Here is a 60,948-nt window from a genome sequence, read left to right on the forward strand (position 1 = left end):
TGACTCAAAATTGCCTGTTCACTTCATGCAGTGCTTGGTTGTATCAAACGCCAGAAAATGAGTAAAATAGATAGCAGCTAATGCTACAAACACAGCTTACCTGTTTGTCTCACTAGCATCTGCCGTGGCTTCTTCAAATGTAGTCCAACCATTTCTCTGGGTTAGGATGCAGTGGGGCGGGTGTGTTCTCCACAAAATAAAAAGAACAGACATAGGGACATTTGGGTGGATTTTTCAAATTCAGCACCTTTAGCCAGCACCGGAGAGCCTCGTCTTTCGACGGAGGAGGGAACAAGTTAAATGCTCGTCCACAGCACACAGATCTCTCCTTTCCATGTTCAAAACATCGTTCTGAAAGTGATAGTTTCCTCTTCTTCCAGTTGTTGTGGCACCGACGAACTGAACAATTAATGTTGGTCATGTTTGGACACTTCTAGCGTACTGTGTTCACACGTAGCTAATCATCACACGCAGTGGCAAACTGGAAATTGTTTGATAAAATGGAGCCGCCCACCCTGACTTCCTGAATAAGGTGAACAGGTGAGTGCCCATGTGTTATTGTTTGTCTGTCTATACAGTGAGGAAAATAAGTATTTGAACACCCTGCGATTTTGCAAGTTCTCCCACTTAGAAATCATGGAGGGGTCTGAAATTTTCATCTTAGGTGCATGTCCACTGTGAGAGCTAATAATAATCTAAAAAAAAAAAAAAAAAAATCCGGAAATCACAATGTATGATTTCTTAATAAATTTTTTGTATGTTACTGCTGCAAATACGTATTTGACCACCAACCACCAAGAATTCTGGCTCACACAGACCTGTTCATTTTTCTTTAAGAAGCCCTCTTATTCTGCACTCTTTACCTGTATTAATTGTACCTGTTTGAACTTGTTACCTGTATAAAAGACACCTGTTCACACACTCAGTCAATCACACTCAACCTGTCCACCATAGCCAAGACCAAAGAGCTATCTAAGGACACCAGGGACAAAACTGTAGACCTGCACAAGGCTGGGCTGGACTACAGGACAACAGGCAAGCTGCTTGGTAGAAGACAACAACTGTTATGAATAATTTTTAGAAAGTGGAAGAAACACAAGATGACTGTCAATCTCCCTCGGTCTGGGATTCCATGCAAGATCTCACTTTGTGGGGTAGGGATGATTCTTAGAAAGCTCAAAACTACACAGGAGGGCCTGGTCAATGACCTGAAGAGAACTGGGACCACAGTCACAAAGATTACATTAGTAACACATGATGCTGGGCAACTAAGGAGGGGTCCGTAAGAAGCATTTCAAGGTCCTGGAGTGGCCTGGCCAGTCTCCAGACCTGAACTCAATAGAAAATCTTTGGAGGGAGTTGAAACTCCAAACCTGAAAGATCTAGAGAAGATCTGTATGGAGGAGTGGACCAAAATCCCTACTGCAGTGTGTGAAAACCTGGTGAAAAACTACAGGAAACGTCTGACCTCTGTAATTGCAAACAAAGGCTACTGTACCAAATATTAACATTGATTTTCACAGGTGTTCAAATATTTATTTGCAGCAGTAACATATAAATAAATTATTAAAAAATCATACATTGTGATTTCCGGATTTTTTTTTTTTTTACATTATGTCTCTCACAGTGGACATGCACCTAAGATGAAAATTTCAGACCCCGCCATGATTTCTAAGTGGGAGAACTTGCAAAACCACAGGGTGTTCAAATACATATTTTCCTCACTGTATGTGGCCTATGACCCCCCTTGACCCTTGACTGGAGTAAGAAGGTATAGAAAATAACTGACTGAATGAAAGATTGAAGCCAGTTTTAACTCATTTTGGTAAATGTTGGAGAAAAAGCTAATGCTTTTTCAGTGATGCAATGATGCTCCAAATTCTTTGCATGTGAACCAAATTTTCCTGTCATTTCAGATCAGTAAAACATCTTACAGTCTCCTCTGTTCGCTGTGTTGCCGGCACCTCCGTTCTGCTAACAGTCCAAAACAGGAGCAGCTGTTTATTCTGCATAGCCTCTAACTATCTGCTCTAATTGAGATTTTGTTTCAGTTGCTCAGCCAGTGCGGTGTTTGTCTGACTCCCAGAACATCTCTGGCCATGTGCTGTTGGCTGGACTGTCCAATCAGGTTTTCTCTGGTGTTAGTGTTTGTGTGTGTGTAAGACTGGGCGAGCATCAAGCCACCGCAGACAAGCTGGTTCCCAGAATGTTCATAGCATCAGGCCACCCTCCAAATGCCTGCATCTGCATGCTGCAACAAGCCACTGAGTGAGCGTGTGTGTGTGTGTGTGTGTGTGTGTGTGTGTGTGTGTGTGTGTGTGTGTGTGTGTGTGTGTGTGTGTGTGTGTGTGTGTGTGTGTGTGTGTGTGTGTGTGTGTGGCTTTTTGGTTTGTGTGTTTGGGAAACAGTAGATTCATTCAGGTCAAATGAGACTTAGCAAAGCCTCCAAGGTGGCGCTCTGGTGCAAAGTTTATGGACACTAGCTGTGGGCATGAAGACAATAAGGGCTGCAGTAAGAGCATTTTACCTGAATGACCTTGACCACCCAAATGATTGAACTTTGACTGATTTTACCAGGGCAGTTCTAGAAAAGTGTGTGTTAAATTGGGTCCAAATCAGGTTGAAAATCCAATTCCTTGACCTTAAACATTCAGGCAATTTGGGGTTAAACCTTAACTGGCATAATAAGTTCAGCAAACAGACAGGCAGTTATGACTTTGACCCCAATGACTGACCTTTGTCAAATTGGACCTTGCTTGGCAATTCTACCAAAAGACTCAACAAGTTAAAGGCAAATATTGATTACAGAAGTGATTACAGGGTGGTAATTTTGACTTGGCCTCGGTCCATGGTGGTGGGATGAGCCGAGATAACCTTGAATCCTGCTGATATGAGAGGCAGGGCTGGAGCCCATCCCCCTCTGATAGACAGAGACCAGGTGGTGGTGGAGGGAACGTTGAGGAGAGAACCGAAAAACAACAAGAGGTGAAGCGGACAAGGAAGCTTTTAAAGGGCATACCTGCATGTTATTGGTTTCTGGTGGTGATTAGCGGTAGAATCTGTTTGTGATTCTTTGCACGGCTGTAGATAATTAGCTGATTCTGAGAAACGCTGAATAATGAGTCCCTTGGTAGAACTGATGTGAGCCACATGGTGCAAATCAGAGTGAAAAATGTCAATTTTGACCTGTGACCCCAATAACTTTGACTTTGACCTTTTGACATGTAGAAGAAGATTAGCTGCATTAATTGCACCACTTGGTGGTCTCACACACTATTGACTGTGATCTGATCCCGAATGTTATCTTTTTGTTTATGAAGTCAATAAACTCAAATACTTCTTCATTCGCTACTGCATATAACATCCTGTAGGATAGATAGGCTAAGGAACAGCAAGATACGCTAAATAGGATAGATAGGCCAAGGAACAGCAAGATAGTATAGATAGGCTAGAAAGGATAGATAAGCTAAGGAACAGCCAGATAACATAGATAAGCTAAGGAACAGCAACATAGGCTAGAAAGGATAGATAGGCTAAGGAACAGCAAGATAGGACAGACAGGCTAAGGAACAGCAACATAGGCTAAATAGGATAGATACACTAAGGAAAAAGCTTTTTCCCCAGAGCTGGTGCCTCCATCAGCACCCCCCCCCCCCCCCCCCACACACACACACACACACACACAAACACAGACATTCAGTACCGGTGTCTCAGACTGAATGGTCCGTCCCTAAAATTCCCTTCAGCTGCTCCCTTGTTTGCACTCGGGGTCGCCACAGCAAATCCAAGGTGGATCTGAAAGTTGAATTGGCACAGGTTTTACGCCGGATGCCCTTCCTGACGCAACTCCACATTACATGGAGAAATGTGGCAGGGGTGGGATTTGAACCCGGAACCTTCTGCACTGAAACCAAGTGCATTAACCACATGGCCACCACCTAAAAAAATCCAATGTACAGCACTGATAAGCAGTACTGGTAAGAACAGAAATATCATTAAAATTTTAATCATACCTTTCCTATGGCTGGACAGTTTGGTGGGGTTGGTCTTGCACAAAAACACATCAATGCTGGGAATCGAACCATTGACCTATCGGTGTCACTTTATGAATTACCTAATTTAATGGCACACTTTTCCTGTTGTTTTTGATGGTTGGTTAAGACACTGGAAGTTGCCAAGTCTTAAAAAAAAAAAACTTGGGAGGACTTATAAAGTATATTCAGAAAGTTACAGAAGTTAGTAATTGTGTGTGTGTGTGTGTGTGTGTGTGTGTGTGTGTGTGTGTGTGTGTGTGTGTGTGTGTGTGTGTGTGTGTGTGTGTGTGTGTGCGCGCGCGCATACGTGTGTTCACATGCACGTGCCAGAACTTTAGACCCCATTAGCAGTGTTTTATTAAGGAGATGTAATTGATTGAAGGTTATTGGAAGGATAATGCTGTTTTTAAACTGCGCCTCCTGCTCCATCTTAAGGGAATCCAATACTTTGTAGCCGGCCTGCTAAAAGCATGAATAAAAAACTATTAGTTTTGGCTGAGCTGTGTGCCAGTGTTGTAAAAGCAAGGAGTATGGAAAAGAGGGAATAAAAGATGAGAGGGACAGAGGCGGAGGAGCTGTTTTGATTCTCCTCCAAAGCAGTGGGAGTGTAGCTACACTTTGATTTTTCCTCTGGTTTATTTGATCAGCCAATCACAGTGCTGCACACTTTATGAAGGTCTACACGCAAGTTTGCATGTCGTCGTGTTTGACTTCCACAATGCCGCTGACTGATAGGGTGATTAATCATAGCTCCTTCATCACTTTGTCACTGCACACACACCAGTAAAACTTGCAGACTGAAGTTTTATGGTGATTCAGGATACGTATATACTGAACAACAAAAGAAAGGAAATATGTTTTAATAGAATAGAATAGATGTTTATTGTCTATGCATTTCTGCAATGAAATGCTGATGGCACTTTCCAAACAGCTATACACAAAAACAACACAACAGCAGTTTTAAAAAAACAATGAACAGCTTCACAGGACGGCCTTCGTAAAATACTAAAAAAAAAAAGGTGCTTAAAAAATTATTAAGGTGTTTAATGTTTAGTGAGGTAGGATAGTTTTAGATATGTAACCAGACTCTATTATTCATTGCACATGTTGACATCCGGTGTCGGAGACCGAACGGTCTCCCTACAAATCGGCCCCCCCGATGACGCGGTTCATGGATTATCACCTAATTTCTGCTTCAAACTGCCTCCAGTCATCATCTATCTCAGCAACAGATATCTGAAGCTTTTGTACAATAATCATTTCCACATGAATTCCGCATTATTTCATCATAAAAGGTGGCAGAAGCGATCAGAGCACCACAGCTAAACGAGTTGCTAGCTGATGCATTCACTTCCCGTCGGACATTTCAAAGCGTCACGGAATTTCACCTCGTTTCTGCTTAAAACGGCCCTGTTTCTGCTTAAAACTGACTTCAGAATGATTTAAGAGGTTTTACCTTTATCATTTGATGGTTAACAATCCCATTAATCCATTTAATTGCTTTGGGTGAAGAGACTCCATCTCAGATGTGCTGCTGTGGTAAGAAATGATGGATGCACAGATGCAAAAGGCGGACTGAATTTTAGGGACGGACCATTCAGTCTGAGACACCGGTACTGAATGTCTGTGTTTGTGTGTTTGTGTGTGTGTGGGGGGGGGGGGGGGGGGGGGGTGCTGATGGAGGCACCAGCTCTGGGGAAAAAGCTATTCCTTAGTGTATCTATCCTATTTAGCCTATGTTGCTGTTCCTTAGCCTGTCTGTCCTATCTTGCTGTTCCTTAGCCTATCTATCCTTTCTAGCCTATGTTGCTGTTCCTTAGCTTATTTATGTTATCTGGCTGTTCCTTAGCTTATCTATCCTTTCTAGCCTATCTATACTATCTTGCTGTTCCTTGGCCTATCTATCCTATTTAGCGTATCTTGCTGTTCCTTAGCCTATCTATCCTACAGGATGTTATATGCAGTAGCGAATGAAGAAGTATTTGAGTTTATTGACTTCATAAACAAAAAGATAACATTCGGGATCAGATCACAGTCAATAGTGTGTGAGACCACCAAGTGGTGCAATTAATGCAGCTAATCTTCTGCACATGGAATCCACTAAATGGTGAATTTCCTGTTTAGGAGTGCCCAGCCACTCAACTGTTGAACAGCAGTGTTCGGTAACAGGATACAAGTGAGAACTTGGTGATCCAGGACATCCCATAAGTGTTCTATGGCTTTGTCGCGCGTCCTCCATGTGTCACGGAACCTCCTCCTTAACCAGCTGATAGTCAACTCATGAACATTTAAACGTCTGGCTTTGTTCCGCACTGTCAAACTGGCATCCAGCATGCCAATGCCACATTCATGTAGTGAGGAATTGCTACCAACTGAGTGTCATTGCTAAAAACATGCCACACCTATGTAATTCTGTACAGGTGCTCGTCAGCATCCATGGCTGTGTTTGTGTGTAAACGCATGTTCAGTGACTTAAAACTCACTATTTACATTCTGTACCTCCATGTTGGACTCGAAATGACAATTACTCTCCTCACTACTGTTTGTAGAAAAACCTCTGTTTCTTTCATCATTCACTGTAGTATTCCATATTGCATTTAAGAGTTTTTTGTTATAAATTTTAGGAAAATAAAAAGGGTTCACAGTATATATGTTACTTGAAAGGACTTAGACATGGCTGCATAAAACATTGAGACGACTTGAAAAGCTTAAATTTTAGTCCAAAGTATTGAGTAATCCTACCACATCTTTACTTGGCCAAAACCCCAGATACCCAGATACAGGTTTTACGCTGGATGCCCTTCCTGACGCAACTCCACGTTATATGGAGAAATGTGGCAGGGGTGGGATTTGAACCCAGAACCTTCCGCATTGAAACTAAGCGCACTAACCACTTGGCCACCACCACTGCTTGATTTCTTAGTTTTTTTTGTTTTTTTTGTTTTTTTTTGCAAAAATCCCACCAAAAAACTTTTTCATATTGTAGAAGTTTGAGGAAAAGAAAATAATTTAATCCATCCATCCGTTACATAAAAAAATGTGAATTAAGTGAAGCACTGTGAATTTCTGGGTGCACCCTATTTTGTGGAGTTGGAAAAGGCCTTTGACCGGGTACCCCTGAGATGTCTTGTTGGGGGGAAATGGGAGACTATGGGTACTAGGTCCACTGCAGCATGACATTTGGTATTATATGACCAAAGTAGTGGCAGTTTCTGCCTTCTCTGCATTTCATCAGACTGATTTTCACCATAATATAAAAAAAATTACAAGTGCTGTAACTTGCAGTATTACTTTCCTTTTAAACTGTAAAGTGATCTTTTTGTATATACTATGAACTTTGTTCCAGTCATATATCTCATGAAAACTTTGGGATCACTTTGGTTTAATCACATGGAGAACAGCCTTGAGGACCACGGGAAAGTCATCACTTTCCGGCATGCTTCCTTCTTTGTAATTCACACCAGGTCACCGGTAACCTCCTTCTACATCAGGTGGAAGTAATACACATTTCCTGAAGCACAGCCACACCGGGTTTGCAAATTAATCATGTGGGCTCAAATCAAATGTCTTATCACAAATTAAGCAAATCAAATCGATTCCAATTTCTGATTACATACCCTGGGATGACTCCGTGTCTGCACGTGACTTTTATCTTGTCAGCTCCTCAAACCACAATATCAGAGTCTGAGATTTTGTTCAGTTGCTCAGAATGATTTTTTTTTTCTGCAGTTGGTGGTTAGTTGTCACTTTATTTAAGGCTTCAACACAATTTATGACATCTATGTTTTACCTCTGATTGTTTTGTTGGTCCAAGACATTTTGAAATTTTTGGTGCAGAAATAGTGAACTTTTTAGACATAAATAATGATGTCATTTTTAGACAATGTGAAGTACAGAAAATCACAAAGGACATTTAGCACAAATCAAAATGATTTAGCCTTAACAGAAGAATTTAGGTCAATACACATTTTGCAGTCATCATGTTTAGACCTTTTTTAATTGGTATTGTTACATCATGTTTTTTTAACATAGCACTTAATATTGCTTTTAATAATGAGTGTAATTTCCTCTTGAATCATAAAGGTTGTTGGAATTCATAAAACATAAAACACCGTGCAAAAGATTTAAACACTCTGGAACTTTGACAAAAATGCAGTGATTTTTCCATCATATGTGGACCAACAGAAAAACAAATTCCAAATGTTCAAACATTCTAACAAGGATTAAATGGAAAACAGATGGTTGATTTTCAAAGGCTCTGGCATAATAAGAGAGTAACTACATAGAACACGACACAGTACGTAAAAGAAGAAGCTTTATAGAACTATGACATGAGCTGCTCTCTGTACAAGTCACTCTTCTCTCTGTTGCTCAGTTGTTGTGTTTACTGCTTTGAGTGTCCCATCCGGCCAACTTTATGATTAAGGTATCAATGCAAAAAAATATGTGCTGTCTGATTGTTTGTTTTGCTTTTTGTGCATAGTGTGTCCTGTGTCTGTAAAAAAAGGAGTGTGAGCAGTCTGAAGATAATTACAGTAATTCCTGCTCCTCTTCATTGTAAGCAACACCCATCGTAACAACCCCTTAATTAATACGTTCATTTACTCATAAATATGTGATGTCCAGCATCTGTACAAAAGGATTGCACACAGTCTGAATATCGTTCATTAATTTATTCTTTCTTTCTTCTCATATAAAGCAGGTGGCTCAGTGGAATAAGGAGTTGGGCTACCAATATGTAGACCCAAGTTTGATTCTCACTCATTTCATATCCTTGTAATCGAAAAAGACACATCCTCTCCATTGTCTCTGTCCACCCGGCAGTAAACAGGTACCGCCCTTGCCTGGGGGAAGTAAGCTGCTATGGACTGGCGTCCCATCCAGGTGGTGTCATAGACTCTCCTCTGCTTCATGCAGCGGAATTCCGGGGATCAGTACTGCACCAGTGGGCTTGTTTGCATTTGATTCTTACGTCTCACACAGAATGTTATTTCTATACTTTGACAATATTAACTCTATTGTTGTTTCATCCATCCATCCATTTTCTTCCGCTTTATCCAGAGTTGGGTCGCGGGGGCAGCAGCTCAAGCAAAGCTGCCCAGACCTCCCGATCCACACACACCTCCCCCAGCTCCTCCGGGGGAACCCCGAGGCGTTCCCAAGCCAGCCGAGAGACGTAGTCCCTCCAGCGTGTCCTGGGTCTTCCCCGGGGCCTCCTCCCAATGGAACGTGCCTGGAACACCTCTCCAGTGAGGCGTCCAGGGGGCATCCGGAAAAGATGCCTGAGCCACCTCTGCTGGCTCCTTTCGACGTGGAGGAGCAGTGGCTCGACTCCGAGCTCCTCACCCTATCTCTAAGGGAGCGCCCAGCCACCCTGCGGAGGAAATTCATCTCGGCCGCTTGTACTCACGATCTCGTTCTTTCAGTCATGAGCCAAATCTCATGACAATAGGTGAGGGTTAGAACGTAGATCAATTGGTAAATCGAGAGCTTTGCCCCCCTACTCAACTTTAAATGAGCTGCATTTATGTAGCACTTTTCCATCTGACACCCAAAGCACTTTACTATGATGCCTCACATTCACCTATTCACACAAATACACTCACACATGGATGTCAGGGTGCTGCCATGCAAGGTGCTCACTACACACCGGGAGCAACTAGGGGATTAAGGACTGTTAGATAATATCTGTGCTAATTCCTTATTTTATGTAAGTTGTCAAGTATTTTCTTTTGTTATCTGTTTAGAAGTATCTGCAACCTGGTTCTAACTGGTTCAAGGTTTCATCATAAGAGTTTCACTTCCATCGCACATGCGCAAGTTTCAGATAAAGGGGTGGAGCTTCCCCTCATCTGTGGGGAACCAGTAAGATTAGGTTTGTGAGACTAAAACCCACCCACTGTACTGCCTATATATTGTCTTGTATAAAAGCATTATGTTGGCCATGTTCGAGGTCTTTATAGAAAATGGAGTCCGTCTGGGGATCCGGGCCTGGTTTTCAACGTGACTTTCAATAAATTCAAACTGAGGAATATATCGATTTTGTTCTTTGTAAGGGGCAGTATATTACAAAAAGAACCGGGAGGAATTACAGGACCTTGCTCAAGGGCCCTTAGTGATTTTCAGTTCAGACTGGGGTTTGAACAGAGGATCCTCTGATCTGAACCCCAACACTTAACCACTAGACCATCACCTCCCCTAAATGTCACTTTTTTTGCTCCAGGACATATGTTCTGTCGCTCTGTCACTGTCGTTTCCACGCGGTCGTGGCCATAATGCTGGTTGGGAGAGTTGCTTTGCTTAGTCACTTATGATGTCTTATGATTGATTCTGTCACTGAGTCATAGATGCTGTAACTGGTCCCAAGAATAAATCTCCAAAGTGGCCTCATGAATTAAGTTACAGCAGAATGACTCAGCTATTATTTAATGGCTTGGTGAGCCAAGCCAAGAGAACAGCTGAATACATTTTGAATATTTCAAGAACACTTGATTTATTTGATTTCATGCAGGTGACAAATCTGCTGCATAAGTGGATGGAGTGCGACAGAAGAATTCAAATGTACATCGGCCATATGAGCACTGAAGGACTGTTTGACTTTGTGTGATGTTTCACTAAATTTTCAACAAAATTTGTTCCTCACATTCAAGAACTAGAGCAGCACTCTTGAGGATCAATACATCAACTGATACAGAACCAAGCGGAATCCTCCGGTGGTAAAATTGAAGCAAATGCAGAAGCTCCAAAACTTGCAGTTCCTTGAATGGCCATTTGAGGTGGTCTTAGGGGTGGGCGGTACTCATAACCATTGTGATAGTAGGCCACGATGTGGAATGCACAATGCCTTAAACACAGCGGTAATACAGAACACAGGTAGGGCTAATTTTTTTCTTTACTTTTTCTTTTAATAAATAAGCCAAGACAAGAAAAACCTCAGGAAAAATAATCAAACATGGCCCTGTGACTGGCGGCCTATCCAGGGTGTACAGCACCTCCTGCCCTATGACTACTGGGATAGGCTCCAGTCCCTGTAGCTCTTGATTGGAGTAAGCGGCTATAGAAAATGACAATGAATTCCAGGCATCCATTCATTTTGAGCTCAATAAATATTTCAGTGGAGCACTGATCAGTGCTGCAGCACTGCTGGGCCTGTGATCAGACCCACAGATGGAGGTGGTCTATGTGGCCATTTATCATGTTGTTCTCCCCCCCCATGTTTTTGTGAGTCAAACCACCTGTTAAAATACTTTTCTTATGGGTATAACTCATTTTAAAGTAATTTTCCCAATAACACGTAATTGTAATGGAAATTATTCAACTGAACCAGCTGACGTTTTATGCTGCTGACTCATTTAAATCTTACTGACACTGGTTAATTAACACAATCGTGGTCCTTTTAAACAGATATAGCTGTAAAAAGGAGCCGATTTGAAAGTCCAGGTTAAACCTTTGCTTCAAAAAGATCATTATGAAAGGGGCCATAAAGCTCAAAATAAAATACCGTCATATAATACTGTCACCCAAAGGGAAACATATCATGATATTAATTTTGGGTCATTAATTTTGGCCAACACCTAGGCTGGCTCCAGAAGCATAGAAGCCCATGTTAAAATTTCCAAATTTACAGCAGAAATAAACATGTTTACAGATTGATTCAAAAAGCCATAAAGCTATGACTAATTAGAGGTGTGGTGACTTCGAGTGACAGCTAATATGCTGGCATGTCCAGGGCCCTGCTAGCCACTGCTGGTAGTTGGGGTGGCTAGCAGCCACTGCTAGCTACTGTGTCCTTTCAGAGCATTACATTTCAAATATCTGAGATAGTATGGTTTGCTTTGCTGTTATTTGTATTACGGCACCATCAAAGAAATCTGTGCTCCAGTATTTATGTTGAGTGAAATTTTAGTAATGATTAATTTATATTTTAGCACTGGTCGCACTAATTAGCAGGTATTTAACAAAAGTGTCACAGTTTCTGAATAAGCCAGAGATATTTTTTAATATGCACACCTGTTATGAAAACCAAAACCCATTCCACCAAACACCTGAACCTTAGCCTGTTAGCTTTAGCTTGTTTGGTACCAGCAAGATGGGGTGTGTGCAGATGTAATTAAACAAAAACACTTTGAAGATGTTTTCATTTTCATCTAATTTTGTGACATGCATATGTTTTTCTGGTACTGATAAAAAGCATTCATAATGCTCCATTTTGCAATATTTATTTTAAAAAATGATTGACCTTCTTTGTGGAAGTAAAAGCCAATAAGAGACCAAAACAGACTCATTACATGATGGAATACATAAAATATATGGCAGCACGGTAGCTTAGTGGTTAGCACTGTTACCTCACAGCTAGAAGGCCATGGGTTTGATTCCCACCTGTGGTCTTTCTGTGTGGAGTTTGCATGTTCTCCCCGTGTTTGTGTGGGTTTCCTCCAGATGCTCTGGTTCCCTCCCACATTAAAAGACACGCAGGTTAGGTGAATTGGAAACTTTATAATTGTCCAGGTCTCCCTTGCAAAAGAGGTCTTGATCTCAACGGGACTAACCTGGTTAAATTAAATTAAAAATACCAACCACCTGTGCACTTTTATCTGACACATGCTAACCAATCGGACTTGGACCAAAATATGGCAACACAGTGTAATATGAGTTCAGACTGTACTATGACAGGACTGCCACAGTGTCAGGAAAACAAACAAACAAACAAATCCCTTATACTATAAATGGCCAAACCTGTTTTTTCCTTATCAGCACTGTCCATGGTGCTGATGTAGACAACAACAATCAGGTGTGCTGCCTTGTCCTTTGAATATCAGAAGTAACCAACATTTACATACTGACATGACAACAGAAACATCATCCTGGAGTTTGATAGTGTGCAAAAAAAAAAAAAAGGATCACTGCTTTTCAGTCAAACAAAAAGTTGACAGACACAAAAAGGGTACAGGTGCATAGTTGGAGAGTTTCATTGCTCCTTCAGAATGCCAGAGGATAGGGGCATGTATCTGATCTTTAACCTGTTTTTTTGTTTGTTTGTTTGTTTGTTTTTTTGTTTAACCCAGTGTTCCAAAGATTTATCCTGTATGTGGAAAAAAATACCAAACCTAAGTATCTGGAAAGCCAGGTTAAAGTCTCCTTTACAGATTGACAAAGAAATGGTCAATTGTCCTACAACGTGTTACTGTAATACTAATCCAATATTTTTATTGCAAAAGAAAGCTATAGGAATGATCTGTAACAAATCATTTTATGAGCCCACGAGCTCGTACAAGCCATTGTTTGCCTGTTTACATATGCTAAAATTCTGGGACTTGGTTGAATACATCACAATACAAATTATGCATAAAGTTAAAAAAAAACTGTTGCCACAACATGTCTAGGATATGCCCACTACTTTAGTGGGTTTTAAAAGACATTACAAGAATAATAAAATTGTTTGTTATAGTTTAAAGACTTAGGTTTATTAATTTTGTTATTGCTTTCGGGATTGTGTGTTGTGTTCCATTGTTTGTCTGGTTGGGTTTTGCAAATTGGAGTTCATTGACTAATTTTGCATGCTTTTTTTTGGTATTTGTCATGATGGGTGTGGGTGTGTGTGTGTGTGTGTGTGTGTATTATATATATTATATATATATGAATGAATGAATTTATTTATTCAACACACACACACAGTCCAAAACAACAACAAACAAACCTTACAATGAAAAGAAGATGGATTGACACTGAAAAAGAAAATGGATTGACACTGAAAAAGAAAATGGATTGACAATGAAAAAGAAAATGGATTGACAATGCATCTGTGTGCCTGAAAGGGTGTAGGCAGAAGCAAAGCTTTTTAACGCCTACCCCTTTAACCAAATGTAACATTATCTAGTCATCAGAAAGGAGTGCAAAAAAACAAAAACAAAAAAACCACAACTATTCCCACTCCCATTTTCAATCTCTTCAACTTAAAGGACACAATCGGAGTGTTACCGAACAAATTTACAATTACAATTGGCTACACACAAAACTCATCCTTCCTCAGCAGATACATATCTTGAAAACATCATTTCTTTATATTGATTTTTAAACTGATTGATATTTGGACATCGTTTGAGTTCATCTGTCAGGATATTCCATAGGGCCACACATGGAGACACAGAAACCTTTCCTGGTTGTCTGAGTGCCAGCAATTTTAAAATGATACAAGCCCCGTAAATTATATTTTCCCTCTCTCTCAGTAAAATATTCTTGAATTCTAAATGGCACTTGATTATTTTTCACTTTGTACATTAATTGAACAGTCTTGAACAAAATGATATTGTGAATTTTTAATATTTGAGATTTAATGAACAATGGGTTGGTGTGGTTTCGATAACCTGCATTATGAATTGTTCTTTTTTGAACAATGAATAATGGTTGCAATGTAGTTTTATAATTGTTGCCCCAAACTTCAGCACAGTAAGTCGGTGCAACCAATGAACAATATAAAGTAGTGCTCTGCCATCAAGAACATGCTTTGCTTTATTTAATACTGAAATACCCTTTGATACCTTCATTTGAATATGCTGAATATGAGCTTTCCAATTAATTTTTCATCAATAATGACACCTAAAAACTTATCCTCTTTGACACGTTCTCTTTTTACCACATGTATATTTAACTGAATTTGTTTGTCTTTTTTATAATTTCCAAATAACATTAATTTAGTTTTAGATCAATTTAATGATAATTTGTTAATATCAGTAAAATATTCTTGAATTCATCTCTTTAACTTTATCATTTCAGTTCCTAAATCTGATAATAATTGTTGCATATTTTCCCCTGAGCAAAACAGGTTTGTGTCATCTGCAAAGAGAACAACTTTAACCAGACCTGAAACTTTACATAAATCATTAATGTATTAAAATAAATAATTTTGGGCCCAGCACAGAACCCCATGGAAGCCCACAAATGATGTCCAGACATGAAGAACAGTAGTCCCCCAGTTTAACAAACTGCTTCCGGTTTTTTAAGTAGCTTTTAATACAACTCAGAGCAACCCCTCTGATCCCATACAGTTCCAACTTTTGAAATAATATACTGTATTGTGATCAATTGTGTCAAAAGCCTTTCTTAGGTCAATAAATAAACCTACTACTATTACCCTTTGGTCCACATGTTTATTGATCTCTTCTATGGAATCGAGTAATGCCAGTGTAGTGGACCTTTTCGCTCTAAAACCATATTGACTTTCATTAAGCAAGTTGTGTCGTTCTATAAATTTATCCAGTCTGCTGTTGTAAAGTTTTTCCAGTATCTTTGAAAATTGTGACAATAGAGACACAGGCCTGTAGTTAGTAAAAAGATGCTTGCTACCAGATTTGAATAAAGGTATCACTTTTGCCACTTTCATACTGTTAGGAACAATTCCAGTTTGAAATGATTTTAAAAATATATGATAATGGTTTTGCGATTTCAGTAATTATTCGCTTTACTAAGGATATACGTATGTACCTCATTATGATCCATTGACTTTTTACTTTTACATGTACTAACTACATTAATAATTTCTCTTTCATCTACTGGGCTGAGAAACATTGTGTGCGGATTTCTTAGACTTAGACTTAGACAACTTTATTCATCCCACCAGGGGCAATTAATTTCAGCAGCCTGCATACCGGCACATCACAAAAAAAACAAACAAAAAAACATACTACATCCACATAAAATGTGCAACATACTACAGCCACATACCCATACATCCACACCTTACAAGGAATTTAAAAGAGGGATAGCAGAAGGAATAAAAGATTTTAACAACCGATTCGTCCTGCAGACAGGTGAAACATAACGACGGCCCGAAGGCAACAAAGAAAATTCACCTGCCAGCACATTATAGGCCAATCTCCAACCTTCCTTTTCTCTCAAAAATTCTTGAAAGGGTAGTTGTAAAACAGCTAACTGATCATCTGCAGAGGAATGGTCTATTTGAAGAGTTTCAGTCAGGTTTTAGAATTCATCATAGTACAGAAACAGCATTAGTGAAGGTTACAAATGATCTTCTTATGGCCTCAGACAGTGGACTCATCTCTGTACTTGTTCTGTTAGACCTCAGTGCTGCTTTTGATACTGTTGACCATAAAATTTTATTACAGAGATTAGAGCATGCCATAGGTATTAAAGGCACTGCGCTGCGGTGGTTTGAATCATATTTATCTAATAGATTACAATTTGTTCATGTAAATGGGGAATCTTCTTCACAGACTAAGGTTAATTATGGAGTTCCACAAGGTTCTGTGCTAGGACCAATTTTATTCACTTTATACATGCTTCCCTTAGGCAGTATTATTAGACAGCATTGCTTAAACTTTCATTGTTACACAGATGATACCCAGCTTTATCTATCCATGAAGCCAGAGGACACACACCAATTAGCTAAACTGCAGGATTGTCTTACAGACATAAAGACATGGATGACCTCTAATGTTGTGTGTTGGGGGGTGTGGCTGGATATTTTGGTGTTCTTTTCTTTTCTTTGCTCTTCAGGTGGCATGGAAACTGATTTGTCTATGGAGAAGGTGCTGGCTGAAGAGTCCTCACCCTCATCAACATCATGTGGAGCACCTGTGACTGGTGCTCACATGCAACCTTAAAGACTTTCAGCTGAAGCAGATAATTGGATGGCGTTCTGCATTTAAGTCATGTGTGATTCAAGCAGAACTGCCGGGAACTCGACCTTGTGATGTTCGTTTGTGAGATGCTGAGGACCGCGCCTGGGTTTGACACATCGAGCCCGTGAAGCAGGGAAGGGTGAGGACACATGCTGTCAGCACACATCAAAGGTGATTAAGTGTTTGACTAATTGTTGATAGTAACTTGGTGTTTTGTTACACAGTATACTTGAATTGTGATGAGAATTGTGCAGCTTGCCTCTCACTGCTGTGGCGTGCGGATAATTGATCCTCCACCTGTTGTGAGAAGCTGCTCATTTGCATAAAGTTAAAAAAGATACAGACCTGAATGTGTTGCTGATAGCGTGTGTCTTTTGAAAGATATTGTTGTAACTGCTGACTTACCTCACCTCTTCTTTGCTTCACAGAGAGTCAGTTTGTCGTGTCCACCTGGGGGGTGTTTGGCGGTGGTCATGGGTCCAGGAGCGCCGGGGCCTTATGGGCGCTGGAGAGCGTGCCAATAGTCACTCCACCAGAAAGACGCTGTTTAGTTTGTACACATTGTTATGCACCAAAGAGGGTAAAAAATAAATTGTTTTGTTTTGGAACCGCTTTCTGGTTATTTTTAGCGCTGGGTTCTGTCAGACGCAGGTCCGCTCCTCAACCCGCGTCGACACATAACAGTAGTTTCCGGCCATTCCATAATGGACCCAGCGGCAGAGGCGGTTCCTTTTGCCGAAAAAGTTCAAGAACACTTGGAGAAAATATGGGAGCAATTACAGCATCTCGCAAACCAAATTAAACAAACAGACGCCCGTGTTACGGAGCTTGCAGCGCAAGCCGCTCCGCTCGCTGCTGCTCCAGCTGCGGCACCATCGATACTAGTGCAGATAACTCCGTCACCCAGAGATTCGGCGTCCGAACCGATTGTTTGTCATCCGGAGTCTTGTGCGGTGATGCAATGTTCTCTGGTTTCTGCTCAGTCAGGTTGGAGTGCCGCAGCTTTACGAGGAATGTTTGTAGATGGGTTAAATGAGTCATTAAAAGACGAGCCGGCAGTCCGTGACGAGCCAAACGATTTAGATGAGCTAATATCGTTGGTGATTCGTCTAGATGATCGGATGAAGGAGCGTGGACGCGAGACAGGACGCCCATCAGAGCGGGTTTTTTCGTCTCGGGGCTTTCCCCGACACAGATCTGGGCCGTCACTTTTTCGCCCCACTGAAGCTCCTCTGACGGGACCTCTGGCTCCTCCTGTTGACGAGCCCATGCAGCTCGGACGAGCAGAGATTACTGTATTGCCCCGACATGTAAGCGTCAAGAGAAATAATGGTGACGTATCTCCAAGTGTTCTGGGACAGGCAAAATAACACACATAAAAAAAAAAATTAAAAAAATCTAGCACGAGTAAATGTTTTGTTTTCTTTAAATAGGGGTTATAATTGTATGGGGAGTCAGAGGTATCTGGTGGAGTGATTGTTAGGCGGTTAGAAGTCCGCCTGGGCTCACGTCATTGTTAATTTTTATGTGTTTTTAGGTATTTTCTGTTTGGGTTGTTGGGTCGTTTTATTTTGTTGTTTTTTATTTCTCTACATCCCTAACCCCAACCTCACTTGCCCCAAGACCGTTTGTCTTGTGGGTTGTGGGGTGGTGCAGGTTGGTCACGCTGAGCATTCTCAGAAGACCTCTGCACCTGGGGGGGGGGGGGGGGGGGGTGTTAGAGCCGTTTTTTCTTGGTTTGGTTAGGGCCCGGTTCCACTCCAGCCTCGGTGAGCCTTTGTACCGTTTGTCATTGGTGTTGCCGGGGTGTGGTGCAGCGGAGACTTACCTCAGTCGGAGGGGTGGGCCGATCTGTTGCCGTTCGCCATTTCGGTAGTTCCACCCCTCCCGAGAGGCTGGGGTATGGTCGAGTTGGGGCACCGGACGTCTTTCCGGTTCTCCGCTGCGCCTTGGGGTTGGAGCTGGGTTAGTTTTTTCCTGTTCCCTTCTCCGGCTTAATGTTTTGAGCCGTTCGCCAAAGTTGAGCCGCCGAGGGGCTCTGGGAGGGACCCGGGGTCTTTCGAGGTGCCGGGGAGGGTAACAGGGTTTACGGTCGTTTTATATCCCCCCGGGGTTGTTTTTGGTAGTCCTCCGGGGGTTGATTTTTGATTTTGTTCTGTTTCCTTCCGGGTTCCACCTCCAGGGTTGATGAGACGGTCCTCTGGGGGGGGAATTGGCTTGGGGCCAACTAGCCAAGTGTGACCGGGTCTGGGGTTCCGGGGTTGTGGGGAGGGTTCCTCCTGGGGTTGATGGTACGGTCCTCTGGGGGGCGCCGTTTGCTCCATATACACCTGGGGACCTTTGTGGGATTATGGTTCTGGCTGTTCCTCCTGGAACTGGCGATGAAGGCCTTCTGGGGGGGGGGGGGGGGCTCTGCATGTCATTCTGGGGGGTTGTTTGTTATTTTTCTTTTATGCATTTACGTTTGTATTGTGTTTGTGGGGCTGTGTTGGGTTTTGCGTTTGGGAGTTTTTCTTTTCTTCCCGGGGTTTGATGGGACGGTCCCCTGGGGAGGTTTTGGGTGGGTTTTATGTTTTTTTTCTGTGTGTTGAATTGTACTGGGGAATGTTTTGGGGCTTTTGTTGATGCCAGCCGGCCTTCCAGCTGCGGTGCCTGTCCTGCTGTCTGTGGTGGACCTTGGGAGCGTGGTGCTGTCTGCTTCCTGACGTGGACCCCGGAGGGAGGTGCTGTTCTCGGGCCTGGTCTGTTCGGTCGCCGGGAGGCTTCCCGTTGATGGGGGGGTACTGTTGTGTGTTGGGGGGTGTGGCTGGATATTTTGGTGTTCTTTTCTTTTCTTTGCTCTTCAGGTGGCATGGAAACTGATTTGTCTGTGGAGAAGGTGCTGGCTGAAGAGTCCTCACCCTCATCAACATCATGTGGAGCACCTGTGACTGGTGCTCACATGCAACCTTAAAGACTTTCAGCTGAAGCAGATAATTGGATGGCGTTCTGCATTTAAGTCATGTGTGATTCAAGCAGAACTGCCGGGAACTCGACCTTGTGATGTTCGTTTGTGAGATGCTGAGGACCGCGCCTGGGTTTGACACATCGAGCCCGTGAAGCAGGGAAGGGTGAGGACACATGCTGTCAGCACACATCAAAGGTGATTAAGTGTTTGATTAATTGTTGATAGTAACTTGGTGTTTTGTTACACAGTATACTTGAATTGTGATGAGAATTGTGCAGCTTGCTTCTCACTGCTGTGGCGTGCAGATAATTGATCCTCCACCTGTTGTGAGAAGCTGCTCATTTGCATAAAGTTAAAAAAGATACAGACCTGAATGTGTTGCTGATAGCGTGTGTCTTTTGAAAGATATTGTTGTAACTGCTGACTTACCTCACCTCTTCTTTGCTTCACAGAGAGTCAGTTTGTCATGTCCACCTGGGGGGTGTTTGGCGGTGGTAGTGGGTCCAGGAGTGCCGGGCTTTGATCCTTACGGGCGCTGGAGAGCGTGCCAACACTCACTCCACCAGAAAGACGCTGTTTAGTTTGTACACATTGTTATGTACCAAAGAGGGTAAAAAATAAATTGTTTTGTTTTGGAACCGCTTTCTGGTTATTTTTAGCGCTGGGTTCTGTCAGACGCAGGTCCGCTCCTCAACCCGCGTCGACACATAACATCTAATTTCCTGCTTTTAAACTCAGATAAAATGTCATTCAATGCGCATATTAAACAAATATGTAGGACTGCTTTTTTGCATTTGCGCAATATCTCTAAAATTAGAAAGGTCTTGTCTCAGAGTGATGCTGAAAAACTAATTCATGCATTTATTTCCTCTAGGCTGGACTATTGTAATTCATTATTATCAGGTTGTCCTAAAAGTTCCCTAAAAAGCCTTCAGTTAATTCAAAATGCTGCAGCTAGAGTACTGACAGGGACTAGAAGGAGCATATCTCACCCATATTGGCCTCTCTTCATTGGCTTCCTGTTATTTCTAGAATAGAATTTAAAATTCTTCTTCTTATAAGGTTTTGAATAATCAGGTCCCATCTTATCTTAGGGACCTCATAGTACCATACCACCCCAATACAGCGCTTCACTCTCAGACTGCAGGCTTACTTGTAGTTCCTAGGGTTTGTAAGAGTAGAATTGGAGGCAGAGCCTTCAGCTTTCAGGCTCCTCTCCTCTGGAACCAGCTCCCAATTCGGATCAGGGAGACAGACACCCTCTCTACTTTTAAGATTAGGCTTAAAACTTTCCTTTTTGCTAAAGCTTATAGTTAGGGTTGGATCAGGTGACCCTGAACCATCCCTTAGTTATGCTGCTATAGACTTAGACTGCTGGGGGTTCCCATGATGCACTGAGTGTTTCTTTCTCTTTTTGCTCTGTATGCACCACTCTGCATTTAATCATTAGTGATTGATCTCTGCTCCCCTCCACAGCATGTCTTTTTCCTGATTCTCTCCCTCAGCCCCAACCAGTCCCAGCAGAAGACTGCCCCTCCCTGAGCCTGGTTCTGCTGGAGGTTTCTTCCTGTTAAAAGGGAGTTTTTCCTTCCCACTGTCACCAAGTGCTTGCTCACAGGGGGTCGTTTTGACCTTTGGGGTTTTTCCGTAATTATTGTATGGCCTTGCCTTACAATATAAAGCGCCTTGGGGCAACTGTTTGTTGTGATTTGGCGCTATATAAATAAAATTGATTTGATTTAATGAAATCCTCAGTTACTTTATGCTGATACGGGTTTAAGAGATCAATGTTTATATCTCCACAGACAAATACTCGCTTATTACACATCTGTGAGAACAACATCTCTGTGCAATTTTGAAACTCTTCAATTTTAGAGCCCGGAGCTCTATATATGCAGCTAATAATTATATTATTACCTTTTTCCATACCTATTTTGATTGTGATGGATTCCAAAAGATTTTCCACAGCCACAGTCATTTGATCTTTAATTTTGTAGTTAAGCCTTTTTGTCAACATACAAAGCCACTCCTCCTATTTCGTCAATTCAGATGATTGAATTCATAACCCTCCAGCTCATAGTTTGTGTCATCACCCTCTGTAAGCCATGTTTCTGTTATGGCAGTTATACTGAATGGTTGACAAAATTGTTTTAAATAGTCTTTGATACTCCCAAAATTTTTGTACAGACTCCTGCTATTAAAGTGGATTATTGACAATTTCCCATCACTTGTAATGCAGGTATTGTATTTTTCCTCTGTGTAATACTGACAGTTACTATCTATGAAGGAATAGAAATGAATGTCCGGATCTATCTCATATTCCAGATCTTGTATATGATGCTCAGTATACTTAAAAGGTTGTAATTCCAGATTCTCATAACCATGTATCATCTTAGTTATACTATTACTGTTCAGAAGCGCCAATGAATGGTCTGTATGTCTCAGTCATTATTAAAGTTGGTTGCATTCACTTACCATGTTTTAGTCATATTTTGCCAATTCCTCCATGCTTCTGATCAGCAACACTTTGGCTTCTTCTGGGGACCTGTTCAGTTTGATGAATACTTTGCAGTTTGTAGTCCATGTGTTTTGAATTTTGTTGTTGTTTTCTCAAGTATCTTGCCTTTTTTGCTATATCTGCGTTGTGTTTAGTGAGATGCTCATTTAAGTAAATACTGGATCCTTTAAGTTCACATCCTTGTTTGAGTAGAGTTGTTTTGTCTTTCCTGTTGACAAACCTCATGATGACTGTAGGTTTGTCTGATGAATTCTTCCTGGGTAACGGGAGACACACACACACACATTTTATTTATATATATATGTATATATATATATACATATATATATATGAAATTGTGTTTATGTTTGCATGCATGTCTATATGTGTCTTATTTTTACAGTATAAGGGGTGGGCATTTATAAGCTTTGCTTCTGCCCACACCCTTTCTGTCACACGGGTTCATTGTAGAGTTGTCTTATGAATTTTTTTGTTATTGTTGAATTGTGTGCCGAATAAATTCATTCATTCATTCATTCATTCATGGTGGTGGCAGCATCATGCTGGGATGTTTTTCAGCGACAGGAACTGGGAAACTAGTCAGGATTGAGGGAAAGATGAATGCAGCAATGTACAGAGACATCCTGGTTGAAAACCTGCTCCAGAGCGCTCTTGTCCTCAGACTGGGGTGACATTTCATGTATCAGTTAGGACAAGAACCCTCAGCGCACAGCCAAGATATCAAAGGAGTGTCTTCAGGACAACTCTGTGAATGTCCTTGAATCTGATTGAACATCTAAATCAGGGGTGCCCAAGTTCAGTCCTCCAGAGCTACCTTCCTGACACTCTTAGTTGTCACCCTGCTCCAACACACCTGAATCCAATGAAAGACTCGTTAGCAGGCTTTTAATGAGCCTTTTATTGGATTCAGGTGTGTTGGAGCAGGGAGACAACTAAGAGTGTCAGGAAGGTAGATCTCGAGGATCGAGCTTGGCCACCCCTGATCTCAATGGTAAATGGACTGCATTTATATAGAGTTTTTCCATCTGCATCAGATGCTCAAAGCGCTTTACACATCAATGCCTCACATTCACCCCGATGTGAGGGTGCTGCCATGCAAGGCGCCCACTACACACTGGGAGCAACTAGGGGATTAAGGACCTTGCCCAAGGACCCTTAATGATTTTTTTGGTCAGGCTGGGATTTGAACCGAAGATCCTCTGGTCTGAAACCCAACACTTAACCAGTAGTCCATCACCTCCCCTAACATCTCTGGAGAGATCTGAAAGTGGCTGTGCACCAACGCTCCCCATCCAATCTGATGGAGTTTGAAAGGTGCTGCAAAGAGGAATGGACAAAACTGCCCAAAGATAGGTGCACCAAGCTTGTAGCATCATATTCAAGAAGACTTGAGGCTGTACATAAGCGACAGTGGCAAAGCCCTAGTCACACTAAGGAAACATATGAGCAACTGATTCTACACGTTCATGTAGAATCTTCCTGTCTGCAAAATGTGCATCTTGTCAGCTGATGTCAGCCAAGTCCATCTGAAAGCGTTGGTGTGTTCAAAACTTTGAGTGAATATCAGGTGGAGAACTTTGCAGCTGATGGGCTTTTTTTTGGGGGGGGGGGGGGGGGGGGGGTTGGCGTTTTGTCCTCTGCATGCCATTTATTTTTCCTGTTGTTGTCCAACTGTTCATTCTGGTATTCTGATTGGTCAAAAGTCCAACAAGGGGAGAAAGGACTGGCACAGTAAGCACAACTCCACGTCTCTTTTTCTGTCTGTCGCTGTCCATCTTTGTCTCTCTCTGTCGCTCTCTTGCTCTCTCTCAGAGAAGAGACATAGCGGAGCTGTTCCACTGAGGAAACATAACTTCGTGCTTCCAGGGTGCTAAACTCTGTTCAAATGCAGCTTATTTGTCTGTAAAAAGGGAAAATATGTCTGCTCAGTGCAGAACTCCATGGAAATGCAACGTCATCTGTCCATTAGTGACCCAACTCCATGGGAGACTGGCGCCTTTGCCAACGGACAAAATATTTAAGTACATAACGAATCCTTTTGCTCTGTCCTTCATAGTGTGACTGGGCCATAAAGAAGAACTCCATCTGGCGTTCTGGAGGAAGAAACCTCAAGCAGACAGACTTAGAGGGGTAACCCACTGCTTGGGCCCTTCTAGCAGTTACAAAGTTACAAGCAGTTACATGATAGTGCAAAATCCAACAATTATGGCAAGTCAACGTAGTCCCAGATTTGTGTTTGGGAAGTGGATGAGAGTCTACAACTCCTCCTATTTTTACCTAAGGCCATCAAATATGGCCATTAGGTATTTGTGTCTGTCCATCTACCTCTCCTCAGCATTAAGTCCAGTCCTGTTACTGCCAGAGTCTTCAAATTCACAGGAAACATTCTTGAGACACAGACCTTGGACAAGTTCAGATGGCTAACCTTGACCTATTTTAAGAGGTATTTTAAGAGGTTAAAAAGTCACACTGTTTCATTCTGTTCCCTTTTTTGTTGTTTTTTTGTTGTTGTTTTGACAGCAAATCAGAGTAGAGCGGCACCATGATGTCAGTGGCTGGTCTAGCTAGCTGCAGACTTTGTTTCATTGTGTGGAAATATAACCTCTTTGTCATATATTACGTAAAAGCGAACGTGAAATAAACACTTGATAAAACCTGATAAAAGCTAACTTTTTTGTTAGCGGATTACCTTTTCAGCTAACTTCAGAAACCATCAGCGGACCAATTACCTTCCAAGAAATTTAGTTCCAATAACTTCTAGTCCGCTAAATTTTTTTACATAGTTAGTAACAGTGAAAAACATTTATAATCCCTGTTGGCTCCTGTCTGATATGTATTTTGCAGCAGTGAGGCAGCTAAGAGGAGCTGAACTCAACTCTACCCCAGCAGAAGAGGCCTGGCCACCAGGCTGCTATAAAAAAACAAAAAAAAAACAAAACATAAGGCATTACCCTTTACAGCATGCAGCGGTCCAGCCATGAGGCTCAAGTCCTCAAAAGGAAAGCAGGCTTAACTTATGGTTTTGATTTATAAACCAAATGAATCCGGATAGTTTAACTACTTTAATGTGAACTCTGTCATTTGTACAAAGTGAAAATATAACACATATCTTTTAATTTTAAAGTAATGCACTAATTCTGAAGAATTATTTTGAATATTAACACACACAGATGCCAAACTGCATTATGGGTAAACTGAGCCTGCGATCACTGATTGGTTGATTCATTTAACCAACACAAAAATTAATGTGTGTGTTGGTTTTTATAAATAAATGTGTATTTGTAAAATGTAATTTTTTTTCATTTGTTAAAAAAAAGGCATTTGCAAAACTGAAAATTCTGTTTGTTAAATTGTGATTCAGCCAGGCAGCAACAACCATGTGATATAAACGGGCATCATTCACACCGCCATCCAGTAGATGGCAGTGTTCTATGCATTTTGACCCATCTGCTGGATGGCATATTACATACTGGCATATTATGTTACTATGCTTTTTACTTTTTTTACTCTTTTATTATGTTTTTTAATCCTTTAATTCATTTTATTTTGTTTTCTGAATTATTTTGTGTGAAGCTCCTTGAGACAACTCTGTTGTGATTTGGCGTTATGTAAAGTGAACAAATCTAATTGAAACTGAGGCTCAGTTGACTCATAATGCAGTTTGGCATTTGTGTGTTTTAATGTTCAAAACTTCAGAATTAGAGCATTATTTTAAAATTAAAAGATGTGTTATATTTTCACTTTTTTGATCAATGTCTTTTTATTGTTTTTTGCAAGTTTAGAAAATTACAAACACAAACAAAAATGTAGGAAAAAAAAAAAGAAATCCCTCTCCTCCCGCCCGTGTTATACAAGTTCAAGAAACATACCATATTTCCGTTTGGTACAAAATCATAATATAAGGATTTGCATACAAAATACAGAATTGAGCAAATTAGATCAGATTGTCAGCAGACACGCTGTCAAAATAAAAAATAAAAGGCAGCCATTGATCATGGAATTTCCCAGAGGAACATTTAAGTGCATATTTTATCTTTTCCAAATGCTTATGTGCCATTACATCTTTCATCCAATGAGCGAATGTTGGAGGGCACGCCTCCTTCCATTTGAAACAAAATTAATCTACGAGCCAACAAAGAACAAAATGTGATAATTTTTTCTTGGTTTCTGTTCAAAGTAGATTTTGGGGATACTACCCCAAACAAAGCAATCTGAGAACAGGGTACACAGTTTTTCCATAGATACTGGAAAAGGCCTCAAAAATGGAATGCCAAGATCCACAAAGTTTGGGGCAGGTCCATAACATGTGCACAAGTGTAGCAGGTGTTTGTTTGCAATGAGCACATGATAGGTCCAAATCTGGTTTGATCTTGGACAACTTGTCTTTCGACTAGTGCAGACAGTGCATAAGTTTGAATTGGACCACCGCATGTCTGAGACCAAAGATGAATGAATGTTAATGTATCGCCTTTTGCCACACAGAGTCTGACATAGTCTCATTCAAGTCCGTTTCCCGTTTCCATTTAAGGTCCTCCAGATTGGTCTCATGATATGATGTGAGTAAGGAGTAAATCCTACTCAAAACCTTTTTAGAGTCAGTTTGATAATCCAGAAGTTTGTCCAACAGTGACCGGGAGGGAAACAAAGGAAAACAGCCAGAATTTGACCGAACAAAATTTCTCAATTGCAAATTTCTAAAAAGTGTGACTTGGAATTGTATATTTTTTTTTACCAACTGATCAAATGAAGCAAAATTGTTAGCCATGTATAAATTGTACAAAGAATGTATCCCATGCCCCTCCCAGACAACAAAGGCATCATCAGTCACTGATAGGACAAACATATGGTTCTTTGTAACTGGTGCTGTGAATAGTAAGTTATTACATTTAAATGACCTTCTACATTGATTCCAAATTGTAAGTGTGTGTACCACACACACACACAATTTGGAAGAGTAAGATGAGATAGACTCTTTGAAGGGCAATTCAGAACAGAGCAATGCGACAGGAGAGCTAGATTGTATTGAGCCTCTTTCCAAAATTACCCAGCTAGGTACCACATTATCTCCTCTAAGCCAGTACAACGCTGCTCTATTGTTAGCTGCCCAGTAATAATACATAAAGTTAGGGAGCAAAATGCCACTCAAATCCCGGGGCAGCTGCAGTATTTTCTTGTCCAATCTTGGATGTTTTTATTCCAAATAAAAGATTATATGTGGCTATACAGTTTAGAGAAAAAAAAAGATTTGGAAAGAAAAACGGGTAAGCTTTGAAATAAGTAGAGAAATTTAGGCAAAACAGTCATTTGAATCAAATTAATCCTAGCCCCCAGCGAAAGAGGCAATAATTCCCAATGGGCTATGTCCTGTTTAAGACTAGATAGCAATGGTAAATAGTTAGCCTTGTATAGCGCTTTATAGTCGTGGGTCACCCACTTACCAAAATACTTGAACTTTTTAGAAGTGCATTTAAAAGGGGCTATTTTGGAAAGATTCTCTTCCAGTGATCTTAGGGGGACCATTTCACTTTTTTGAAAATTGACTTTATAGCCAGATATCCTCCCAAACCTGTCAAGCGTATCCAACAACGCAGGAATGCTAGACATAGGATTTGAAACAAACAATAGTGCATCATCTGCATAAAGAGACACCCAGTGTTTTGAGCCCATACACTTTATTCCCTTGATGACCAAACCCTGCTGAACTGCCATGGCCAATGGTTCAATGGCCACTAAGAATAAAAGTAGCAAGCCTTGCCTTTGCGTCGTTGTAATAGGAAATAGGATGAGAGATTTTGTTGGTCTGAACTGCTGCCATTTGGCAAGGGCGCAATTTAGAACTAGAAATTGGGGGTGAAAAAGTACGAGGCCCGCAGGGCCGAAGCCCATAGGCTGGAAGCCAACAGTTTCGAGATAAGCTCAGATGCATTCTGAGCATCCAGAACAGTAATTTTAATGTTTTGAGAAGACCACAAAGTGGACACCATTTGACTTATGCAATTTGAAACTGTGGATATAAGTACTTTATTCTGAGAATAGCCAGCATTGATTTTATTAACATCCTGGTGTAAATAAGGTATCACCACAAGAATGATAGGTTGAGTTTTCATTTAAAAAAAACAACTGCAATGTGGTAAAATGTATTCATAAATGTGAAAGAACAGGCTCTTAATAATTATTAACTATCGCATACTGTATTTTTTTTCTCAAGATTTGTTTTTGCATAAGTTTGAAAAAACAACAGATCATAAGTTTAGGATAAATTACTTATGAATTTAATTTTCGAAGTGGCACTAATGACAGCACTCATACTGAACATAATTTTGCTTGCATAGACTGATTTTGGAGATCAAGCCATAATTGCAGATGGGCTTTCTGAGGTCCCAGATAGCTTTTATGATTTCCTTTTCTAACTTTCAGAATTTAGTAAATTAGCATATGGTCCATTGATACTTATGTGTAGACACTAGTCCCTAGAGGCAACTATTTTTGGTTTAAAATCTAGGCAAATGCAGTCCCAGAAAATTCAGAATGTGACAAACAAGAAACAGGTGTTGTAAACAAGTCAATGCTGCTAAAAATACAAACTTGCAGAAACATAGATACTATTCTGACATGGTTTTGCACATAAGACTGACATGGTTTGCACATAAGACTGGCAGAGCATGTTTCAAGTACACACGTATATGTCAGAAGGTGGGGTGACATACCATATTCTGTCCCCCCCCCCCCCCCCCCCCCCGGTTGAAAAGGTGGGGGGACAAATTGCGCCCATGCCATTAGGGAGCAATAATGCAGTTTGATCCAAGATAGAAATCTGGGGCCAAATTTAAACATATCCAGAGCTTTAAAAAGGTAATCCCACTCTACCTGATCAAAAGCTTTTTCAGCATCTAGAGAGATAATAATTTCAGTATCTTTGTGACCAGGTGGAGTGGGGGAGTAAAGAATATTAAACAATCGCCTGATGTTAAAAAAGAATTGGCGATTTTTCACAAATCCCGTCTGAAACAATCGTGGGAATAACTGTTTCGAGGCGCTCGCCAGTACTTTGCCAATATTTTAGCATCTGTATTTAACCCTCTGGGGCCGAAGCCATTGTGTACGACGGCTAAGACTTTACTAAATTATGAATAACTTTTTAATGTTATGAGATAGAAATGTACTCGTTTTTTTTTTTTTTTTTTTTTTTTTGCTGAAAAGTTAACTCCGCAGACTTTCGAGCCAGCCATCAGCCATCTTTGTACTCCTCATAGAAGCTGTGTGATGACGTGCGCAATGTGAGTGTCCAATCAGAATTGGTTCACCGTCACATGGTTTTCCAAAATATAATCATAGGGCAGATTTACCTCATGTGAAAAGCCAAAGATCGTTTTCAGGAGTGATGTGTTACTAGTTGGCCCGTTTGAATAGCCCCCTGGGTGTTCCAATGAGTACATACCGTTAGTACATACTCAGTGTGCCCTGCGCCATTACGCACAGCGATCAGTGAAAGCAGGAGAAGACGGAGAGCCTCTGATGACAATCTCACGTGCTCAAACAAACAGTGTGTAACTATCAGGATTGCTCCACTAGTTTACATGTGAATGTTACTGGATAACTCTGTTGCTTTCTCTGCGTAAAGCACTGTTTACCATATCAATGGACAACAAAACGCATAGACCATTTTGTATATATTGTTTAAAATGTGCATTTGTGTTTATTGTTTGAACCTTTTTGTTGTACATCCTTTCACACAAGACCTCAAATTACCTTTATAAAGTGTCAAAACAGTTGTTTATTATAGTTTGCTGTGTGTTTTGAATAAATGTGTGTGGAAAATTATTTTTCGCTTTATTTTTTCCTTGCCTATTTTTGATTGTAAACCTTTATTACACTTATAAAACACAACAAAAACATATATATTCTGAAAGCACAGGCTGTCCTAAAAAAAAAAGAGACATAAAACTTGATTGTGGGATGCAGGGAGAGCTGTTAACAGCAATAATAAAACATTTATGCCAGGCGAGTGAACTGTCCAAAAAATGCCCTCGGACCCAAGAGGGTTAAAAGTGAAATTGGATGATAAGAACTACAGTTTAAGTGATGTCCGCTTGGTGCATGGACAGTGGAAGTAATGATGAATTCATGGACTCTGTACACAGTAATATTGGAGACAGCAATGTTGTGTGGGCCGCTGAAGAGGAGGTACTGCTGGCCCACCACCACCAGATGGTGCCCCGCTTGGAGTGCGGGCTCCAAGCACGAGAGGGTGTCGGACCTACTGGGAGTGACAGCTGTCACACATCATCAACACCAGCTGTCACTCATCAACCACATCCTCCATAAAAGCCGGCCTGCAACTCCACCTCCCCGCCGAGAAATCAGCTACCACTCAGGTAACATTCTCTGCAGTGATTTTCTGTGACTAAACATTGTTCTGTGTGCAGCCGTTTTCCTGTGGCTACAGTCTGAAGCTGGATTGGCGGATAGTGTGAGCGCGACGTCTTCGCCTCTCACTTCTTCCAGGGAAGTGACTGACAGGAGCTGCACAGGTGATTCTGTGTCTGGAGGTGGAGGTTTTCCCTCCTGGACGAATTAAGCACTGAAAGATTGCTGGGTGTGTATTCACACACCCACCATTAACTATTTCTGTTTCTGCCAGCAGTACCGGGTCTGACTGCTGAAGACAGTGGCCACCTGGGGCGCAGGACTTGGCGGCTCCGGTGTTCTTCAGATCCGTTGGCGGTGGAAACTGTGTGGGATCCGGCTCTTCTCTGGCCAGACGTCTTCTATCTTCGAGCCTGCCCACACATCACCTTGTGTATGATTGACCATCCTCATCCTCTGTTATTGTCTGTATTTAGTTGTGCGATTCACAACATTAAATTGTTACTTTTTGGCTTATCCATTGTCCGTTCATTAATGCCCCCTGTTGTGGGTCCGTGTCACTACACTTTGACAACAAGCAAATCCACAAACCTCTTAAAGAAATCTGCCAAAAGGCCGTCTGGTCCTGGAGATTTGCCACTTTGTAGATCCTTTATTGCCAAGCTTATCTCATTTACTGAAATATCCCTCTCCAAGTCATTAACTGAATCAGAATCTATTGCAAATACATTGAGATCTTTGACGAAGTCTTGAAAATCAGGTGTCTTTCATGTATTGTCTGAGGAGTACTGTGATTGAAAAAAACTGGTGAAGCATTTATGAATTTCTCCATTGTCTGAACAACTACAGCCTTGGTCATTATTAACTGTTGAAACAGTTTGATAGGCAGACCTCTGTCACAGCTGGTTTGTGAGCAGATGTCCCACCTTTTCTCCATGTTCATAATATCCACATTTTGATTTGGAGATGAGATATTCAGCCTGCTAGGTAGATAAAGAATTGTATTCAATTTGTAATAGAAGACGTTTCTTCACCAGTTCTGGCAAAGGGGTATGACTAAGTTCCCTATCCAGTAGCAAAATTGCTTCATTTAGACCTTTTAGTCGTTCTGAGTTCTTCCTCTAATGAGTGCAATATGAAATCATTTGACCTCTCAACTAGGGTTTTAGGGAGTCCCAGATGGTACAAAATGGCATATCCGGGGTGTGATTAGTTTTAAGAAAAAAGAGTATCTCTGTATTGATAAAGTTAACTAAATTATCATATAATAGGTCTCCAGAAACAATTTTATTGATTGGGCTGACTTCGTGAGGTTCACTTTACCAGGTGCACTTCTGTCTAAAGAAGAAAGCACACAATTAATATCTCCACCAATTATAATACTATGCGTTGACATATTGGGAATCTTGGAGAAAAGTTTATTAAAGAACTCTTAGTCATCCCAATTTGGTGCAAACAGACAGACTAAAATTACAAGGAGTGTATATAATTTTCCCACCACTATAACAAAGCACCCAGTGGTGTCACTCTGCACGCTCGATGCAGTGAACTGTATATGCCTGCCAATCATTATTGCTACACCTCTCGATCTGCTTTGGAAGTTAGATTGAAACCAGACCATTTTTCGCTTAGACTCAGGCTGTCAGAGGAACGCACATGCGTCTCCTGCAGAAAGGCAATATCTGCACTGAGCTGCTTTAAATGTGATATGATTTTCCTATATTTTATGTTTTGATTAAGGGATTTTACATTCCAAGTTACAAATTTGACTGGGCATCCATGAGTCTCCCTGCTCACAGTCACACTGATCATCTTAAAAGTATTTTAGAGTTTACTTGTACACAAACCATTACCTCTACAGAAACATAGGTACAGACAGAGATTTAAACAAATAGTCACCCATAAATATGCGGTATAGCAAAACCCCCTCTCCAAACTGAACAAGGAGATAAAAAAAAAAAACCAGAACACTTAAATCTAGAACAAGAACAAATCCACACATTAATGTGCTTGTATTGACTTATACTGCTACTGAAGCTTAGGGCTGTGCATAAAAATCGATACAACGATATATATTGATTTTTTTAAAAATGATTTGATATCGATATTCTGGCATTCAATATCAATACACCCCCAACCCCTAGGGGGCGGTATTACAGCGCGCCATTCCTGTTCACAACGAGGAAGTGCAAGTGACATGAATAAGCAAAATGGCCAAGAGGATTCTAGAAGCGCCGCTGTCCCTAAAAGCAGATGTTTGGGCACATTTTGGTTTTAAAGCCAGTGAAAAAGGCCAGGGACTGGACAAAACAAATGCAATATGCAGGCACCATAATGGTACGGTACGCTATTCTGGAAACACTACCAACTTGCGGGCTCACCTACATAGGCACCATGCTGACAAGCTAGCAGCAGCACCAAAATCACAGCAGAAACCTGTAGAACTGAAGCAAACAACTCTGGACAACACCACGTATAAGTTTCCATCTACCTCACCACGTGCAATCAAGATTACTGACTCGGTGGTGCATTTCATCTGCCTGGATTTGCGTCCCTACTGCGTGGTTGAAAACAGAGGCTTTCGCTACATGGTAAATACGCTGGAGCCACGTTACGTTATCCCAACCCGTCGCTATATAATTGAAATAGCTGTGCCCAGGAAATACGAAGAGGTCAAAGAACATGTCAAAACTTCACTAACTTCAGCTGCTAGAGTTGCCCTTACGTGCGACGGGTGGACATCTCGAGCCACACAGTTATATGTAACGATCACCTGTCATTTCATTACCGACGACTGGGAGCTAATGGCGTTCGTTTTACAAACACGAGCCATGCATGAGAGCCATACGGGGACCGACATAGCGGAGTTACTGAAAACGGCGCTGGATGAGTGGAGCATAGCATCCAAAATCCCGGCTATTGTCACAGACAACGCCGCTAACATGACCGTTGCAGCTGAGCTAACCAGTATGTTGCATTTCAAGTGTTTTGCCCATACTCTCAACTTGGCATCACAACGCGCACTGAAGCTCCCTAATGTTGCCCGTTTGTTGGGTCGAGTGAGGCGCATAACCAGCTTCTTCAGGCGCAGCGTTACAGCGAGCCATGTACTGCAACAAAAACAAAAGCTACTGCAGTTGCCTGAACATAAACTGCTAACTGATGTCGTAACTAGGTGGAATAGCGCTCATGATATGCTCCAACGTTTTCTTGAGCAGCAACCCGCTATATCTGCCGCTCTACTGTCTGGTGAAATAAGGAAGACAGAAAAAGAAGTCTGCACCCTCAGTGAGTCAGACATAACATCTGCTGAGGAGATTGTGGATGCCATGAAGCCCATGAAGGTAGCTACACTTGTGATGTCTCAGGAAAACATCCCAACCTTATCAGTTGTGGCACCACTTCATGCTCAGCTCCTCCATGATCTTCAAGAAAACCCATCTGATTCTGCATTAGTGAAAGAAATAAAATCAGCCATTTGTGAGGACCTGAGCAAGAGATACAAGGACAAGCAGAAAGATACTTTATACGTGTGTGCAGCTATGGATCCAAGATTCAAGGCACTTCCCTTCCTCTCCGATGATGAACGCCAGGACATCTATGAGGGTCATTGCAGAGGCAGGAGGGATCCAGCAACGATTTCAGGTAATATCTTTGTTTAAATTATCACTAAGTTACTGACTTATAAAAAATATTTTTTGTGTATGTCACATACGTCATATGTTAAGGTTTAAAAGAAAATGCTTATAATGGATACTTTTATAATGTTAAAGTTGGGGAAAATACACATTTGGCAGATTATGTTAAATTAGAATGGTGAATTTAATAATGGCAAAACACAAGTTATATTAAACCTGCTTTTTCTCTTTCTGATTTACTTCTATAGGAACAGGCTGAAACGGAGACAGCAGACCCCGATGAGGTGCTAGTGCAGGATGACAACAAGCAGGACATCTCTACTGGTCCACCCACCAAGAGAGCAAGGTCATCATGCAGTCTGGCTGATCTTCTTGGTCAAACATACAGCACAGGTACTGCAGCGAGACATAGAACCACACAGGATCGCGCTAAGGAGGAAATGACTCGATACAAAGAAACTGCTCCCATGTCCCTTGTAGGTGGCAATCCACTCAGCTGGTGGAAAGAGCACCAGACCGAGTATCCACTTTTGTCACGTCTTGCAAAAACCTACCTGTGTATTCCAGGGACTAGTGTCTCTTCAGAGTGAGTATTTTCCACTGCAGGAGATATAGTCACCGCACAGAGAAGTGCACTTAACCCAAAGCATGTTGACCAACTACTGTTTCTACACAAAAAATATAATGGAGTAGAGTGGCATTTGTGAAGTCCACATTACTGAGAGGAGTTCTTTAACATTGTGTTCTATTTATGTTCAATACTGATGTTTCAGCCAGGAGTTTTAATAAGCTGAGTGGACACCACTCATGGTTTCAATGTTTGGTTAAAAGCATTATAGATTCACTTTATTATTTTTTTTATCTATGTTAAAAATACTGATGTTTCAGACAGGAGTTTTAATAAGCTGAGTGGACACCACTCATGGTTTTCAATATGTTTGGTTAAAAGCATTATAGATGCACTTTATTTTTTTATCTATGTTAAAAATACTGATGTTTCAGCCAGGAGTTTTAATAAGCTGAGTGGACACCACTCATGGTTTTCAATATGTTTGGTTAAAAGCATTATAGATGCACTTTTTTTTTTTTTTATCTATGTTAAAAATACTGATGTTTCAGACAGGAGTTTTAATAAGCTGAGTGGACACCACTCATGGTTTTCAATATGTTTGGTTAAAAGCATTATAGATGCACTTTTTTTTATCTATGTTAAAAATACTGATGTTTCAGCCAGGAGTTTTAATAAGCTGAGTGGACACCACTCATGGTTTCAATGTTTGGTTAAAAGCATTATAGATGCACTTTATTTTTTTTAATCTATGTTAAAAAATACTGATGTTTCAGCCAGGAGTTTTAATAAGCTGAGTGGACACCACTCATGGTTTCAATGTTTGGTTAAAAGCATTATAGATGCACTTGTTTTTTATCTATGTTAAAAATACTGATGTTTCAGCCAGGAGTTTTAATAAGCTGAGTGGACACCACTCATGGTTTTCAATGTTTGGTTAAAAGCATTATAGATGCACTTTATTATTTTTTTTAATCTATGTTAAAAATGGGCCTTTTTTGGTTTCATATGTTAAAAGCATTAAACCAAATGCACTTTATTTTTCTATTAAAGTTACAATTATTATTACTGTTACTTAATGTATCATTGTTCAATAAATTGAACATAAATATATTTGGTTGGTTTTGTTGATTGAATGGCTTTGAGCATAAATTTTAAAGTTTAAATATCGATATCGGAATGGAATGGAATCGAGCTGCACTATATCGAGAATCGTATCGAATCGTGAGCTATGTATCGAGAATCGCATCGAATCGGCTTGTCCTAGACGATACCCAGCCCTACTGAAGCTGCTTGGGCCCCAGTTTAGCCCCTAACTTAAAATAAAAGGCTCACATGAGCGTTGAATGTTTATATTGGCTTCTCAATTCAGCTAGAAGCAAACTAGAAATATAACTAAGCCGAAATAGCACAACAAATATGTAAACAAACATATTTCAGCGTAGAATAACAAAAGGTGGGTAAGCAAACTACATGAGAATATTGTAAATTATTAAAATCTAGATCTACAGTCATTGTGTGTATTCACTCGCCAGAATTTTCACCTTCACATATGCCATGGCCTTGTCTGGATCTGTAAACACCAAGTCCTCCTATCCGTGTGTCACACTCCTTTTCAGTCCGACAGAAGCCTCTTCACGCCTGTAAACGCTGCTCGAGCCTTGGCCACACCGGCTGTGTAGTCGGGGAAGATCATTACCAGTGCACCTTTAAAGCATAGTTGGCCCTACGTATAGGGATAAAACCTCCACACATTCTTGGTAATAATGAAGTTTGGCCACAATCACCCGCGGTCTTCCGCCTGGTACTTTCTGGCCAGGTGACCGAAGTGAGCAATGCACCAACAGCTCCTTCTTTAGATGTAATACCTCTTTCAGTAATGTAGCAACCGCTGCAGTGGAGCTGGACTTGGTCTCAGCAACACCAAGAATGAGAACATTACAGCTCCTCATTCGGCCCTCCACATCTTCACCTTTCGCCTTCAACCCTTTTAATTCAGCTTTCAGCTCAGCTATAGTTTGTCGTAAAGCAATCACTTTATCTGACCATGTACACAGGCCCTCCTCCATTTCGCTAACTCTGGCATTCACCTGGGCCACATTGGCATGGAGCGCAGTAGTGTTATTGGTTAGTGCTGTTTTCACTGACTGTAGTTCCAACTTAAGCATGTTGAAATCTTCTGCGAGGGCCTCTTTCATTTCTTTCTTTATCACTGCAGAGATATCAGCTTTCAGATTGAAAAGTACCTCTGCCTTCAGGTCTGCCATCATGTCGGCTTTGCTGACCTTAGGGGAGGAAGTAGCAGAGCTTCTCACGGTATCTGGAGAACTCGAGTCCGAGGCTGCGGCAGGTCTACTACTGCTTTGTCTAATGTACTTATATTTCCGAAGATTTGCAGCCACATCAGGATTTTAGCTCTGTGTAGAACAGCAGTGTCCCAAAAACTGAATCAAGCGAGCCAAAAAAGTTTCAGAATTTACTTAAGAAAATGCACATTAAAGCAGGCTTCTCGGGAGCCCTCTTCCAGCATGTCGTACCCCGCCACTGCCATAGCAGACCTTCATTATATTTTCACTTTGTATAAATGACAGACTTGACATTAATGTAGTTAAACTATCGGGATTAATATGGTTTATAAATCAAAACCATAAGTCAAACCTGCTTTCCTTTTGAGGAGTTCGGCCTCACAGCTGAACCGCTGTATTCTGTGAATGGAAATGACTCTTCCTTACAGCAGTGGGCAGGGCGCAAGACTCATGCACTGGCTCGTTGTTGTGTTGTGTTTGGTTTGTGATTGTCTTTGATTCTAGTCAGATGCATTGGTGATGTTTAAACTCAAAACCTGCCTGTCAGTAGTTGAGTGTACCGGAGACAATACTGAAAGTTATCGGTTATCGGCAAAATTTTTTAGTGGTTTATCAGTTTAGCATTATAAAAATGAACTTTTCAGTTAGCTGATTAGCAGTTATCAAAGCTAACTTTTTGGTTAGCTGTACCCACTACTGTGTATATGCACATGCACACCTTCTTGCAGATGCCATTATGATGCAAATGTTGTTTCTGATTGATTGATTGACTGATTGATGGAGGGGCTTTATTGAACACGTACAAATTGTAGGTAAGACAACAGGCTTTTGATAATTAATGTAAATAACAATAAATGTATAATTAATTTATATACATTATATATATATATATATATATATATATATATATATATATATATATATACACACACATACACTTTGCACTGAGATACCAATTAAACAACTGCAAATTATAAAGAAGACAATGGCCATAATACCAAGGGTATTTTTGCATTGCACTATATTTACCTTTATTCATCAAATGGAACAGCTAGCTATAAAAACACATGAGCCAAATTACGCAAAGACTATTTTCGCTTGTTTATACCGAACATAATATGTATAGTAAAATATCAGAAATAAAAAAAACATTACAGCATTGTCATTGGATGAACCAACAAGTAATGAGCAGCTTGTGCAGGGATCTTAAAAGCGGATCATAATCCATTTTACTGAAAACCAAATGCACACACACCAACAACTGTAAACTAATACAAGATTGTGGATGAAAATATCATAGAAACAAGCCCAACATCTGCTTGAATCTTTTTCATCTTTGTGGTAAAAATACAAAGTTATAGTTCTTCTTCTTTTATAGCAAACAGCCACCAAGGTCACTATGCAGTAGCGCCACCTACTGCGGTGGAGATTGAAACAGCTCAGAATTTCATCTGTGAAACCATGTTGTTTGCAGTTGCTTTATTGTAAATTTATTGCAAACTTTATGTTTGCAATAAATCAAGGCTCCACCTTACTGTCTGCTGTGTCTCCACACCGACAGCGTTCCATGCCACCACACACTGCTCATCACATCACACCGCCTGTCAAGCCTTCAACCTTCTTTTCTCTGGTTTTTGGTGATGCAGCAATTAAAAATATCAGCAGGAAGCCAACTGCAACTCACCATCTACCTGTATCAAGGTGCTGGATATTGTCAGTATCCTCCCCACTCCACTGGATGAGTATGCCCAGGCATGTGACATGATTATTCACACATTCCGGACAGACAGGTGTTTTAAAAGACTGTTTTAGCATAATTTTAATCTTGCCAAAGATTGTGGTAAATTTTTGCTTCTGGTCCGTTCCCCCATCTCCCCTGGTTACATGACTTGAGCCTTTAAGTGATACCCTTTACTGCCCACGCTTAGCTACAATGTATCCAGAAAGTATTCAGAGCGCTTCACTTTTTCCATATTTTGTTATGTTACAGTCTTATTCCAAAATGGATGAAATACATTTTTTTCTCAAAATTCCACACACAATACCCCATAATGACAAGGTGAAAAGTTTTTTTTAGATTTTTGCAAATTTATGAAAAAAAAACAAACCAACAATAAAACTCAGAAATCACATGTACATAAGTATTTACAGCCTTTGCCATGAAGCTCAAATTTGAGCTCAGTTACATCCACTGATCATACTTGAGATGTTTCTACAGCTTAATTGGAGTCCACATGGGGAAAATTCAGTTGATTGGACATGATTTGGAAACACAAGATTTGACAGTGCATGTCAGAGCACAAACCAAACATGAAGTCAAATGAATTGTCTGCAAACCTCCAAGACAGGAATGTCTCAAGGCACTAATCTGGGGAAGGAGACAAACATTTCTGCTGTTTTGAAAGTCCAAATGAGCACAGCGGCCTCCTTCATCTCTAAATGGAAGAAGTTCTGATCCACCAAGACACTTCCTAGAGCTGGCCAGTAGTCTAAACTGAGCCATCAGGGGAGGAAGACTTTTGTCAGGGAGGTGACCAAGAACCTGATGGTCACTCTGTTAGAGCTCCAGCATTCCTCTGTGAGAGAGGAGAACCTTCTAGAAGGACAACCATTTCTGCAGCAATCCACCAATCAGGCCTGTATGGTAGAGTGGCCAGATGGAAGCCACTCCTTAGTAAAAGGCACATGGCAGCCCACATGGAGTTTGCCAAAAGGCACCTGAAGGACTCTCAGACCATGAGAAACAAAATTCTGTGGTCTAATGAGATAAAGATTGAACTCTTTGGTGTGAATGCCAGGTGTCACGTTTGGAGAAAACCAGGCACCATCCCTACAGTGAAGTATGGTGGTGGCAGCATCATGCTGTGTGGATGTTTTTCAGTGGCAGGAACTGGGAGACTAGTCAGGATTGAGGGAAAGATGAATGCAGCAATATACAGAGACATCCTGGATGGAAACTTGCTCCAGAGCTCTCTTGACCTCAGACTGGGGGACGGTTGATCATTCAGCAGGACAATGACCCTAAACACACAGCCAATATATCAAAGGACTGGCTTCAGTACAACTCTGTGAATGTCCTTGAGTGGCCCAGCCAGAACCCACACCTGAATCAGATTGAACCTCTCTGGAGAGATCTGAAAATGGCTGTGCACCAACACTTCCCATCCAACCTGATGGAGTTTGAGAGGTGCTGCAAAGCGGAATGGACAAAACTGTCCAAAGATAAGGTGCACCAAGCTTGTAGCATCATATTCAAGAAGACTTGGGGCTGTAACTGCTGCCAAAGGTGCATCAACAAAGTACTGAGCAAAGAGTTTGAATAGTTATGTACATGTGATTTCTTAGTTTATATTTAATAAATTTGCAAAAATCAAAAAAAAAAAAAAAAAAAACTTTTTTGTTTTCATTATGGACTGTTGTGAGTAGAATTTTGACAGAAAAATTAATTTACTCCATTTTGGAATAAGGCTGTAACATAAAAATTTGTGGAAAAGTGAAGCACTGTGAATACTTTCCAGGTGCACTGTACCTTCAACCTGCTCTCAGTATGGTTTTATTCTTAACAATTTTAACCTTTTCTGGAGCTGTGGATCAATTTTTAGAATGACAGACTGCACCCCTCCAGATTGGAAACCAGGGTTTTGGCTAAAAATCTGTTTTTCACATTCCAGAAGACATTAAACTGCTGACGATCAGCAGATGACGCTGTAGATAAGCTGTGTTCTTCACTTCCTTCACTTCATTATTTAATTCAGCAGGAAAAACTGCATTTGTGCGAGTTATAGTTGTTGTCAGGTCAGGCCTGCTGACCAGGAGGCTCAGCAAAATTTTCCAATTATGTCTCTCTCTGGATGCACAGGCCTCATTGAAGTGTTGCTCACAGAGTGATATGTTTGAATTTAATTAAGACAACACCTGTAACCTCGAGTTTAATGTATTATCAGATAAATGCAATACACTCACTGGCCACTTTATTAGGTACACTTTGCTAGTACAATGCTGGACCCCCTTTTGCCTTCAGAGACTACCTTAATTCTTCATGGCACAGATTCAACAAGGTGTTGGAAACATTCCTCAGAGATGTTGGTCCATATTGACATGATGGCATCACACAGTCCCATTCAACCAGTCTGTCCATTCTCCTCTGATATCAACAAAGCATGTTCATCCACACAACTGGCACTCAATAGATAGCTTCTCTTTTCCTGACCATTCTCTGTAAACCTAGGAGTGGCGGTGTGTGAAAATCTCAGTAGATCTACAGTTTCTCAGTAACTGAGACCAGACCGTCTGGCACCAACAACCATACCATGTTCAAAGTCACTTAAATCCCCTTTCTTCCCCATTCTGATGCTCGGTTTGAACTTCAGCAAGTCATCTTCACCACGTCTAGATGTTTAAATGCATTGAGTTGCTGCCATGTGATTGCCTGATTGTCATTCACTGAGGCAGAGCCAAGTTGATCGTGAAGAAATTTGCTTATCTCAACAGTGACATTTATGTCTCTGGGCCCTCAGCCTTTGAGATCAAGAGGCGCTTGGGAAGAGTTTATGGTGACATGAGGTTGCTGGACAGAGATGGTTGGTGGTACAAGTCTTTAGAGTTCTGGTGCTTCCTGTCTTAATGTATGGTTGTGAAACTTGAACACTAACCAGTGGCCTAAGGGCCTGACTGGATTTCTTTGGTACTAGGTGTCTCAGGATCCTCGGGTACCACTGGAATGACTGTCAAATAAGGAGTTACTTAGGGAGACCAAGATGAGGACTATCACTTGCATCATAAAGGAACATCAGCTTCGACATTTTGGCCATGTGCTACATTTGTGCATGATCAGGCATGCACGTACCTGAGTGTTGAAAGCCGACAGAATGCCCACGTTTCACTTAACTGCAGGTGATAGATGGTTGTTTTCGAGATGTGGGGATGGACCACCTGTCTGCCTGGGTGGTTGCCAGACAAGGTTGGTCTACAGCCACTGCTAGCAATCTCTGCAACCGGAGTAGTCTTGAGTGGGCTGATGGTACACACTACCTGTCACTCAAAGCAACCACACCCCTAATTATCCATTACTTTACAACTTAAAATGTCTTAAAGCAGGGGTGTCCAACCTTTCTGAACCGAGGCCATATCGAACGGCATAGCGTAGCCACAATTTATTATGCACCAATATAATAACACAATTTTCTGTCACAAAGATAAAGTTTTAACAATCATAATGCATTATTGAAGTAAATGTGCATGTTGAAAAGAATAAGCACAAGTACGCCAAGGACTGGCCTCAAGTTGGAAAAGGTGTTCCCTACCTTAATGGGACTTCTGGCATTGAGAGGAGGAAGCTGGTCTCTCATGGTCCAGACAGTAGGAGCTTAGTGCAGCCGTAAGCAGGCACTCAGGCACTCTTTGTCTGCATTAGATTCCAGAATTGGACATTAATGTCAGGTGTTGCTCTGGATTTGAACTCAGTGTCATTTTTTTCAGTGTGAGGATCTCATTCTCAAAAGCACAGCTATCCAGGTTGAAGAGTGATGCCACTTTGGATGTTATACAGTCCACATCTATATTTTCTCCAAAATGGAAACCAGAAAACTAACAAAAGGCTCAATGGATGCAAAGTCAGTAAAGCACCTGTCAAATTCTGACAAGATGCTCTGCACTTGATCATCATAATGTGCACTCTCATCTCCACCCAGTCTTTGTCCTGGTGCTTAAGTTCTGTGTCCATATGTGGAAAGTTCCGCAGGTCACACTGTTGCAACCTGCTTGATCGGTGAAACTTGCTATTAAACTTTCTTTCAATTCCAAAAGCTGTGCATATTCGGCATGGTTTGAACATTTCAGAAATTCTTTAATTTCGGAACAATTCAGAAAACTGTTCTAGAAATTTACCTGTACTGAGCCACCCAATGTCTGTGTGTTCTGCACGTCTCCTCCAGCTGCGCACAGAACAAATGTGTCCTCAGAGTCGTGGCCCGAACAGAACATTTATCACTCTTCATATTTATGGACCGTTGTGCTGCTAGCCAACTTTTCAATTCCTGGACTGTTTGGGTGTGCCTTTAGCCAGGAAGTTAGCATCATAGCTCTTGCGAATCATCTTTAATGGCGCTCCAAATTCCCTTTCTTCAGTAAAGCCACATTTACATTGCAGATAAGACAGATAGATTTGACATTCGAATAATGAAAACATAATCTTCCTCCCAGTCAGAATGAAAATGATAACTTTTCTTTTTTTTTCTCCTCCACCATAAAAGAAGAAGAAGAAGAGGAGCTCTTCTATGTCTATGGTGTTTAACAGCAGCCGACATCCTTATTGGTGCATTGTTGCCACCTTCTGCATCAGTCTGTTATAGCAGCACTAAATCCTAAAAAGTACAGTGACAGATTTTTTTTTTTTTTTTTTTATGTGTAAGTCAGCGTGCCGCTAGTCTAAACAGATGAAAAAAAAATTCCAGCCCCTGCACACTGTTGCCCCAGAGTGGAAATCAGCAATAGAGACCAAAACTGTTTTTTTTTGTTTGTTTGTTTGTTTGTTTTTTGTGCCATGTTTGAACATATTTATTTCTCCTCTAAAACTGAACATTTTAACATGGGCTTCTATAGGAGTGTTCTCCTTTATGGAGCCAGCCTCAAACAAATTTTTCCTATTTTTCTATCACAAAAGTGTACATACAGTCATGCCCAGGCATACACTGCTAGTTCTTTATAATTGTTAGAAAACAGAGATTACTGGAAATCACTCATGATACCTGCAGTTGTTGGGTTTGCTGTGAAAGACAAATATAGTGAAAAAGTGTTTTCACCGTGAGTCATTACCACACACTTCAAAATCATGACAGAAGCATTCCATTCATGTCTTATGCTGCAAAGCAATCCCACAGATATTCTCTCAAATCCAAGCTCGCCCCCTCAAAATGTGAAAAATGCACCATCAAGTGCTATTAAGTCTTCTAAATGATGGTCTAATTTGTTGTGTTATTTACCTAATGTCTTAAAATCAATGTGTAGTGATGTAGTGATGTTGAATACTGCACATTTGTAAATGGGAGTGGAAACAAAAAGGCTTGGGAGGACAAAAGATAAAAAGAAGTAAAGGAGAATTTTAAGATTAATTTCAAGGAGCGACTGAAGAGGGGCGCTTGGTGGATAAATGGAGAGTGGATAAAAGAAAATTGTGAAATCTGATGTTAAAATGAGAGAGCTAAAGCAGGGAGAGATGGAGGGGGTTTCAGTGAAAGGGAATTAATATAGAATCTGCTGAAGCGATGCCACAGATTCATTTCCACCAGGTGGGGACTCAGAATGATCTTGAATCAGCAAGGACACATATTGAACCGTCAGGAGCCTCCTTTTAGTAACCGTGAACCAAGGTCATGAATAAACAGCAGTGTAGTATTTATGTGCCACTGTGCACAAAACATAATAGAAGAATGTGCACACTTTCCAAAAAAAAGGTTAAAAAAAATCGTGGAGGTTTGAGGACACATTCTGAAGCAGCTCAATAGACTTAGTTCCGTCTGATGTGATTTGCTCGTCCTGTCGCTTCTCATCCCACACACATCTCTCTTTTTCTTCCCAGATTCCCTCTACCCGCAAACAAACCTGATGCTGCCAAGTCGCGCTGTGGGACAAGGAATTGAAAAAGTAATGACATTCAGCCATCTTTATGCACTTTATTCTCTGCGGCCGGTGTGCGGAAACAACTGGATGTGAAACGGCAGCAGAAGTCAAACAAGAAACAGAATAAGCAATAAGGAACGGTCCTGCACCTGTGGCTCTGCAAGCACATCCAGCATACATATTCAAAAGCACGGCGGAAACCTCCACATGGAAGCCGGCGTGACCCGCGCACTGCTTAAACTACAATACTTCAACATGTGTGTGTGTGTGTGTGTGTGTGCACACGCTGCCTTTTGGTTTCATGCAGGTTGGTCGTTTTGTATGTCTCGCAAGACTGTAACTGTATCACCTGCCACTGGAAAGTTGAGCAGAAAAGAAAGTCGTCTCTGAAGTAAAAACAATTCACATCAATCTCTCCAATCACGTAAAAAACTTTTTTTTACTTCACCACAAAGTAAATCCATCTTGATTTTGTGATACTGCTTCTCGTGTGAACAGGCTCTTATCATTCTCTCTCATATATGCACTCAGATAAAAGAGGTTTTAGAAAATCCTCAATACGTAATTCTACCAGCAAAGTCTGCCAATCGGAGAAACAGGGTTTATTACATACAACCCCAATTCCAATGAAGTTGGGACATTGTGTAAAACGTAAAAAACAGAATACAATGATTAGCAAATCATCTTCAACCTATATTCAACTAAATACACCGTAAAGACAAGATATTTAATGTTCAAACTGATAAACGTTATTGTTTTTGTGCAAATATTTTCTCACTTTGAAATCGATGCCTTTAACACATTTCAGAAAAGCTGGGACAGTGGTAACAAAAGACTGGGAAAGTTGATGAATGCTCACAGAACACCTGTTTGGAAGATTCCACAGGTGAACAGGTTAAATGGAAACAGGTGAAGTGTCATGATTGGGTATAAAAGGAGCATCCCCAAAAGTCTCAGCCCTTCACAAGAAAAGATGGGGCGAGGATCACCACTTTGTTAACAACTGCGTGAAAAAAATAGTCCAGTTTCAAGGTTTCTCAATGTTCAATTGCAAGGAATTTAGGGATTCCATCACCTACAGTCCATAAGATTCAGAGAATCTGGAGAACTTTCTACATCTAAGCGGAAAGGCCGAAAACCAACATTGAATGCCCGTGACCTTCGATCCCTCAGGTGGATGAGCCTGTATAGTATTGCGGAGATGATAACTGGTAACGTCTGTTTAGGATTAAGGTGTTCAGCTGGATTCAGTTCACTGGACCTGAAAGACTGAATTGTGAGTCTCCTGACAGAATTTGCACTAACGCTGCATTTCTTTAGTTCAGAGCAGGCAAATAACACAGATTTGCTTTTTTTTTTTTTTTTTTTTTTTAAGGTGAATTTAGAATTTTTTACGTTTGTAATATAGCTCACCAATGACCTAAGGACTGGATGTGTTCAGTACTAGGTCACTGTGGAGGATCCTTGGGTACCCTGAGTGAGAAAGTCTGTGTCAAATGAGTGGTTGCTTAGGGAGACACAGATGAGGAGTATCACTTGCATTGTGAGGGGACAACAGCTATGACATTTTGAACATGTCACTTTTCTTGGGGCAATGATACAGCATGTAGGTGCCGAAGTGGCTGATGAAGGTGGTGACAGATGGTGACTTTCGCAAGGTGGGCATGGATCACTTTGCCATCCAGGAGCTAAAGCAATTCCATGGTGGGGTAGATGTAGTGACATGTGACATTGGTGCATTACTCTTAAAAAAAAAAAAAAAAAAAAATTCTACATTAAAAAGCAGGTAACTCAGTGGATATGGAACTGGGTTCATAAAAATTGATTAATACTCAAGGTCGCATGTCCAGGTTTAAATTTTGGCACAGTGCTTGGAGAGCAGATCCCTTGAGGGTTTAGCTACTGACACATAAACCTGGGTTTGATTCACAGTCACACTACCTGTGTCCTTAGACAAAACACTTAATTTGCATTGTCCCTGCCCACCCAGCTCTAAATGGATGCTGGTCTGAGCAGGGAAAGTAATCTGTGTTGGACAGTTGTCCTGTTCAGAGAAAGTTGTAGACTGTCATCCATCTCACTCTGCTAAACCCAGAGAGAAGCACAGGCACCAACAAGCCTCATGGCTTATACAAGACTAACCTATATTTTCAAGAGTATCAATCACTTTTTTTCTTTTAGTATGTGAAACTCACTTTGTAACACAGCGTTTCTCTGGGAGTGAGTTGAACAATGAACAGGACCTCAGTGTAGCACATGTGCACACCACAACCTGTACAGCTGCTTAACATATGGACTTTGAAGTTCCAAAAATAAGCAAGATGGGCAAATAAAGATGTAGTGGACAACAAACGGTGCATCCAGAAAGTATTTACTGTGCTTCACTTTTTGCACATTTTATGTTACAGCCTTATTCCAAAATGTAGTGAATTAATTTTTTGCCCTCAAAATTCTACTCAACTAATAAAAAAGAAATGAGATGTACTCAAGTATTCATGCCCTTTGTGCAATACGTTGCTGATGCACTTTTGGCAACAATTAGAGCCTCAGGTCTTCTTGAATATGATGTCACTACCTTGACGCACCTATCTTTGGGCAGTTTTGCTCATTCCACTTTGCAGCACCTCTCAAGCTCCATCAGATTGGATGGGGAGCATCGGTGCACAACCATTTTCAGATCTCTCCAGAGATGTTCAATCAGATTCAAGTCTCGGCTCTGGCTGGGCCACTCCAGAACATTCACAGAGTTGTCTTGAAGACACTCCTTTGATATCTTGGCTGTGTGCTGAGGGTCCTTGTCCTAACTGATATATGAACTGTCACCACAGTCTGAGGTCAAGAGCGCTCTGGAGCAGGTTCAAAAAGTTCAATCTTTGTCTCATCAGACCAGAGAATTTTGTTTCTCATGGTCTGAGAGTCCTTCAGGTGCCTTTTGGCAAACTCCAGGCGGGCTGCCATGTGCCTTTTACTAACGAGTGGCTTCCGTCTGGCCACTCTACCATACAGGCCTGATTGGTGGATTTTTGCAGAGATGATTGTCCTTCTGGAAGGTTCTCCTCTCTCCACAGAGGAATGCTGGAGCTCTGACAGAGTGACCATCGGGTTCTTGGTCACCTCCCTGACTAAGGCCCTTCTCCCTGATCACTCAGTTTAGACGGACGGCCAGCTCTAGGAAGAGTCCTGCTGGATCTGAACTTCATCTTTTTACAAATGATGGAGGCCCCTGTGCTCACTGGGACCTTCAAAGCAGCAGAAATATTTCTGTACCCTTCAACTGTGGGACCTTATACAGTGAGGAAAATAAGTATTTGAACACCCTCTGATTTTGCAAGTTCTCCCACTTAGAAATCATGGAGGGGTCTGAAATTTTCATCTTAGGTTCATGTCCACTGTGAGAGACATAATCTTAAAAAAAAAAAATTCCAGAAATCACAATGTATGATTTTTTAAATAAGTTATTTGTATGTTACGGCTGCAAATAAGTATTTGAACACCTATGAAAATCAATGTTAATATTTGGTACAATAGCCTTTGTTTGCAATTACAGAGGTCAAACATTTCCTGTAGTTCTTGACCAAGTTTTCACACACTACAGCAGGGATTTTGGTCCACTCCTCCATACAGATCTTCTCCAGATCTTTCAGGTTTGGCGTTTCAGCTCCCTCCAAAGATTTTCTATTGAGTTCAGGTCTGGAGACTGGCCAGGCCACTCCAGGACCTTGAAATGCTTCTTACGGAGCCCGTCCTTATGGCTGGGTGTTTGGGGTCATTGTCATGCTGGAAGACCCAGCCATGACCCATCTTCAATACGCTTACTGAGGGAAGGAGGTTGTTTGCCAAAATCTCGCAATACATGACCCCATCCATCCTCCCTTCAATACGGTGCAGTCGTCCTGTCCCTTTGCAGAAGAGCACCCCCAGAGTATGATGTTTCCACCCCCATGCTTCATGGTTGGGATGGTTTTCTTGGGGTTGTTCTCATCCTCTAAACATGGTAAGTGGAGTTGATTCCAAAAAGCTCTATTTTGGTCTCATCTGACCACATGACCTTCTCCCATGCCTCTTCTAGATCATCCAGATGGTCACTGGTGAACTTCAAACGGGCCTGGACATGTGCTGGCTTGGGCAGGGGGACCTTCCTGCCCTGCAAGATTTTAAACCATGGCGGCATCATGTGTTACTAATGTAATCTTTGTGACTGTGGTCCCAGCTCTCTTCAGGTCATTGACCAGGTCGTCCTGTGTAGTTCTGAGCTTTCTCAGAATCATCCTTACCCCACAAAGTGAGATCTTGCATGGAATCCCAGACTGAGGGAGATTGACAGTCATCTTGTGTTTCTTCCACTTTCTAATAAATAATCATAACAGTTGTTGTCTTCTACCAAGCTGCTTGCCTGTTGTCCTATAGTCCATCCCAGCCTTGTGCAGGTCTACAGTTTTGTCCCTGGTGTCCTTAGACAGCTCTTTGCTCTTGGCTATGGTGGACAGGTTGGAGTGTGATTGAGTGTGTGAACAGGTGTCTTTTATTTAGGTAACAAGTACAAACAGGTGCAATTAATACAGGTAAAGAGTGCAGAATAAGAGGGCTTCTGAAAGAAAAATTAACAGGTCTGTGTGAGCCAGAGTTCTTGCTGCTTGGTAGGTGTTCAAATACTTATTTGCAGCAGTAACATACAAATAAATTATTAAAAAATGTCTCTCACAGTGAACATGCACCTAAGATGAAAATTTCAGACCCCTCCATGATTTCTAAGTGGGAGAACTTGCTACTTGACAGCTACTTGAAAAACGAAGTGTTACTCTCAGTGGATCCGCCCTGGTTTTATAAAATAGTAATACATGAAGGAAAAATATTATTCATTTTACATTTATAGATTTTATGGAAGTATCCAGGTTTATTGTTACTTTGGAAAGTCAATTTCTGAGTAAAATGCCTCACTAAGATACTGCACTTACAATAGATAATCCATATATATATTTTGATTGGATCTAAAAAAAAAAAAACGCCCTGATGTATGAATCCCATATACAGCAAAATAAAATTGAGGCATACAGCATGTCTTAAAATCACACTGTGACTGGAAAACGACACCTGAGGAGGTGATGTCTAATGAAGAAATAGCTATTTGTTCATGATGAAGAAACACTATTGAGACAAGGCTGAAAAACAATATTCTGAAACCCATCAATTCTTCACCAGGATTTTTTTGGAAGTGATAAGTCACCTTGAAACAGATTTATTGCCAAAATAAATAAATAAATAAAATAAAATCTTTTCTGAGACAGTTTCCTCTACTTTAACTTTATCCTCACAGAAAGTAAACTGCCACCATAAAAAAAGCTGTGGGGACATAATGTTGGATGCTTCAGTTTTGTTTTGGCACTCTCAGTCAATTAAGAGGCTGAGTTGCAGCCAAAAAGCAAGCAAATTTTGCAGATTCTTAAGGTCAGAGTGAAGAACAAAATTTTGGTTCACAATATCCTGAAATATCTGCAGAAGGGTTTGACTCTCACAATTTGTGTTAATGTGTGTCTTTTTTCCTTTGGAGTGCACACACCAGCTTTATAAATGTGTATATAAGGAAACATCTGAATTTAGGAGGTGTAAACAGAGCCTTGATGCTGATCCTAAGTTCTGGACAGACTTCAACCACTGAGAAAAACATTGATCATCTTCACCATGTGGTCCTGTGTGAAAGTTACAAACATTTCACATAGAGAATTTGGTATGTCAAAGGTTTCTGCATCTTCTGACCACTGATCAAAAGTGCATTTCTGTGCTCCTAATGTCAAGGGAGAATTTCAAGCACATCCAGCATATTATATATATATATATATATATATATATATATATATATATATATATATATACACACAATAGTGTTCAGAATAATAGTAGTGCTATGTGACTAAAAAGATTAGTCCAGGTTTTGAGTATATTTCTTATTGTTACAAGGGAAACAAGGTACCAGTAGATTCAGTAGATTCTTACAAATCCAAAAGACCAAGCATTCATGATATGCACACTCTTACGGCTATGAAATTGGGCTATTAGTAAAAAAAGTAGAAAAGGTATAGTCTGCTGTTGACGCTACAAACTCAAAGCTATTATGTTCAAACTGCTTTTTAGCAATCCTGTGAATCACTAAACTAGTATTTAGTTGTATAACCACAGTTTTTCATGATTTCTTCACATCTGTGAGGCATTAATTTTGTTGGTTTGGAACCAAGATTTTGCTTGTTTACTAGTGTGCTTGGGGTCATTGTCTTGTTCAAACACCCATTTCAAGGGCATGTCCTCTTCAGCATAAGGCAACATGACCTCTTCAAGTATTTTGACATATCCAAACTGATAAATGATACCTGGTATGCGATATATAGGACCAACACCATAGTAGGAGAAACATGCCCATATCATGATGCTTGCACCACTATACTTCACTGTCTTCACTGTGAACTGTGGCCTGAATTCAGAGTTTGGGGGTCGTCTCGGACCCGGCACCACGAGGGGGCATTTGGGGGCAACGCCCCCTCACGTCATCAACCTCGCCTCCTCGGATGTGAGAGTTATCAAAAATAAAAATAAAAAAGAAAGAAAAAGAAATACTGGAAAATATAGCGCCTCGCAGTTTCGTCCATTTTTTTTTAGTCCAGTTTTGCATGCTTTTTTTTTTTTTTTTTTACAGTGTATTGTGCTTTGCGTCCTCATCAAGCAGGCCGGTGTTCTGTCGAGATGACGGGACACCTGTTGCGGCACCGTGAAGGGAGAGTACACGCATTGTGTTATGCGTGTCTGTTTATAAGTCTTCTAGCCCAGAAGAAAGAGTGCCAACAACTACCCATAACTGTGTTCTTCACTCGGAAAAAGACACCTGCAGCGAGGTGTGAGTGGAAAAAAGGCGCGAAAGTGGCACGGCGCAGGATGAAGAGGCGCGATCAGAGGAACTGAGATACTGGTCAGTCACTATTAATAATTTCTTATGTGTTCAACCTCGTTGGTTGATCGTTAAAATTAAATTCGTTACTTCTAAAAGCCATCATAATTATTTATAGGAAAATGTTCTATTTTTATTTCTCAAACAAATGTTTGGGCCTGAAAACAGGTTGGTCTTATTTTTCTACTAAGGTTTGAACTTTGTGTTGAGTGTTTACACAGGAGAGGAAAGTGAGAAAATGTTAATGCCTGTTTGAGAAAAGTGTATAAAGTGTGTAGTGAGGGGTTTTACAGCCTTAAAACATCTACAGTAATTGTAAAAAATAATGCTGTCTACTTTGGATTTCGCCTATTGCGGGCTATTTTTAGAACGTAACTCCCGCGATAAACGAGGGACCACTGTATATCTACATGAAAGGTTTATCTTTGACCCATTGTGTGACTGTCATGCCCAATTGCGCTGTGTTTGCACTTGTGATGGAGGGCTGTATGTGGGGTTAATCTACTGTTTCGTGTCGTTTCTCAGATCAGTTGTTGGTTTGGTTTTGTGGTATACAGGAGATCACTTGACCGAGGGTCTATAAGTTCAAATAATAATTAAAAAATACTGTCATCACTCTTTACTCTTAGTCAGTCTCTTACAATGGTGTAGCCTAAATACATGAGCTTTCTAGGAGCGCAATTCATTACGCACGCTCAGAGGCAGGTACCCTGTGATAAACTCATCACCCCCCTTTTCTACTTTTTTACTACAAGTAATAGCCCAATTTCATAGCCGTAAGAGTGTGCATATCATGAATGCTTGGTCTTGTTGGATTTGGGAGAATCTACTGAATCTACTGGTACCTTGTTTCCCATGTAACAATAAGAAATATACTCAAACCCTGGATTAATCTTTTTAGTCACATAGCACTACATTTAAAACACTCGGTTTGACCCCTAAATGCTACAAACTTAATCACTTATGTTTCTTTTTTACTTGCAGAGACCCTGAAGTTTATGTTGATGCCAAGCAAGACTCAGGAAAATGCCAAGATTAACCATACTACAGCGAACAAAAATTGAGTTTTGGCACCAGACCAAGAGTGTCAAACAGGTGCAGCGACTTTATGCTAGACTGACAAAATGCAGGGCCAATATTGACATTGGTATGAAAAACCTTAACCTTTCAGCTTTCTATCTAGCCATAAATTTATTTCCTAGACATCTGCTTTGACCATTTTCTTTGCTGATAAAATGTTGCATATTTTTTTGGGACACCCGATATATATATATATATATATATATATATATATATATATATATATATATATATATATATATATATATATATATATATATATATATATATATATATATATTTTCCCCCAAGCCAGGATGAGTCCTGTGTCCTTTGCTTTGAACAAGAGACAAAGTGGAAATCAATGCACCCAATCCAAAGCTGGTGGACTCCCTTACAAAGCACCAAACCATAAATGGAGAGTTCTATGGCAGCTTGCTGAGGCAGCAACACGAGGCTACTGAGACCAAACACAGGAAGGCTGACCAAGGAGATTTTGTATCTTCAGGACAATGCCCCAAGGCATCAGCTGCTGGATTCCATGGCTTTTGTGCATAAAAGTGCCTTCCCAATGGCTGATCACCTGGCATTTTCTCCTAATCTGGCACCGTCTTGAGTTTTATCTACTTCCAAACATGAAAATAGGTTTGGCTGGGGAGGACATCATATCAGTCATAGAAGACACTTTCAATATTCACGATGAAAGCTTCTATGCTAAGAGGAAGTTCTTTAGCTTCAGTGTGTGGAAGGGACACTGTGTGGGCGCGGGCTCATCTGACAAGTGTATCCTGGGCAGTAGGGTGCCATTCAAAAATAAAGTTTTTAATTTTTATTGTCCCACCCCCCAGATTTGTTTATAAGGTGAAAAGAAAAAAGCTGACAACATTTCGATGTATTATAATAATATTCACTGGTAGCTCAACAGAATCAAAGTTTTGTAAATTTTGGAAAAATATGGATATGATAAATAACAGTTGTTTTAACATAAACATAAGAATAATGTACTTTGGGAAGAAAATAGAAGACATCAGGTTAAACATATCCCGGCATGCCTTAATCCAGCCACTACACCCTGCTATTGATGTGGGCGCCACTACTGAGGTATTACCTAGATTTACAGAATTTGATAGCATCTCACTAGGCATGCTGACAAAACTCATAATGTCAACAAAAAGCACAACCTGTTTATTTGATCCTATACCAACAAAACTGTTTAAGGACCTGTGGCCCACTCTTGGGCCGACTGTGCTGGAAATGATTAATCTTTCTTTAACTTCTGGATCTGTTCCTAAATGTTTCAAATCTGCAGTGATTAAACCATTACTTAAGAAATGTAATCTTGACCCAATGTGTTGACAAACTATCGGCCGATATCAAATCTATCATTTTTCTCTAAAATTCTGGAAAAAGTGGTGTCACAGCAGCTCATAGACTATCTTACTGAGAATAATCTCTTTGAGCCACTGCAGTCTGCTTTTAGAAAATATCATTCCACAGAGATGGCTCTCACTAAAGTGGTGAATGATCTTCTGCTTACAATGGATTCGGACACCACTGCGGTTCTGTTGCTGTTAGATCTCAGTGCTGCATTTGATACAGTGGATCATCATATTCTACTCGATAGGCTGGAAAATCATTTTGGGATTACTGGGAGTGCCCTTGCATGGCTGACGTCATACTTGACCAGTCGTTCTCACTGTGTTTTATACAGTAACACTACCTCTAACCTTAGTGACATGAAATTTGGGGTTCCACAGGGGTCTGTCTTAGGCCCCCTGCTTTTCTCGCTTTATATAGCACCCCTTGGGCACATATTGCAGCGTTTTGGGATTACCTTTCACTGCTATGCAGATGATACTCAGTTATACATGCTGATAACTGCTGGTAATCTCGTTCACATAAAATCCTTAGAAGATTGCCTTGCAGCAGTGAGAAGTTGGATGTCTAGAAACTTCCTACTTTTAAACTCTGATAAGACTGAAATGATGGTTCTTGGTCCAGTGAGACATCGGCATCAATTTGACCAGTTAACGCTCAGCCTCGGCTCGTGTGTCATACATCACACTGACAAAGTGAGAACCTTGGGGTAATTTTTGATCCTTCGTTGGCCTTTGGCCTCCACATTAGAAATATTACTAGGACTGCTTTCTTCCACCTGTGAAATATAGCGAAGATTCGTCCCATCCTGTCTATGGCTGATGCTGAGACCCTGATCCATGCATTTATCTCTTCTAGATTGGACTACTGCAGTGTTCTATTTTCTGGTTTACCGCAGTCTAGCATTAGGGGTCCCCAATTGGTTCAAAATGCTGCAGCCAGACTTTTGACACGAAGCAGAAAGTTTGACCACATTACACCCATTTTGGCATCCCTTCATTGGCTTCCTGTCCCAGTGAGATCAGATTTTAAGGTTCTGCTACTAACCTATAAAATTATTCATGGACTGGCACCTCCCTACCTAGCTGACCTAATTAAACCTTACGTATCAGCCCGGGCTTTACGTTCTCAGGTTGCAGGACTACTTTGTGTCCCTAAGGTGAATAAGAAGTCTGCAGGTCACAGAGCTTTCTCTTATCGTGCCCATGTTCTGTGGAATGATCTCCCTGCATCAATAAAACAGTCAGATTCTGTGGAGATTTTCAAGTCCAAACTTAAGATGCACTTATTTCCCCTTTCATATGGCTAGCATACTGGTACAGTTTTGTTTTACGCTTTTTACTCTTCATTTATTAGTAATTGGAGCGGACTGCGGCCTCAACTTTACCTAAATTCTGGGTCTTTTAGTGAAGTTTAGGGCTACTGGCCGGCGATCACCTTAGTATTTCTCTGTTTTTCTTGTTTAATGCTGGCAAATTATACAGTATTTTTTTTCTTTCTGATGCCTGATTCTGTTTTTTCTCTCTGTTTAAGGTGCAGCTCCATCCAGAGATGGGAGTTGTATTTGTGTTGGCGATCCTCCTGTCCTGTGCGCCAATAGCCTTTCGTGTATATTCGTCCGTGAATTGGTCTGTAATTTATGTTTGTAGCATGGCCCAAGCAGAGAGTCACCCCTTTGAATCTGGTCTGCTTGAGGTTTCTTCCTCAGAGGGAGTTTTTCCTTACCCCTGTTGCTCTGGGGGTTGGTAAGGTTAGACCTTACCTGTGTGAAGCGCTTTGAGGCAACTCTGTTGTGATTTGGCGCTATATAAATGAAAATAAATTGAAATTGAAAAAATTGAAAAATGTAGAAATACTTAAAAAGATGACTATCAACTGCTAGCAGTTACTTCAGAACTTGTGCTTTTTGAACAATGACAGATTAACACAAAAACGACTGAAAATGTCACAATGCACTGTCCAGAGAATGACTTTACTGCAGCTTTAACAATAGCTTCCTTTGTCCTCTTGTAGCTGTCCAGCTCACACAGTAGCTGTAGATTATTTTGTGCAGCAGATGATGCACACATGTATGTTAATCAAGCCTTGAGGTAGACCTTTGTCACAAATGTGTTGAAATGGCCAAGACATGAGAGTTCACGTGCAGTCAAGGGAGCAATTTAGAACTAGAAATTGGGGGGGGGGGGGGGGGGGGAGAAAGTGCGAGGCCCGCAGGGCCGAAGCCCATAGGCTGGGGGTCTTATCTAGAAGCCAACGGTTTCTAGATAAGCTCAGATGCATTCTGAGCATCCAGAACAGTAATTTTAATGTTTTGAGAAGACCATAAAGTGGACACCATTTGACTTATTCAATTTGAAACTGTGGATATAAGTACTTTATTCTGAGAATAGCCAGCATTGATTTTATTAACATCCTGGTGTAAATAAGGTATCACCACATGTAGAACTCAAAAAGAATGATAGGTTGAGTTTTCATTAAAAAACAACTGCAATGTGGTAAAATGTATTCATAAATATGAAAGAACAGGCTCTTAATAATTATTAACTGTCGCATACTGTATTTTTTTCTCAAGATTTGTTTTTGCATAAATTTGAAGAAACAACAGATCATAAGTTTAGGATAAATTACTTATCATGAATTTAATTTTCAAAGTGGCACTAATGACTACACTCATATTGAACATAATTTTGCTTGCATAGACTGATTTTGGAGATCAAGCAATAATTGCAGATGGGCTTTCTGAGGTCCCAGATAGCTTTTCTGATTTCCTTTTCTAACTTTCAGAATTTAGTAAATTAGCATATGGTCCATCGATACTTATGTGTAGACACTAGTCCCTAGAGGCAACTATTTTTGGTTTCAAATCTGGGCAAATGCAGTCCCAGAAAATTCCGAATGTGACAAACAAGAAACAGGTGTTGTAAACAAGTCAATGCTGCTAAAAATACAAACTTGCAGAAACATAGATACTATTCTGACATGGTTTTGCACATAAGACTGGCATAGCATGTTTCAAGTACACACATATACTCAACAAAAATATAAACGCAACACTTTTGGTTTTGCTCCCATTTTGTATGAGATGAACTCAAAGATCTAAAACTTTTTCCACATACACAATATCACCATTTCCCTCAAATATTGTTCACAAACCAGTCTAAATCTGTGATAGTGAGCACTTCTCCTTTGCTGAGATAATCCATCCCACCTCACAGGTGTGCCATACCAAGATGCTGATTAGACACCATGATTAGTGCACAGGTGTGCCTTAGACTGCCCACAATAAAAGGCCACTCTGAAAGGTGCAGTTTTATCACACAGCACAATGCCACAGATGTCGCAAGATTTAAGGGAGCGTGCAGTTGGCATGCTGACAGCAGGAATGTCAACCAGAGCTGTTGCTCGTGTATTGAATGTTCATGTCTCTACCATAAGCCGTCTCCAAAGTCGTTTCAGAGAATTTGGCAGTACATCCAACCAGCCTCACAACCGCATACCACGTGTAACCACACCAGCCCAGGACCTCCACATCCAGCATGTTCACCTCCAAGATCGTCTGAGACCAGCCACTCGGACAGCTGCTGAAACAATCGGTTTGCATAACCAAAGAATTTCTGCACAAACTGTCAGAAACCGTCTCAAGGAAGCTCATCTGCATGCTCGTCGTCCTCATCGGGGTCTCGACCTGACTCCAGTTTGTCGTCGTAACCGACTTGAGTGGGCAAATGCTCACATTCGCTGGCGTTTGGCACGTTGGAGAGGTGTTCTCTTCACGGATGATGCGAAGGAGATGTGTTGCACTGCATGAGGCAAATGGTGGTCACACCAGATACTGACTGGTATCCCCCCCAATAAAACAAAACTGCACCTTTCAGAGTGGCCTTTTATTGTGGGCAGTCTAAGGCACAACTGTGCACTAATCATGGTGTCTAATCAGCATCTTGGTATGGCACACCTGTGAGGTGGGATGGATTATCTCAGCAAAGGAGAAGTGCTCACTATCACAGATTTCGACTGGTTTGTGAACAATATTTGAGGGAAATGGTGATGTTGTGTATGTGGAAAAAGTTTTAGATCTTTGAGTTCATCTTATACAAAATGGGAGCAAAACCAAAAGTGTTGCGTTTATATTTTTGTTGAGTATATATGTCAGAAGGTGGGGGTGCCATACCATATTCTGTCCTCCCTGGTTGAAAAGGTGGGGGGACATGTCCCCCCTATCCCCCACCAAATTGCGCCCATGTGTGCCGTCAATCGGACCTGGGAATGAAAGACGTATATCTTCAGATTGCATATGAGCTTTGCCATCATCTAGCTCAATGGAATGCCTCAGGAGCCTGAATGTGTACGTCACCATTGTATTCAGCTCCTAGAAACAACATGGTTTCTCACGGTAATCATCTCTGGGATGAAAACTGTTGGTTGTTGCTGAATGAAGCAAATTATATCACCCTTAACTTGATTGATAGCTGACATTATGAACTCTATATCTAGTCTGCTTTCATAGCCAGACTGGTCAATTGAGCCCCAGGAAACACTTCAGTTCACTGAGCAACCATTAAATAGCCATATATATTAATGAAACTTGTAGCAGTTAATATGCTTCATAAATGGGGGAAAAAAAATTAGGGGGTGGGACCTGGAAAAAGTTGAAATTTTTTGGCCATAATATTGGCACCCTATTGGGCAAACGTTTCAGCTGAACCTAAGTATATTCAGTCAGTGGCTGTGTAGTAGTACAAGAGTACTGTAAGAGCAACTCTGGGCAGCAATTACAGACGTGTTTAATCGACATACCATTTGGCAATTGTCAGTCTTTAAAAACACTCATTCTGCAGTCTAGCTGAACATGCGCACCCATGAGCACATCAGCACAGAGGTAGTGTGCAGTAAAAGCCGAGGTCTGTTTGGCTCCCATTTCCCCTCCGCAGACACACACATGAATCCAAACGTCTTAATTAGTAATCTAGTGTGGATGTCAGTGTGACCAAACTCCACTTGACACTCCTCTGCTCTCTTCCTTTAATTCTATTCCTCCCTCCATCACTCACCATCAGATGACTCCGGCAATCTGTGCGTCATGTAGAATTAAGTGGATCTGAAGATGGAGGGGAGGGAGATGAAATGGAAAGTGGTAGGATTTATCAGTGATGAGGGCTGTGTGTATGCCGGTGGCGTGGCTGAGGGTTGGGGCGATGACACGTGGTAGACGTGACAAAGACAACTTTCCTCTGATCAGGACTGTCTCACTTTCTGGCACAAACTCGTGTTGGTCCCCACTTTTGATTATGTCTCCAACACTTTGGCTTAAGAAAACGCCTCTGGGTGAACAGTTCAACTCTGCTGCGTTTCCTCCTCCTCCCTCCTGTCATCATCTCTTGTTTTGTTTTTGAAGTCGCCTACGGCATTTTTTGTTTAAACAACCAAAACACTTTGAATGCAAAAGTTAATTCTGTGATCGCTCCGCAGGATTTCATTAAATACGCACGGCCGTCAGAAAAACCCAGCGATTTATGTGCATAAACAAACTCCAGACCTGGCATCGTCTGAGAGCCATGGACTTTCCCGCAGTGATAAATGTCAGCTCCGGTCCTTCTAGGCAGCTATCAATGGATATTTGGGCTGATTTCTCCAATCTGTAGCTCACCTCAGAGCAGAAATGAAATCCATTTCTGCCTGGTTGGCAGTGAGGGTGACTGTCGGACAAAGTCATTTGGCTGGCTGGCACCCACTAGGCTCTGTGTCTGAGCTGCTGAGCCGTCTCAGCCCTTATTTCCTAAGTTTACCTCAAACAAACAAGTACAGCAGACACAAAAACACACAGAAACACAAAGTGCTCTCTAACTGAAACAAAACACCGTGCAGACTTCCTTAGCCGATTGTAAATTTGAACTACAAACGCTCTTCCCAAGAAGCAATACCAACTTTATTGTTTTTGTTTCAATGAGATTTATATAACATATCAGGTTTTAATTTCAGATTTCAACAGGAATTTAAACACTTTAAGCAATTCTTCATCAAATGGGGTTTGTGTGGCAAATATGGGAAGATTGTGTCAGCGCCAGAGCAGAATCAATAACAAAGACTCGAACTGTAGGTAAATTGTGAGGGGAGAAGTAAAAAAAAAAAAAAATGTGTTGAAGATGGTCAGGAATTAAATAAACTGTAATAAAGTTGCTGTATTTATTTATTAAAGTTCAGAAGAGCCAAAATTAAAGGCGTAGTTGTCTTTCTTTTTTCCACAAAATTGCATTTACTTTGTGTACTTCTTTCTTCTGCAGTATATCACAGAATTACAGCTAATTTCATTGATGGTAAAATATTTATTTTGAAGAAATTCTGTGGTAATTATAGTGAGTTCATGCCGTGAGATCTTGCAGATGACAAAGGATTAAGCTCATGCACAAGGTCCGAAGTTCACACAACATTTGATGGAAAGTGGGGACGGCTAGCTCATTCTGACAGACTTGGTAAAAATTTTGTAACTGTACTTGACCACGTCCTACTTGTCCAGCAGATATCCAGCAAAACATTTGTGTGTAATCCTTCCATATTTTAGTTTCAATTATTCTCAATGTGATCTGTGATCTGGGAGTTTGCCCAACCAGTCCACATGTGTTTTGTGGATCTGGAGAAGGCGTTCGACTGTGCCCCTCGAGGCGCCCTGTGGGGGGTGCTCCGGGGTCCTTTGTTAAGGGCTATCTGGTCCCTGTATGACCGCAGCAGGAGCTTGGTTCGCATTGCCGGTAGTAAGTCAAACCTGTTTCCAGTGCACGTCGGCCTCCACCATGGCTGCCCTTTGTCACCGGTTCTGTTCATTACCTTTATGGACAGAATTTCTAGCTGCAGTCAGGGTGTAGAGGGGGTCCGATTTGGGAACCACAGAATCTCATCTCTTCTGTTTGCGGATGATGTGGTTCTGTTGGCTTCGTCAAATCAGGACCT

General features: G+C 41.0%; 1 protein-coding gene and 1 long non-coding RNA gene across 2 annotated transcripts; both read left to right on the forward strand.

The window, feature by feature from the left end:
* The first annotated feature begins 12,404 nt into the window (after positions 1-12,404).
* Positions 12,405-17,693, forward strand: LOC117509156. The gene is made up of 3 exons (XR_004560277.1): positions 12,405-12,542; positions 13,033-13,038; positions 17,684-17,693. It is a non-coding gene; the product is annotated as an uncharacterized LOC117509156 (long non-coding RNA).
* A 15,021-nt stretch (positions 17,694-32,714) lies between these two features.
* Positions 32,715-36,357, forward strand: LOC117508909 (zinc finger BED domain-containing protein 1-like). The gene is made up of 4 exons (XM_034168750.1): positions 32,715-34,136; positions 34,391-34,535; positions 34,623-34,728; positions 36,246-36,357. Exons 1-4 carry the CDS (start codon positions 32,715-32,717, stop codon positions 36,355-36,357), a joined length of 1,785 nt encoding a protein of 594 aa, XP_034024641.1.
* The last annotated feature ends 24,591 nt before the right edge of the window (positions 36,358-60,948 follow it).

This window comes from Thalassophryne amazonica, chromosome 4 (genome assembly GCF_902500255.1).
Source record: "Thalassophryne amazonica chromosome 4, fThaAma1.1, whole genome shotgun sequence".
Classification (NCBI taxonomy): domain Eukaryota; kingdom Metazoa; phylum Chordata; class Actinopteri; order Batrachoidiformes; family Batrachoididae; genus Thalassophryne; species Thalassophryne amazonica.

Coding starts and splice junctions, on each gene's coding strand:
- LOC117508909 (XM_034168750.1), top strand. CDS start 32,715: ATGGCCAAGAGGATTCTAGAAGCGCCGCTGTCCCTAAAAGCAGATGTT. Junction 34,137..34,390: donor GCAGAGGCAGGAGGGATCCA/GCAACGATTTCA, acceptor TTACTTCTATAG/GAACAGGCTGAAACGGAGAC. Junction 34,536..34,622: donor TGGTCAAACATACAGCACAG/GTACTGCAGCGA, acceptor TGTCCCTTGTAG/GTGGCAATCCACTCAGCTGG.